The 60,948-nt window shown below is 48.6% G+C and overlaps 2 protein-coding genes and 1 non-coding gene across 4 annotated transcripts in view; all 3 read right to left on the reverse strand.

Moving 5' to 3' along the window:
- RAE1 (ribonucleic acid export 1) overlaps window positions 1-3,152 on the reverse strand; it is a 20,932-nt gene extending 17,780 nt beyond the window's left edge. Inside the window, exons 1-3 of one of the 2 annotated variants that reach the window (XM_040331669.1) lie at window positions 3,047-3,152; window positions 967-1,063; window positions 769-873 (exon numbers count right to left, since the gene is read on the reverse strand). In XM_040331669.1, coding sequence (XP_040187603.1) covers window positions 769-873; window positions 967-1,056 — 195 coding nt within the window. In that variant the 5' untranslated portion in view covers window positions 1,057-1,063; window positions 3,047-3,152. Of the gene's footprint in view, window positions 1-768; window positions 874-966; window positions 1,064-2,812; window positions 2,952-3,046 lie in introns of those variants that run through there. The other variant, XM_040331668.1, reaches the window with a different exon arrangement.
- A 1,989-nt stretch (window positions 3,153-5,141) lies between these two features.
- On the reverse strand, window positions 5,142-53,663 carry SPO11 (SPO11 initiator of meiotic double stranded breaks). The gene is made up of 15 exons (XM_040331218.1): window positions 53,547-53,663; window positions 37,723-37,820; window positions 31,521-31,659; window positions 30,521-30,634; window positions 28,209-28,297; window positions 26,994-27,060; window positions 25,237-25,345; window positions 22,651-22,737; window positions 20,881-20,917; window positions 17,743-17,852; window positions 17,552-17,651; window positions 13,689-13,726; window positions 12,219-12,295; window positions 8,383-8,494; window positions 5,142-5,344 (listed from the first exon to the last, which is right to left on the reverse strand). Exons 3-15 carry the CDS (start codon window positions 31,649-31,651, stop codon window positions 5,225-5,227), a joined length of 1,191 nt encoding a protein of 396 aa, XP_040187152.1. The 5' UTR covers window positions 31,652-31,659; window positions 37,723-37,820; window positions 53,547-53,663; the 3' UTR covers window positions 5,142-5,224.
- Window positions 53,664-59,740: 6,077 nt separating this feature from the next.
- LOC120919647 lies at window positions 59,741-59,899 on the reverse strand. Its single transcript, XR_005744609.1, has one exon. It is a non-coding gene; the product is annotated as a U1 spliceosomal RNA (small nuclear RNA).
- Between the last annotated feature and the right edge of the window lie 1,049 nt (window positions 59,900-60,948).

The following is a 60,948-nucleotide window of genomic DNA, read 5'->3' on the forward strand; positions in this document are numbered from 1 at the left end:
CGTCCGTCTGTTCTCTTCATCGGGTCCGGCGTCCTCCCCGCTCATTTCCCGCTTTCCAGTGCCGAGTTTGAATATTGCGCCGGCATATACCGAGCGCAGTACACTCGGGCAGGCTCGGCTACTGTCGCGCTCACGTCCTGTACGTCCAGGACGTGAGCGCGGGAGGAGCCGAGACTGCCCGACTATACACGAGTGTACTGCGCTCGGTATATGCCGGCGCAGTATTCAAACTCGGCGCGGGTATCGGCGTATATCGCGCACCCACGATTTTGCCCTGATTTCCAGGGCAAAAAAGTGTGCGGTATACGCCGATAAATACAGTATAAAAAAAATTTAATTTTTATTTTATATAAAAATGTATATAGAATTATTATTATTGATTTTATATATAAAAAATAAAATAAAAATATCTATATCTTTTATTTTTATTATTATTGATTTTATATATATATATAAAAAAAAAAAAAGATATAGATTGAATTTTTATTTATATTAAAAAAAAATAATAATGATTTATTATTATTGATTTTATATATACAATAAATAAAATAAAAATTATATCTATATGTTTTTTTTCTCTCCTTCAAATCTCCTTTTGTTACTATTTTTTGTTTATTTAAGTCTAACACCAAAACAGAGAAAACAAGCCCCTCCCCCATGCGATAGCATTAGGCAGGTGACAGGTCCTCTTTATGGAGACCCCTCCCCTGCAGCTAATCAAGCACAGATTGTGCTACATATAAAAACACACAGGACTTTATTACTTACGTCGTTGGCCCAGGAGCCGGCGATGAGGAAGTTCCCCGGCATAGTCGGCGGGCTGAAGGATAGGCATGATATGCTGTCGTCCGGCGGAGAGCTGACCTCTATATCCTGAGAGAGAGAACACAGACAATGATTGGTAGACGGGTCCAGGGATCCCGGGGCCCACCAAACACTGACACTATCACAGGGGGAGGAGCTTACCTTCATAGGGTTGTGGTTATCGGCGGCTGTGTTGCCAAACATGCTGGTCCCTCCACTGCCAAAACCACCTGTGGAGCCAAATAAACTCATCTTGGACCTGCCAAAAGTCAGAAACACGGGGTGACACCATGCTGAGCGAGGAAAGGGGTCCTACTGCCCGAGTGCGAAGGCAACACGCTGCGGGGACGTGAGCATTACTGCAACGCGCTGCGGAGCAAACAGGGGGGGATCTTCCAATGGGTTCACCTGTTACCATGGCAACTGTCTAAATGGGGTATTATTACCTCGTCCTGGTATAGGACAGGAAGTGAGGGGAAATCTGCCCAAGGGGACACCAATAAATACAAATCTGTCAGGGGTGGCAGTATTTCCGTACACCAAGAAAGACTTCATTGAGGGGTCAATGCCAGGGGGTGGGGGGGGGGGGAGGAGCCAGAATATACTCTTCCAGGCCCCTCCCATCACTATACTTCTCCGACCCCCCCCTCCTATCTCAGATCCCTATACCTCTCTGGCCCCTCCCTCCTATAACCGATCCCTATACCTCTCCAGCCCCTCCCTCCCATCAACAAACACTATACTAACCTGGCCCCTCCCTTCCATCAATGATCCCTATACTTCTCCATTACCCTCCCTTCCATCATCGATCCCTATACTCCTCTGACCCCTTTCTCCCATCACCGGTCCCCCTGTGGCCCCTCCCTCCCATCATCAATCCCCATACCTTTCCTGCCCCTCCCTCCTATCACCGATCCCCATATACCTCTCTGGCCCCTCCCTTGTATCACTGATCCCCATACCTCTCCGGCACCTCCCTCCCATAAATGATCCTTATACTCTTCAATTACCCTCCCTCCCATTACCGATCCCAAAACCTCTCCGGCCCCTCCCTATCACTGATCCCTATACCTCTCCAAACCCTCTCTATACTCCCTCCAACCCCTCCCTCCTATCACTGATCCCCATACCACTCTGGCCCCTCCCTCCTATCACCGATCCCTATACCTCTCCGGCCCCTCCCTCCTACCACCGATCCCTATACCTCTCCTGCCCCTCCCTCCTATCACCGATCCCTAACCTCCTCAGGCCCCTCCCTCCCATCACCGATCCCTATACTCCTCCGACCCCTCCCTCCCACCACCGATCCCTATACTCCTCCGGCCCCTCCCTCCCATCACCGATCCCTAAACTCCTCCGGCCCCTCCCTCCCATCACCGATCCCTAAACTCCTCCGGCCCCTCCCTCCCATCACCGATCCCTAAACTCCTCCCTCCTAACACTGATCCCCATACCTCTCTGGCCCCTCTCTCCTATACCTCTCCGGCCCCTCCCTCCTATCACCGATCCCCATACCTCTCCGGCCCCTCCCTCCTATCACCGATCCCCATACCTCTCCGGCCCCTCCCTCCTATCACCGATCCCCATACCTCTCCGGCCCCTCCCTCCCATCAATGATCCCTATACTCCTTTATTACCCCCTCATCACTGATCCCTATACCTCTCCGGCCCCTCCCCCTCCTATCACTGATCCCCATACCACTCTGGCCCCTCCCTCCTATAACCGATCCATATACCTCTCCCTCCTACCACCGATCCCTATACTCCTCCGGCCCATCCCTCCTAACACTGATCCCCAATTCCCTGTGGCTCATCACCACTCCCCCTTTGGCCCCTCCCTCCCATCACCACTTCCCCTTTGGCCCCTCCCTCCCATCACCACTTCCCCTTTGGCCCCTCCCTCCCATCACCACTTCCCCTGTGGCCCCTCCCATCTCCCCCCCCTGTGGCCCCTCCCTCCCATCACTGATCCCCCTTTTCCATGTGGCCCCCATATCTTAGCACTGACCCCCTATTTCTCTGGGGTCCCTTCATGACCCTCCAGCTGTCTTCTGTACAGAGAGGGGAGGTGTGTGATGATCCTCAATGTCCCATGTGGGGGGGGGAGGAGGTGAGGTCTGGTCTCCGGTGCCGTCAGCCGCTCACCCCCGAGCCATGCTTCTCCTATCAACAACCCCGCCCCCTCCTCTTCCTCTCCGCACTCATCCCGGGATATCTATCCTCCCATCCCCCCCACACTCACCGGATTTCTCCCGCCCGAATCCTCCAGGAGAACTCACACCGGCGCCAATCACCCGACGCACTACACGTGACGTCACCTCTGCGCCGCTCTGACACTCAACACACACACACAGCGACACCTGGCGCCCGGAGCGCGGAACTGACACACAGCGACACCTGCTGGTGAGAAGCGCTAACTGACAGCCAAAGGGCTCCTGCTGAAGGAAATGGACCTCAACATCCATGTTCCTGGGTGTAAAGACCCCATTACTCAGCACAGTGATGATAGGCACCCCTCATAATGGGCACAGCGGGTGTAAAGACCCCATTACTCAGCACAGGGATGGTGGGAACCCCTCATAATGGGCACAGCGGGTGTAAAGACCCCATTACTCAGCACAGGGATGGTGGGAACCCCTCATAATGAGCACAGTGGGTGTACAGACCTGGGAACTCAGCACAGGGATGGTGGGCACCCCTCATAATGGGGCACAGCGGGTGTACAGACCCGGGAACTCAGCACAGGGATGGTGGGAACCCCTCATAATGGGCACAGCGGGTGTAAAGACCCCATTACTCAGCACAGGGATGGTGGGAACCCCTCATAATGAGCACAGTGGGTGTACAGACCTGGGAACTCAGCACAGGGATGGTGGAGACTCCTCATAATGGGCACAGCGGGTGTACAGACCCAGGAACTCAGCACAGGGATGGTGGGCACCCCTCATAATGGGCACAGCAGGTGTAGAGACCCGGGAACTCGGCACAGGGATGGTGGGCACCCCTCATAATGGGCACAGCAGGTGTAGAGACCCGGGAACTCGGCACAGGGATGGTGGGAACCCCTCATAATGGGCACAGCGGGTGTAAAGACCCCATTACTCAGCACAGGGATGGTGGGAACCCCTCATAATGGGCACAGCGGGTGTACAGACCCGGGAACTCAGCACAGGGATGGTGGGAACCCCTCATAATGGGCACAGCGGGTATAAAGACCCCATTACTCAGCACAGGGATGGTGGGAACCCCTCATAATGGGCACAGCGGGTGTACAGACCTGGGAACTCAGCACAGGGATGGTGGGAACCCTTCATAATGGGCACAGCGGGTGTACAGACCCGGGAACTCAGCACAGGGATGGTGGGAACCCCTCATAATGGGCACAGCGGGTGTACAGACTCAGGAACTCAGCACAGGGATGGTGGGAACCCCTCATAATGGGCACAGACCCCGCAAATCAGCACAGGGATGGTGGGAACCCCTCATAATGGGCACAGACCCCGCAAATCAGCACAGGGATGGTGGGAACCCCTCATAATGGGCACAGCGGGTGTACAGACCCGGGAACTCAGCACAGGGATGGTGGGAACCCTCATAATGGGCACAGCGGGTGTACAGACCCGGGAACTCAGCACAGGGATGGTGGGAACCCCTCATAATGGGCACAGCGGGTGTACAGACCCGGGAACTCAGCACAGGGATGGTGGGAACCCCTCATAATGGGCACAGCGGATGTACAGACCCGGGAACTCAGCACAGGGATGGTGGGAACCCCTCATAATGGGCACAGCAGGGGTACAGACCTAGGAACTCAGCACAGGGATGGTGGGAACCCCTCATAATGGGCACAGCGGGTGTACAGACCCGGGAACTCAGCACAGGGATCTTACCATAGAGTCCCTGAGAGATCTCATCCAGCAACCAATGAAATCTTAGCTTGGGACGGACTGTCTCTATAAACACAGAATATAAATAAATGTTATTTTCATTCATTTTGTTGAATTAATTAATTTTATTCTTCAAGAAGAAGTAACCGGAATGAACACATTAGAAGAAGAGCATTTCATTCATAGGATCTGTTTTATGTTCATATTATGAGACCCGTCCCTTCCACTTATCACTACGTCTTCTACTGCTGCAAAACGGCAGTTGTCAGAGGGATGTTCACACGGGGGACACAGGAAGGGGGGGACACAGGGGACAGGACAGGGGGAGACGGACACGGGGGGGGGGGGGCAGGGGGGGGACACGGGGGACAGGACAGTGGGGACACGGGGGACAGGACAGGGGGGGACGTGGGGGGGGGGGGACACCTCCATGGTAAGTGAGTTTTTATCTCTAAAGAGACTAAAGAACTCAAAACACAAAGGACATTTCATAACGGGCCAGAAATGTTTCAGATTATCTGCAGGAGTTCTCCTTAGATCCAACCTCCGTATTGCAGCTTGTTGGGTAGGTAGATCCGGGTGAGGTAGGTGGGTGACAGAGAGGTCAGGGCCTGAATCTCAGCTTTCATTTTCCTGGAAGACATGATTTCCAACTGGGAAAAAAACAAATAAAAAAATACAGAACATGAAGAGCAGAAAACATTCAGATACAAGATGACCCAAAACTTCCCTTATTTCACTCCTAGGGCTCCCCATCAGATCAGAGACTGGGATAAGCAGGACCCTCATACCTCCTGTTCCCTATTAGATGTAATGAGCAGGACCCTCATACCTCCTGTTCCCTATTAGATGTAATGAGCAGGACCCTCATACCTCCTGTTCCCTATTAGATGTAATGAGCAGGACCCTCATACCTCCTGTTCCCTATTAGATGTAATGAGCAGGACCCTCATACCTCCTGTTCCCTATTAGATGTAATGATCGGGACCCTCATACCTCCTGTTCCCTATTAGATGTAATGATCGGGACCCCCATACCTCCTGTTCCCTATTAGATGTAATGAGCAGGACCCTCATACCTCCTGTTCCCTATTAGATGTAATGAGCAGGACCCTCATACCTCCTGTTCCCTATTAGATGTAATGAGCAGGACCCTCATACCTCCTGTTCCCTATTAGATGTAATGATCAGGACCCTCATACCTCCTGTTCCTTATTAGATGTAATGAGCAGGACCCTCATACCTCCTGTTCCCTATTAGATGCAGGCTGTGATGAGCAGGACCCTCATACCTCCTGTTCCCTATTATATGTAATGATCGGGACCCTCATACCTCCTGTTCCCTATTAGATGTAATGACCAGGACCCTCATACCTCCTGTTCCCTATTAGATGTAATGATCAGGACCCTCATACCTCCTGTTCCTTATTAGATGTAATGAGCAGGACCCTCATACCTCCTGTTCCCTATTAGATGTAATGATCAGGACCCTCATACCTCCTGTTCCTTATTAGATGTAATGAGCAGGACCCTCATACCTCCTGTTCCCTATTAGATGTAATGATCAGGGCCCTCATACCTCCTGTTCCTTATTAGATGTAATGAGCAGGACCCTCATACCTCCTGTTCCCTATTAGATGAAGGCTCTATTGACCAGGACCCTCATACCTCCTGTTCCCTATTAGATGCAGGCTGTGATGACCAGGACCCTCATACCTCCTGTTCCCTATTAGATGTAATGACCAGGACCCTCATACCTCCTGTTCCCTATTAGATGTAATGATCAGGACCCTCATACCTCCTGTTCCTTATTAGATGTAATGAGCAGGACCCTCATACCTCCTGTTCCCTATTAGATGCAGGCTGTGATGACCAGGACCCTCATACCTCCTGTTCCCTATTAGATGTAATGACCAGGACCCTCATACCTCCTGTTCCCTATTAGATGTAATGATCAGGACCCTCATACCTCCTGTTCCTTATTAGATGTAATGAGCAGGACCCTCATACCTCCTGTTCCCTATTAGATGTAATGATCAGGACCCTCATACCTCCTGTTCCTTATTAGATGTAATGAGCAGGACCCTCATACCTCCTGTTCCCTATTAGATGTAATGATCAGGGCCCTCATACCTCCTGTTCCTTATTAGATGTAATGAGCAGGACCCTCATACCTCCTGTTCCCTATTAGATGAAGGCTCTATTGACCAGGACCCTCATACCTCCTGTTCCCTATTAGATGCAGGCTGTGATGACCAGGACCCTCATACCTCCTGTTCCCTATTAGATGTAATGACCAGGACCCTCATACCTCCTGTTCCCTATTAGATGTAATGATCAGGACCCTCATACCTCCTGTTCCTTATTAGATGTAATGAGCAGGACCCTCATACCTCCTGTTCCCTATTAGATGCAGGCTGTGATGACCAGGACCCTCATACCTCCTGTTCCCTATTAGATGTAATGATCAGGACCCTCATACCTCCTGTTCCCTATTATATGTAATGATCAGGACCCTCATACCTCCTGTTCCTTATTAGATGTAATGAGCAGGACCCTCATACCTCCTGTTCCTTATTAGGGTTTGGTTACCCTGTCACCTAATTGGCTGAAGCGACAGGCACTGTGATTGGACGTCCAATCATAGCAGAGAACGGGAAGAGGACAGGAGAAGACATGAGGACTCAGAGCGTGAAGGACAGCGCCGTGACCCGAGATAGGTAAGTGGCGGGGGGGGGGGGGGGGGGGCACACTGGCAACATTTTATGGGGCACAGTAGCGGCAATTGATGGGGCATGCTGGCGGCAATTGATGGGGCATGCTGGCGGCAATTGAAGCAATTGATGGGTTACACTGGCAGCAATTGATGGGGCACACTGGCGGCAATTGATGGGGCATACCAGTGGCAATTGATGGGCACATTGGCGGCAATTGATGGGCACACTGGCGGAAATTGATGGGGCACAGTGGTGGCAATTGATAGGCACAGTGGCAGCAATTGATGGGCACACTGGCAGTAATTGATGGGCACAGTGGCGGCAATTGATGGGGCACACTGGCAGCAATTGATGGGGAACGCTGGCGGCAATTGATGGGGCACACTGGCGGCAATTGATGGGGCACACTGGCGGCAATTGATGGGGCACACTGGCGGCAATTGATGGGCATGCTGGTGGCAATTGATGGGGCACGCTGGCGGCAATTGATGGGCACAGTGGCGGCAATTGATAGGGCACACTGGCAGCAATTGATGGGCACACTGGAGGCAATTTATGGGCACACTGGCGGCAATTGATGGGCACAGTGGCAGCAATTGATGGGCACAATGGCAGTAATTGATGGGCACAGTGGCGGCAATTGATGGGCACAATGGCAGTAATTGATGGGCACAGTGGCGGCAATTGATGGGCAGAGTGGCGGCAATTGATGGGGCACACTGGCGGCAATTGATGGGTACAGTAACTGCGTTTGATGGGCACAGTGGCTGCGCTTGATGTTTTTTTTTTTTTTAGTTTATTTGCGCCCCCCCCCCCCAAAAGTTTTGAGCACCAGCCGCCACTGTAATGTATCCACAGTACACCCTACAGTACAGAGCTCCAGACTAACAATGATAAATCGTGTTGGATACAGGGGGGGGGGGGGGGAGGGGAAATCACACATTTTGCTCCCATCATCCTGCCTGTGTTGACAGACCTCTCTCTTCCACAGCGGCTGGCTGGAAACATACGGCCTCTTTTCCAAACTGCGCAGTTTTTTCTGGTCCTCCTCCGATAATGGGATCAAGGCTTGTTCGGGGATGTATAACCTGAAACAGAAGTCAATGCGGAACAAATTATTTTCGTTTCCATTGACTTCAATGGGAAAACTCGCTTTGATATGTGAGTGCTTTGGATTACGAGCGTTCTCCTGGAACGGATTATGCTCGTAATTCGAGGTTCAACTGTATTTCAAGGGGACGTGTCAAAAGGTAGATGGGCAGACATGCTAGTGTGAGATCTAAGGCATCGCTACCTCCTCTCAGGAGATTTGGTGATGTCACTACTGCTCTCCTTGCTGGAGGTTCTGACCAGAGGAAGCGAAGCCCCGCCTCTACCAAGATGGTCGCCCCTGTCACCCACCTGGTGGTTGAGCCTGATGTGCAGGGAACAGCTACTCTTGTTCCTCTCACTCCGGAGGCCCTGATAGGGAAAACAGGGAACCCGAGAGTGCTGAGTCGCACAAGCGCCTGGCGGGAACGCTGGTGCTGGGCTGACCTAGAATCCTGTTCACTCCGGAGCGGTGTCAGCGGTGCTGAGGAAGGCTGGACGCCAGGTGGCTGGGGCCGGATGCAGGAACCCGAAGTCAGGGCAGGTGGAGATCAAGGGTAGCCAGGGGCAAGCCGGGTCTCAGGAACAGGTAGATAGCGGATAACAGGTCAGGAAGGGCATTGCCAGTATACAGAATGGTGCATCAGGACAAATATCTGTGCACAGGCGCGGGCCAGCAGTGCACATCATTCGCGATCACAGAGTCGAGGAGGTGTGTGAGTACATGCCAAGGAGGCCATTTACACTGACATGCTGCACCAGTGCTGTCTGCAAAAACTGTATCTGGCTTTCTGTTATCGACCAGGAGTGCCTTGTCTACTACTGATATCTGCCTGTACTGACCCCGGCTTGACACTGGACTATGCTTCTTTCTGTTTTTTGCCTGCTCATCCATTAGCCAGTCCCTGCCGATCATCTGCCTGCTGCCCAACCTGTCTTTGCTGATCATCTTCCTGCTGCCCAGCCCGTCCTTGCTGATCATCTGATTGCTGCCCAGCCCATCCCTGCTGATCATCTGCCCACTGCCCAACCTGTCTTTGCTAGTCATCTTCCTGGTGCCCAGCCAGTCACTGCTGATCATGCGCCTGCTGCCCAGCCCGTCCCTGCTGATCATCTGATTGCTGCCCAGCCCGTCCCTGCTGATCATCTGATTGCTGCCCAGCCCATCCCTGCTGATCATCTGCCCACTGCGCAGCCAGTCCACAGCACTGCCCAGCCCGTCCCTGCTGATCATCTGCCTGCTGCACAGCCAGTCTAAGCTGATTCTTTGCCCACTGCCCAGCCAGTGCCTGCTGATCGTCTGCTTGCTGCCCAGCCAGTGCTTGCTGATCATTTTCCTGCTGCCCAGCCAGTCCTTGCTCATCATCTGCTTGCCGCCCAGCCAGTCCTTGCTGATCCTCTTCCTGCTGCCCAGCAAGTCCTTGCTGATCCTCTTCCTGCTGCCCAGCCAGTCCTTGCTGATCCTCTTCCTGCTGCCCAGCCAGTCTTTGCTGATCATCTGCCTGCTGCCCAACCAGTTACTAATGATCATCTGCCTGCTGCCCAGCCCATACCTGCTGATCATCTGCCTGCTGCCCAGCCCATACCTGCTGATCATCTGCCTGCTGCCCAGCCCATACCTGCTGATCATCTGCCTGCTGCCCAGCCCATACCTGCTGATCATCTGCCTGCTTCCCAGCCCACCCTTGTTGATCATCTGCCTGCTGCCCAGCCAGGCCTTTCTGATCATCTGCTTGTTGCCCAGCCATCTTTGCTGATCCTCTGCCCACTGCCCAGGCAGTCCCTGCTGATCATCTGCTTGCTGTCCAGCCTGTCCTTGTTGATCATGTGCCTGCTGCCCAGCTAGTCTTTAGCTGATCCTCTGCCCACTGTCCAACCTGACTCTGCCCATCTACCATACCAGCTGCTGTCTTGGGCAATGTGAAAATGAAAACGTGTGCATCGAAAAAAAGGACTTTCCCTTTTTTTATGGGATGTAGAGAACATATCATCAACCAATGCAGAAGATCTAACAACGCTTTAGAATAACACCCTCAATAAGCCTTATACGATATCATAATACAGTAAAACCTTGGTTTGAGAGTAACTTGTTTTGAGAGCGTTTTGCAAGTTAAACAAAAATTGTAATAACTTTTGACTTGATATACAAGCGATGTCTTGATATACAAGTAACATCACGTCCCAACTGAGTATAAAAGAGAAGAGAGAGGCGCCTCTAAGTGTAGCAATATGGTTACATTTAATGAAGGTACAACATTTAGCAACTTATTGCTACACTTAGCGGCGCCTCTCTTCTCTTTTATACTCTTTAGCTTCTGATGGATTTTGCTTCTAATCCCCTTGTGGAGGCTTCCATCTGTGGATGGACGTTTTATAGTTACACAACCGATCACATCGCTATAATCTTTTTATATGGACTATAAACTGAAGGACTTATGAATAAATGGTTGTGGAACGAATCCTCTGAGTTTCCATTATTTCTTATGGGGTAAATTGCTTTGATTTACAAGTGCTTTGGATTACAAGCATGTTTCTGGAACAAAGTATACCCGTAATCTGAGGTTCCACTGTACTATTTGATGACTCCAAGCTGACCAATTATTAGGAACCATAATCCCTTTTGCTCAAATTACTACTAAAATAATCTGTATATACAGGGGGCCAGATTCAGGTACCTGCACTGCGGCGTAACGTATCTCGTTTACGTTACACCGCCGCAAGTTTTCAGCGCAAGTGCTTGATTCACAAAGCACTTGCCTGTAAACTTGCGGCGGTGTAACGTAAATGCGTTCGGCGCAAGCCCGCCTAATTCAAATGGGGCGTGTACCATTTAAATTAGGCGCGTTCCCGCGCCGAACGTTCTGCGCATACTCCGCTAGGAAATTTCCCGCCGTGCTTTGCACGAAATTACGGCGCCCCGACGTGTTTTTTGTACGGCGACGTGCGTTACGTCCTTTCATATTCCCAGACGTCTTACGCAAAAAAAAAAAAAAATTGAAATTCGACGCGGGGACGACGGCCATACTTTAACATGGCTGGTCTAAATCTAAGCCATGACATAGCAGCCGTAAGTTTGCGACGGGAAAAGCCGACTAGCGTCGACGTAAGAGAATGCGACGAACGCGCGTACCTTCGTGAATCGCTAGTAAACAGCTCATTTGCATACCCGACGTGGAAAACGACGCAAACTCCACCCAGCGGGCGCCGGAGTATTACACCTACGATCCGAAGGCGTACGAAGCCGTACGCCCTGTCGGATCGAAGCCTAAAGCCGTCGTAACTTGTTTTGAGGATTCAAAACAACGCTACGACGCGGGAAAATTTGAAAATACGCCGGAGTATCAGTAGATACGCCGGCGTTTTACAACTGTGAATCTGGCCCAGGAAGCCTAGGCTGGCTTGACGTGGCAATTTTCAATTCCATTTTATTATTTTTTTATATCAAAAGAAAACCAAAGACATAAAATTGTGGTTTTGATTGACTATAAATAGACGGGATGGAAAGTTCCATGGCCAAGCACTGCGGATAAATCTGATCAGTATCTAATTTTTCTAATTTCCCTTCTTTTTTTTTTTTTTAAGTGTCTGAGTTGTCACTTTATTGTCCAGTTCCAACTTCACAATCGACGGATTCCGGAGAGTCGATCAAACTCCTAGCGGATGAAAAGTGGTTATAAGTGACTGACAATCTCTTTTGCACAATAGTTTCTGGGTTTCCCTCACCTCTCAATGTCGGAAGGCAGCAAGCCGAGCCAAGCTACAGATGGGACGGTTAAATTACGAGCCTCGAAGGACATGGACTGTAAGGTAATGAGCATTGAGCGTTAGTGGTGGCGGCGGCAACAACACCTGTTCTCTCAACTCAAGTCTAAAGAGAACGGGCCAGATTCACAAAGAGATACGCCGGTGTATTATCTACAGATACACCATCGTATCTCTGACTTACACTGGTCCTATCTATGCGCCTGATTCATAGAATTACGCATAGATAGGGCGAAGATCTGACAGTGTTACACTGTCGGATCTTTTTTTCCATTTAAAAATGGCGCCGGGGGCGTTCCCGCTGATTTCCGATAAATAATATGTAAATCAGCGAGATACGCAAATTCACGAACGTACGCGGACCCGACGCAGTCTTCTTACGACGTTTCCGTAGCGGCATACCCGTCGTATACTTACCCCTGTTTTTAGCAGGCGCAGCCAATGTTAAGTATAGCCGGCGTTCCCACGTCGAATTTGAATTTTCTAACGTCGTTTGCGTACGCCGATTCACAAACACGCGCGTCGCAAGTCACGCTCACGTCGAAACCACTGACGTCCTAGTGACGTCAGTGGGAGCAATGCACGCCGGGAAATTCCCCGGACGGCGCATGCGCATTTAAATCGGCGCGGGAACGCGCCTGATTTAAATAGTACACTCCCCTAGCCGCGGAATTTGAATTCCGCCGGGGGATTTAGGATCCGCCGTCGCAAGTTTGGAGGTAAGTTGTTTGTGAATTAGCCACTTGCCTCTCAAACTTGCGGGAGCGGATCTTAATTCACGTAGAACGAGCGGATCTATAGATCCGCTGAGCTACGTGAATCTGGCCCAAAATGTTTATACATTTGCACTTACGTCGGCGTATCTTGTTATACGTCGGCGTAAGTGCTTTGTGAATCTGGGCCAAAATATATATTTTTTTTAAAATTGTCGTTTTTTTTTCTTATGTTTTTTACATTTTTTTTAATCGGATATGTTTTATAGCAGAAAGTAAAAAATATATATATATATATATATATATATTTTTTTTTTAATTGACGATCATTTTTGTTGGTAGCGCAAAAGAAAAAATAAACACCGCAGAGGTGATCAAATACCACCAAAAGAAAGCTCTATTTGTGGGGGAAGGAACGGACATCAATTTTATTTGGGTGCAGCGTTGCACGACCGCGCAATTGTCAGTTAAAATAACACAAAAAAAAATGCTCTGGCCGTTAAGGGGGTAAAATCTTTCGGGGGTGAAGTGGTCAAAATAACGCAGTGCCATATCGCAAAAAAATGGCCTGATCATGAGGGGGGTAAAACCTTTCCGGTCCTTAAGTGGTTAAAGTAGCGCAGTGCTGAATAACAAAAAAAAAAAAAATGCACTGGTTATGAAAGGGAAGGGGGGGGGGGGGAACCTTTTCGGAGGTCAAATGGTTAAAAGTACTCACCACAGATCCATACTTGTAGATACACATGATCTCTATCCCTGGTACAAACAGAAAACACATTACAGGGAACATATTGGTAAGAAGGACACAGTAAGGTATAATGTGACTATAAAACATTTTTCTCCTGTTGCTAAAACACAAGGGGGTAGATTCAGGTACCTTTTGCGGCGGCGTATCTCCAGATACGCCGCCGTAATTTGAATTCCGCGCCCGCGTAGCGTTACGCCGATTCACAAAGGCAGTTACGCTGAAAAAATAGGCTTCGTCCACCGACGTAACTTGATTGCGGCGGGGCGTAGAATTGTGTGCAATATAACTTTGCCCGCTAGGGGCGCTTCCGTTGTTGTCGGCGTAGAATATGCTAATTTATTAGATACGCCGATTCACAAACGTACGTGCGCCCGGCGTTCGTTTTTTTACGTTGTTTGCGTTAAGGCTTTTTCGGCGTAAGGCTGCTCCTGCTATTAGGAGGCGCAGCCCATGTTAAGTATGGACGTCGTTCCCGCGTCTAATTTTGAAAATTTTACGTCGTTTGCTGGACGCCATTTACGTTCACGTCGAAACCAATGACGTCCTTGCGAAGTCATTTACCGCAATGCACGTCGGGAAATTTTAGGGACGGCGCATTCGCAGTACGTTCGGCACGGAAACGCGCCTAATTTAAATGATCCACGCCCGCTACCGGATCATTTGAATTACGCGCGCTTACGCCGGCCCCTTTTACGCTACGACGCCGCAACTTACGGAGCAAGTGCTTCGTGAATACAGCGCTTGCTCCTGTAATTTACGGCGGCGTAGCGTAAAGACGATACGCTGCGCCGCCGTATCAGTGCGCGCCCCTACCTGAATCTACCCCAATGGGGGTCAATTCACTAAGCAGCTTAGAGATTGTTTTTATTAATTTTTTCCTGCTTTAACTCTTCATTAAATAATTTCATTCACATACATAATTAAGCATGACCCCCCCCCCCCCCGGTCACTACGGGACTCAGCAGTCAAGTCTACGGCGGGCTACGTCTAGGTCAGACACTCCCACAAAGAGTCAAATCCCAAAGAGACTGACGGAGGTTGCAGTAGTGGAACAAAGGGTAGGAAGGAGACCAGGGCCACTGAACGGGTGAGCCACGCAGACCCCGCTCTCGCTGCGATTGGACACAGCGGGAGCCAATCAGTCGATCCTGGGACAGAAGCAGAGCGGCGATCAAGGTGGATTGCCACGCTCGTCAGTATGGAAGGTAGCGATTCTGAGCTAGATTCATAAAGCCCGCCGTAAGTTTGTGCGGGCGTAGCGTATCTGAAATACGCTACGCCGCCGTAAATTAGTGAGGCTGGGGCTGGATTCACAAAGAATCTGCGCCCTAAGTTACGGCGGCGTAGCGTACATCTGCCTGCGTAAGCGCGCCAAATTCAAATTCTGAAAAGGTGGGCGTGTTTTAGGTAAATAAAACATGCCCCTACGTAAATGACGTCTCTCACGAACGGCGCATGCGCCGTTCGTGAAAGAATCCCAGTGCGCATGCTCGAAATTCCGCCGCAAATCGTCAATGCTTTAGACGTGAACGTAATTTACGCACGGCCCTATTCGCGAACGATTTTCGCAAACAACGCAAAATTAGACGCTGGCCCGACGTCCATACTTAACATTGGTTGCTCCTCATATAGCAGGAGCAACTTTACGCCAAAAAAAACCTTACGCAAACAACGTAAAAAATACCGCCGGGCGCACGTACGTTTCTGAATCGGCGTATCCAGCTCATTTGCATATTCTACGCTGAAATCGACGGAAGCGCCACCTAGCGGCCAGCGTAAATATGCAACTAAGATACGACGGCGTAAGAGACTTACGCCAGTCGGATCTTAGGCAAATTTCGGTGTATCTTGCTTTCTGAATACAGAAAGAAGATTTGAATTTACGCCGGCGTATCAATAAATACGCCGGCGTAAATTCTTTATGAATCTAGCCCTCTGTATTTCTGCGTCTCTGCCTTCCAATAGTACAAGCACCTCCCCCCACAGTGAGTAAGCGCATTTTAGGCACACAGTTAACACTTTGATCCCCCCCCTAATGTTAACCCCCTTCCCAGCCAGTGTCATTAGTACAGTGACAGTCCCTTTTTTTAGCACTGATCACTGTATTAATGTCACTGGTTCCCACAAAGTGTCAGTTAGTGTCATATTGTCCGTCTCAATATCGCAGTCCTGCTATACTGTATATCACTGCTGCCATTACTAGTAAAAAAAATAAAAATGAACTGTTCTGCCCCAAAAAAGTCACAGTTAGACCCCTTTCACACTGAAGGCGCTTTTCAGGCGTTTTAGCGCTAAAAATAGCGCCTCTTAAGCCTCCCCGCTCTCTGTCATTGTCACAGCAAAAAGTGCTATAAAAATGCACTGATTACCGTGAAAATGAAAATTTGCAGTTTAGGAGTTAACCACTAGGGGGCGCTGTAGGGGTTAAGTGTGACCTCATATGTGTTTCTAATGGTAGGGGGGCGTGGCTGGACGTGTGACGTCAGTGATCGTCTTTCCCTATATCAGGGAACACACGATCACTTGACACTGCCACAATGAAGGACGGGGGAAGGTGTGTTACACTCACCTCTCCCCGTTCTTCAGCTCCGGGGGGGGGGGGGGGGGGCGATCGTGACCCCACGGCTGGGCTTAAAGAGACACGTACAGGTACGTGATTGTGCCCAGCCGTGCCATTCTACCGACGTATATCGGCGTGAAGGGGTCCTTAACTACTAGCCGACCAGCCACCGTCATTATACGGCGGCAGGTCGGCTCTCCTGGGCGAGAGCCCGTAGCTATACGTCCGCTCTTCGAGCAGCCACTAGGGGCGCGTGTGCGCGCCGCCCGCTCGCCCCCGACTCCCGTGCGTGTGCCCGGCGGGCTCGATCGCCGCCGGGCACCCGCGATTGCTCGTTACAGAGCGGGGACCGGGAGCTGTGTGTGTAAACAGCTCCCGGTCCTGTCAGCGGGGGAAATGCTGATCTTCTGTTCATACAATGTATGAACAGAGGATCAGTGTTTCCCCTAGTGAGGCCACCCCCCCTACAGTTAGAACACACCCAGGGACATACTTAACCCCTTCCCCGCCCCCTAGTGTTAACCCCTTCACTGCCAGTGGCATTTTTATTGTAATCCAATGCATTTTTATAGCACTGATCGCTATAAAAATGCCAATGGTCCCAAAAATGTGTCAAAAGTGTCCGAAGTGTCCGCCATAATGTCGCAGTACCGAAAAAAATATGCTGATCGCCGCCATTACTAGTAAAAAAAATATATTAATAAAAATGCCATAAAAATACCCCCTATTTTGTAAACGCTATAACTTTTGCGCAAACCAATCAATAAACGCTTATTGCGATTTTTTTTTACGAAAAATATGTAGAAGAATACGGCCTAAACTGAGGAAGAAAAATTTTTTTTTTTATATATTTTTGGGGGATATTTATTACAGCAAAAAGTAAAAAATATTCATTTTTTTCAAAATTGTCGCTCTATTTTTGTTTATAGCGCAAAAAATAAAAACCGCAGAGGTGATCAAATACCACCAAAAGAAAGCTCTATTTGTGGGGAAAAAAAGGACGCCAATTTTGTTTGGGAGCCACGTCGCACGACCGCGCAATTGTCAGTTAAAGCGGCGCAGTCCCGAATCGCAAAAAGTGCTCTGGTCTTTGGGCAGCAATATGGTCCGGGGGTTAAGTGGTTAAGCTACAACGAGGACTTTGAAATAGTAAAGTGCATGGCTACTTCTATCTTTGCTAATTCTGCTTCTTTCTTATCCTATAGTGTTTGCTTTGGTCTAATCAGCGTTTTTAACAACACGTCTCACCACCACCACTCAGAGATTACAGTACCATGCGGGTCACAGTCCACCAGAGTGAAAATCGGAACCCGGAAAGTGTCCCACAGCTTGCGGAGGAAGAGCCTGGTGTTCAGATCCGGAACTCCTTTACCCTGGCAACAAGACATACAGGAAGTTTTTTTTACGAAAATCAGGTCCCGAGGTTTCCGTCCAGGGGAAAAAAACGACGCAGTCACATCTTACCGTGATGAGGATGCAGGGGCCGCACTTCCCGCAAAAATCATCATCGAGGAGCCGCTGGAGGGTGGCGTCTTTTTCAATAATGAGGACAAAGCGGGCTTGGGTTCTCATGTCTCCGGGGTGAAGGAGGTACAACAACTGGACAACGCATATTAAAAAATTTACATTTTCTCTACTTCATATCGGGCAGTGAGGCCAACGCGTTTCAGGTGTTATACAGTAGGGGGGAAATAGTGATTTGATTAAAACAAACCTTTACATATCCTTTAACCACTTGAGACCCGCGCTATAGACAAAAGACGTCCACAGCACGGCTCTCAAGTGCCAAGTGGACGTCTTTGGACGTCATTTAAAGTGCATTACCCGCGCACGCCACTGGGGGGCGCGCAGCGGGTAAACACTGTCCCGGCGCATCGCTGAAGAGCCGATGCACGTGCCTGGCAGCCGCGATGTCCGCCGGGTACACGCGATCGGTGGGAACACAGCAGGAACGTGGAGCTCTGTGTGTAATGATGAGGTGTAAACACAGAGCTCCACGTGCTGTCAGAGGAGAGGAGACCGATCTGTGTCCCTTGTACATAGGGACACAGCATCGGTCACCTCCCCCAGTCACCCCCCTTCCCCCACACAGTTAGAAACACATCCAGGATACACATTTAACCCCTTCCTCGCCCCCTAGTGTTAACCCCTTCCCTGCCAGTCACATTTATATAGTAATTAGTGCATTTTTATAGCACTGATCGCTGTATAAATGTGAATGGTCCCAAATTTGTGTCAAAAGTGTCCGATACGTCCGCCGCAATATCGCAGTCCCAATAAAAAAATCGCAGATCGCCGCCATTACTAGTAAAAAAATAAATAATAAAAAAAAATCATAATTCTGTTCCCCATTTTGTAGGTGCTATAACTTTTGCGCAAACCAGTCGCTTATTGCGATTTTTTTTTTACAAAAATACGTCTAAAAATACGTATCGGCCTTAACTGAGAAAAATTATTTTTTTTTTTTTTTTAAATTGGGATATTTATTATAGAAACAAGTAGAAAATATATATATATTTTTTAAATTGTGGCACTTTTTTGTTTATAGCACAAAAAATAAAAACCGCAGAGGTGATCAAACACCACCAAAAGAAAGCTCTATTTGTGGGGAAAAAAGGATAACAATTTTGTTTGGGAGCCACGTCGCACGACCGCGCAATTGTCAGTTAAAGCGACACAGTGCCGGAAGCTGAAATTTCGCCTGGGCACGAAGGGGGTTTATGTGCCCAGTAAGCAAGTGGTTAAAGAGGAAGTAACTGCTATTTTTTTTTCTTCTCACCTGCAAAGAAAAGGCATAATGTGCTAGTATGCGTCACTTACTAGCACATTATGTGAAACTTACCTGCAAACGAAGCCCTTGTTGTCACCGCTGGAGGCCTCATCCATCTTCACCCGTCTTCCTCCCGGGTCCACGGACTCCGGCTGTGTGACTGGCCGGAGCTGCGTGACGTCACCTCGGCACATGCGCATGGGAGCCACGCGGTCATGGCACAGGGCTCTAAAGAAACATCAGGGGTCGCAAGGCGCACGTTTAGGATATATTTACAGTACCTATAGGTAAGTCTTATTATAGGCTTACAAACAATACAGGGAGGTTTACTTCCTCTTTAAAAAAGGGTGCAGGGATCTTTTTCCTGTGTTCCCCACAGGTACAGCAGCCCATTCAAACGAAGCCTAGTGCCGCGTACACACGAACGTTTTTCGGGATGTAAAAAATGTCATTAAAAACGATCGTGTGTGGGCTCCAGTGCATTTTTCATGACATAAAAAATGGCCATTAAAAATTTAGAACATGCTCAGAAGCAAGTTATGAGACGGGAGCGCTCGTTCTGGTAAAACTACAGTTCGTAATGGAGATAGCACATTCATCACGCTGTAACAGACAGAAAAGCGCGAATCGTCTTTTACGAACACAAAATCAGCAGAAGCAGCCCCAAGGGTGGCGCCGTCCGCATGGAACTTCCCCTTTATAGTGCCGTCGTACCGTGTTGTACGTCACCGTGCTTTGCTAGAGCATTTTTTTTTTTCACGATCGTGTGTAGGCAAGGCCGGCTTAAAGGGGAGTTCCAGACTTTTTTTACGTTTATTAAGGCTGCATTCACACCTCCGCGACAAGTAACGCCGCGTACGCGGCGTATTTTGCCGCGAATAGTGTAACTTTTTTTTTTTTTTTACAAATCCTTCCCATTGCTTTGTATGGCTGAACGCCAATGCCGCCTGAAAAAAAGGGTCCGGGACTTTTTTTCAGGCGGCAGGCGTACGGCGTCTATGAGATGTGAACCATCTCCATAGACAGCAATGGGAATTCTCCCCTCCAGCGGCACGAGCGTCCGGCGTTGGGCGTTTTGTCGCGGAGGTGTGAATGGGGTGTAAAAGTCAGCAGCTACAAAAAGTGTAGCTGCTGGCTTTTAATAAACAGACACTTACCTTCTCCACGGTTCCGGCGTCTTCATTCCTAGTGTGGGCACCCGGCAGTGACAACTTTCGGCTTCACGGCCGGGCACCCACTGCGCATGCGCGAGTGGCGCGGCGCCTTCCAATTGGACAGGCACTCGCCTACAGGGAGGGGCTGCAATAAGGCGATTAAGCTATTCGCCTTACCAGCCCCTCGGCGGAAGGAGGAAGTGGGACAGGAAGTCCCACTCCTCCTGACCCCCCCCCCCCTAAAAAAATGACATGCCAAATGTGGCATGTAAGGGGGGAAGGAGTGGATTAAGCGGAAGTTCCATTTTTAGGTGGAACTCCGCTTTAACAATAATCAGGTTGAAAAAAACTTCATTTTTTTCTAGACCATTGAAAATGGTCGTGTGTACGCGGCATAAAGCATTAAAATAAATCTGTATGTGACAAAACAAATCAAAGGAGAAAAAAAAACTGATTTCAGGTGAACGTTACATGTTAAAAAATGTTATAGTTGAAATAAAAAAAAAATGCCCAAAAAAACGTAATGCAGCGGTTTGACATTTTCTTGTAGCTGCAAATCGATGTGAAAAGCCGAGGTGGCTGGTATCTTTCCACACAACTTTGTTTGGTTTGGAGTCTCCTCGTCCTTCTGGGTGTTTTAATTTCACGCCTGGTTTATCCGCAGCACTTAAAGGATACCCCGGATTCCGTCCACATTAGATGGAATAAGGACTCCCTAAAAAAAAAAAACAACAAGGAAATTGGTTTTATGGTCTGGGTTAAAAGGACACCCCGCTCATAAATACTGCACTCAGGCACTGAATGAAAGATGACGTTACGCTGAGTAAATGGATACCTAACATGTAACGGTTTAAAATTGCAGGCACTCCTGGAATGGCGACAAACTACGGTACTTAAAAATCCCCATAGGCGACGCTTTAAAAAATGTCTACAGTTTAGGGTTACGGAGGAGATCTAGGGCTAGAATTATTTCTCTCGCTCTGACAATTGTGGCGATATCTCACATCGTGGTTTGACTTACTTACTTACGTATGCATTCGCTTTTGCCCACGAACATGAAGGGGGGGGGGGGGGCACTTTTATTTATTTATTTTTATTTTACACTGTCCCTTTAAAAAACAAAAAACATGTCATCAATTTTATTGCTGTCACAAGGAATGTAACCATCCCTTGTGACAGTAATAGGTGGTGACAGGTCCTCTTTATGGAGGGATTTGGGGTCTATAAGACCCCAAATCCCTCCTTTGCACCTAAAGTTGTTGTATAGTTTTTTTTTTTTACTTTTACCCTACAGGTAAGCCTATGATAAGACCTATAATAAGGCTTACCTGTAGGTAAAAAAAAAATATCTCCTAAACCTTTACGGTTTAGGAGATATTCCCCTCGCAATGAGCCGCTGAATGTAGCGTCGCATGCGCCCAGGGGATTTTCGGCTTAAGGCCCGGCAGACGCCGCACCTTGCCGGAAAGAAGTCTCCAGCGAGCAAGCACGCGAGTGACGACATCGCGGCTACAGCCACTAACAGCGCTGGAGCCGCGATACACGGAAGACATGGCGAGGCAAGATGTCATCTCCCTCGGCGTGGACCAGGCAAGTTACTGATGCCTCGTTCTAAGGTAAGTATTTCATAATGAGCTAGTGTGCAGTGCATACTAGCTCATTTTGCCTTTTGCTTTACAGGGTTAAAAAAAAAAAAGTTCAGCGGGTTTACTACTGCTTCAAAAGCATTCAAATGCCAAGTTTGGCTGTTTTGAATGCTGTCTTTTTTTTAAAATCTGGGACCTTTAAGGCTCCGGTAAACAGGAAGTGATGTCACGACATCGCTTCTGGGTTTTTAGATCCGAGACCGGATTAAAGCCGAATCCAGCATTGCTCGGGTCTCCGGCCAGCCGGTGGAGGTGCTGGCTAGTCGCTTGTGTCTCCTGGTGGGGCGGGAGAACCCGGGCGAGTCTTCTCTAAAGAATGGAACCAGGGTGATGCTTGCAGCTGCAGGCAACCCCCCCCCCCCCCCCGGGACAACCCCTTACAGGCCGAGGCCGCATATTTGCGTTACGTTGGCGTGAAGGGGGTTAATACCACTTTAAGCAAACTAAACATTATTCAGTTAGGCCCCTTTCACACTTGTGCAACCTGAAAGTCAAGCAACTTTACAGCGATTTTGGCCGCACTTGTGTAATCTTGAGGTCTGTGGACCTAAAGTCGCAATCAAAGTCGGACCAAAAGTAGTGCAGGGACTACTTTGAAGACGCTGCGACTTGAAGACGCACAGATATAAAAACGGTACTCATTTGAAATCATGAGGTACAACTTGTCCTTTGACTTTGCAGTCTCAAGTCGCAGGACAAGTTGCACAAGTGTGAAAGGGGCCTTAGGGTTTACTAGTACAGCAAGGCTGGGAGATAGTCATGGGGTTATGTACCGAGGATTTCAGATCTGTGCTGTACGTACCGAGGAAGTAGTGTTGCAAATCACCCTTGTCCCGTCTTCTTCTGTGAACACCAGATCCCCGGCCACGCAGCCTTTGGAGGTAGATAGCTGGAAATAAAAAAACGCACAGATAGGGGCGCATGTCTATAAGGCTGATAATCATCAAGCATTTTCGGCAGGAAACTTGTTGAAAGGGGTGTTTTAAGGGACAACTACTTTGTGACCTTTACTGGAATTATGTAGGCCAACATTTTTTATGGTCTCTAAAAAAAAAAAAAAAGAGGGGGGGGGGAAATATAGGCCCAGATTCACGTAGGGAGCGCGTATTTGTGGGCGGGCATAACGTATCCTATTTACGCTACGTCTCCGCAACTTTGACAGGCATGTGCAGTATTCACAAAGCAAAGTTGCGGCTGCGTAGCGTAAATAGGCCGGCGTAAGCCCGCCTAATTCAAATATGGAACATGTGGGCGTGTTTTATGCTAATCTACTGTGACCCCACGTAAATGACGCTTTTTATGAACGGCGCATGCGCCGTCCGTGAAAGTATCCCAGTGCGCATGCTCCAAATTAACCCGCAAAAAGCCAATGCTTTCGACGTGAACGTAAATGCCGCACAGCCCTATTCGCGAACGACTTACGCAAACGACGTAATCGACGGAAAATTTGACGCTGTTCCGACGTTCATACCTAACATTGGTACGCCTCATAGAGCAGGGGTAACTTTAACGCCGGGAAAAAGCCTAAGGTAAACGGCGTATCTGTACTGCGACGGCCGGGCGTACGTTCGTGAATCGGCGTATCTAGCTGATTTACATATTCTAAGCGTAAATCAGCGTACACGCCCCTAGCGGCCAGCGTAAATATGCATATGCTGGTCGTATCTTATACAAATTCTGGCGTATCTGATTCTTTGAATCAGGCGCCAAGATACGACGCCTCAGACTCAGAGATACGACGGCGTATCTGGAGATACGCCGTCGTATTTCCTACGTGATTCTGGGCCATACTTTATAAATAAAGGAGTAAAAAGATAACCACACATGATGTGAAACCGAGACAACATGAGCTAAGAAACCATGAGCAGGTCTCTTGTCAATGGTGGAGTCTGAAGTAAAAAAAAAAGAGCCCAGCGTGGTCCTGAGCTCCGTGACTGCACCCATGGGACCCGCGGACCCGATCGCCGCCGGGGTCCCGCGATCGGGTCACAGAGTTGAAGAACGGGGAGAGGTGAGTGTAAACAAATCTTCCCCCGTTCTTTCTAGTGTGACTGCCACTGATTGTCTGTTCCCTCTAATAGGGAACGACGATCAGTAATGTCACACGCCAAGCCACGCCCCCACACAGTAGTAATCACTCCCTAGGAAAACACTTAACCCCTTCAGCGAACCCCTACAGGTTAACCCCTTCACTGCCAGTGTCATTTTCACAGTAATCAATGCATTTTTATAGCACTGATCGCTGTAAAAATGACAATGGCCCCAAAATAGTGTCAAAAGTGTCCGATATGTCCGCCATAATGTCGCAGTCACGATAAAAAAAATCACTGATCGCCGCCATTACTAGTAAAAAAAAAGGAATAAAAATGCCATAAAACTATCCCCTATTTTGTAGACGATATAACTTTTGCGCAAACCAATCGATAAACGCTTATTGTGATTTTATTTTTACCAAAAATAGGTAGAAGAATACGTATCGGCCTAAACTGAGGGAAAAAAAATGTTTTTTTTTTAAATATATTTTTGGGGGATATTTATTATAGCAAAAAGTAAAAATATATAATTTTTTTCAAAAGTGTGGCTCCATTTTTGTTTATAGCGCAAAAAATAAAAACCGCAGAGGTGATCAAATACCACCAAAAGAAAGCTCTATTTGTGGAAAAAAAAGTGACGTCAATTTTATTTCGGAGCCACGTCGCACGACCGTGCAATTGTCAGTTAAAGTGACGCGGTGCCGAATCGCAAAAAAAGGGGCCTGGTCCTTCAGCTACAAAATGGTCCGGGGCTGAAGTGGTTAAACCTGAACACATATTAATTACACGGGTTCTGTGGCGGATTAAGGTGGTAATTAAACTCACTTGTTGCCTTATCCGCATTCAATTAGCCCCAGAACCTGTGTAATTCATATGTGTTCAGGTTTAAGGCTCCATTCACATCTAGGCGGACGAAATCGCGGCGTTTTGTACCGCGATTTGCGGCGACAAAACGCCGGTATTGTCCGCCCAGATGTGCCCCAGAATGACCCCCTCTATGGAGATGCTTCCCATCTCCTAGCCGAAACGCCGAAAGACGCCTGAAAAAAAGGTCCGGGACCTTTTTTCAGGCGATAGGCGTCAGGCGTCCGGCGTGCAGATGTGAACCATCTCCATAGAGGGACATGTATTTCCAGCCGTCTGGCGACAGCGGCGTAGTGCTACAGGCGTAAAAACGCCTAGATGTGAATGCGGTCTAAAGGGATGAGGTGGCACCCCTAGTACCAGGCTTTGGAAATCTGTTAAATGTGAGTGAGTGCCTGGATTCATTGGACATCGGCTCCGTTCACTGAAGTGACGTATTGAAGAAAAAAATGTTCTGTATAAAGTGACTGAGGAATGATACCACAACATACGATATGTAAGCTCCTTCTGGGAATCCTCAACATGCAGGAAATATCCGTGATTATACTGTCCACTGTCCTCTGACTTCCATAGAGCTGAACGTTATCATAGAAGATGTCCCTAAAGAATAAGGAACATGAAAATGACAGTTTATTCCGTTACACTGATCTCTGTGTTAGTGTCACTGGTGATGTCAGTGGCAGTTAGCCAGTTCCCACAAAGTGTCAGTTAGTGTCAGCTGACCTACTGAGGAAGTAGACTCAGCAGGTCGGCCCAGACTCCCCCGTGCCATGCAACAATCCAGCGTTTCCCTTGGGAATTCTGAGGTGTTCCAAGGCCAGCAAGAAGATGCAACCCCTCTGGCGCCTTCTCGGTCTGTCCCTGAGTCTCCTTCTCCCATTGGCCAAAGCTAATAAAGCTGCTTGGGCGGCAGGGCCGATCCTAGGCAGGGTGCACAGGGTGCATTGCACCCAGGCGCCTGCAGAGGTGGGGGCGCCGAAGTGGCAGAGTTCTCCCCTCCCTTCTCTCCTTGTTTGTGTCCGTCCATAACTAGTGTTCTAAGCATAAGTGTGTGTCTGCAGTCTCTGACCGTCTCCTGTATCATGTCTGTAGTATGTCTGGGGCTCTTTCTAACAGACTCTCTAACAGAAGCCCTCTCTGTGTCCATCAGAGAGGCCCCCCTCCAGGTCCCAATAAAGTTCTCTGCTTCTCTTCCTGTATTTTGTTTATTGTTAAGAGATCATGTAAGGATCCCAGGGTAATGAAGACTTTGTGGGGGAGCATTTCTGTGGTTGAGTCATTGCCATAGAAACATTTGTAAAGGGGAGGAGTTAGTATAATGACCATGTGGGGGCGCCGGAAATATTTCTGCACCCAGGCGTCTGTGACCCTAGGATCGGCCCTGTTGGGCGGCACAGTGGTGTAGTGGGTAGCACTCTCACTTAGCAGTAAAATGGTTGCTGGTTTGAATCCCAACCACGACACTACCCGCCTGGAGTTTGCATGTTCCCCCTGTGCCTGCAGGGGGTACTCTGGTTTCCTCTCATGCTCCAAAGACAAGCTAGTAGGTTAATTGGCTTCTGTGTAAATTGGCCCCTAGTATATGAATGTGAGTTAGGGACTTTAGATTGTAAGCTCCTTCAGGGCAGGGACTGATGTGTATGTAAAGCGCTGCATAATTTGGCGGCGCTATATACCGTATTTATCGCGGTATAACGCGCTCCCGCGTAAACCGCGCACCCCTAAAGTTGCCCCCAAAATTTCTGTAAAAAAAAATGTTATATGATTTTATTACTTACAGTTTTGGTTCCCAGCGTCCATCGTCCGGTCCGGCGTCCGTCTGCGGCCTCGATGGTGTCCTCCCGGCTTCTCCAGCGCGAGCCTCAAGTCGAGTCCCCGCTTCTCATGCTCAGTTCGAACGCCTCCGCCGACATATACCGAGTGCAGTACACTCGGGTACATCCGGCAAGGCTCGGCGTCGCTCGCGCTCTGTGACGTTTATGCGTGAGCACAAGCGAAGCCGAGCCTAGCCGAATGTACCCGAGTGTACTGCACTCGGTATATGTCGGCGCAGGATTTCAAACTGAGCGCGGGAAGCGGCTATCGACGTATATCGCGCACCCACGATTTTCCCCTTATTTTAAGGGGAGAATAGTGAGCGATATACCCCAATAAATACGGTAAGTACCATAAATAATAATAATAGTAGCAACTGTACTGGTAACACACTACAAGTGATACAATGACAATGTGCAATCCCAACCCTCACCTCTTGGTGGCGTAGGTGTCGGTCTGAACCAGCTTGTAGATCACGGACAAGATTTTCATGATAAGGGCTAAGGGTCCAAAAAAATAAAAAAATAAAATAACAATGTTATTCATTATTTATGGTGATTTCCATCGTCATACCATACATCGTGTACATAACAGGTAAAATCAGGGGGTCTCAAACTGGTGGCCCTCCAACTGTTGCGAAACTACATGTCCCATCATGCCTCTGCCTGTGGGAGTCATGCTTAGAACGGTCAGCCTTGCAATGCCTTATGGGACTCGTAGTTCCCGCAACAGCTGGAGGGGCCGCCAGTTTGAGACCCCCCTGGGTTAAAGAGTGTTGCCACCCTCCAGCACACTGCATGTCCTTTTGGATTTCCTTCTAGGTTACAGACTACTATCTCTACTAAGGGATGGTAATCTTCTATGCACAGAGGAACCTCGGAATACGAGGATAATCCGTTCCAGGAGAATTCTCGTAATCCGAAGCACTCGCATATCAAAGCGAGTTTCCCCATAGAAGTCAATGGAAACGAATAATTTGTTCCGCGGTTGACTTCAATGGCATGCCATACCGCATGCGGCCAGACTGAGGCCCGGATTCACGTAGACTTACGACGGCGTATCTCCAGATACGCCGTCGCAAGTCCGAATGGCCGCCGTCGTATCTATGCGCCTGATTCATAGAATCAGTTACGCATAGATTTGGCCAAGATACGAGCGGCGTAAGTCTCCTACGCCGTCGTATCTTGGGGTGCAATAATTACGCTGGCCGCTAGGTGGCGCTTCCTTGATTTCCGCGTCGAATATGTAAATGAGCAAGATACGCCGATTCACGAACGTACGTACGCCCGTCGCAATTAGTTACGCCGTTTACGTAAGACATACGCCGGCGTAAAGTTAAAGCTGGTCTCTAGGTGGCGCAGCCCATGCAAAGTATGGACGTTGGAACACGCGTATCTTTTTACGTCGTTTGCGTAAGTCGTACGCGAATAGGGCTGTGCGTAAGTTACATAAGCTTACGCCGGCCCATTTACGCTATGCCGCCGTAACTTAGGACGCAAGTGCTTTGTGAATACATCACTTTCCTCTCTAAGTTGCGGCGGCGTAGTGTAAATACGATACGCTACGCCCGCGCAACGTAAAACAGCCCTACGTGAATCCGGGCCATAGTAACTAAACTTCCCACCATTCACCTCTCCACGGCACTAACCAAAATGCGAACTGGATCTGGGGCAGTCGCTCCTGATTTTTCTGGTGGTACAATCCCTCACCAACTGCAACCCGACCGAATCACTGAACCTGAAAAAACATTCATATCAATAGACGATGGGAAGACAAACACCGGTGACCCTACAAGACAGGGGTCCCTCCCCCCTTCTGAAATACTCTGCACTGCTGGAGGACTCTGCTCCTTCCTCTATAACTCTCCTCTCCTGATATACTCTGCTGGAGGACTCTGCTCCTTCCTCTATAACTCTCCTCTCCTGATATACTCTGCTCTGCTGGAGGACTCTGCTCCTTCCTCTATAACTCTCCTCTCCTGAAATACTCTGCTGGAGGACTCTGCTCCTTCCTCTATAACTCTCCTCTCCTGATATACTCTGCACTGCTGGAGGACTCTGCTCCTTCCTCTATAACTCTCCTCTCCTGATATACTCTGCTGGAGGACTCTGCTCCTTCCTCTATAACTCCCCTCTCCTGATATACTCTGCTCTGCTGGAGGACTCTGCTCCTTCCTCTATAACTCTCCTCTCCTGAAATACTCTGCTGGAGGACTCTGCTCCTCCCTCTATAACTCCCCTCTCCTGAAATACTCTGCACTGCTGGAGGACTCTGCTCCTTCCTCTATAACTCTCCTCTCCTGATATACTCTGCTCTGCTGGAGGACTCTGCTCCTTCCTCTATAACTCTCCTCTCCTGAAATACTCTGCTGGAGGACTCTGCTCCTCCCTCTATAACTCCCCTCTCCTGAAATACTCTGCACTGCTGGAGGACTCTGCTCCTTCCTCTATAACTCTCCTCTCCTGATATACTCTGCTGGAGGACTCTGCCCCTCCCTCTATATCTCTCCTCTCCTGAAATACTCTGCTGGAGGACTCTGCTCCTTCCTCTATAACTCTCCTCTCCTGAGATACTCTGCTCTGCTGGAGGACTCTGCTCCTTCCTCTATAACTCTCCTCTCCTGATATACTCTGCACTGCTGGAGGACTCTGCTCCTTCCTCTATAACTCTCCTCTCCTGATATACTCTGCACTGCTGGAGGACTCTGCTCCCTCCTCTATAACTCTCCTCTCCTGAAATACTCTGCACTGCTGGAGGACTCTGCTCCTTCCTCTATAACTCTCCTCTCCTGAAATACTCTGCACTGCTAGAGGACTCTGCTCCTTCCTCTATAACTCTCCTCTCCTGAAATACTCTGCTGGAGGACTCTGCTCCTCCCTCTATAACTCCCTTCTCCTTATATACTCTGCTCTGCTGGAGGACTCTGCTCCTTCCTCTATAACTCTCCTCTCCTGAAATACTCTGCACTGCTGGAGGACTCTGCTCCTTCCTCTATAACTCTCCTCTCCTGAAATACTCTGCTGGAGGACTCTGCTCCTTCCTCTATAACTCTCCTCTCCTGATATACTCTGCACTGCTGGAGGACTCTGCTCCTTCCTCTATAACTCTCCTCTCCTGATATACTCTGCTGGAGGACTCTGCTCCTTCTTCTATAAATCTCCTCTCCTGATATACTCTGCTGGAGGACTCTGCTCCTTCCTCTATAACTCTCCTCTCCTGAAATTCTCTGCTGGAGGACTCTGCTCCTTCCTCTATAACTCTCCTCTCCTGATATACTCTGCTGGAGGACTCTGCTCCTTCCTCTATAACTCTCCTCTCCTGAAATACTCTGCACTGCTGGAGGACTCTGCTCCTTCCTCTATAACTCTCCTCTCCTGATATACTCTGCTCTGCTGGAGGACTCTGCTCCTTCCTCTATAACTCTCCTCTCCTGAAATACTCTGCTGGAGGACTCTGCTCCTTCCTCTATAACTCTCCTCTCCTGAAATACTCTGCTGGAGGACTCTGCTCCTTCCTCTATAGCTTTCCTCTCCTGATATACTCTGCTCTGCTGGAGGACTCTGCTCCTTCCCCTATAACTCTCCTCTCTTGAGATACTCTGCACTGCTGGAGGACTCTGCTCCTTCCTCTATAACTCTCCTCTCCTGAAATACTCTGCTGGAGGACTCTGCTCCTTCCTCTATAACTCTCCTCTCCTGATATACTCTGCTCTGCTGGGGGACTCTGCTCCTTCCTCTATAACTCTCCTCTCCTGATATACTCTGCTCTGCTGGGGGACTCTGCTCCTTCCTCTATAACTCTCCTCTCCTGAAATACTCTGCTCTGCTGGAGGACTCTGCTCCTTCCTCTATAACTCTCCTCTCCTGAGATACTCTGCTGGAGGACTCTGCTCCTTCCTCTATAACTCTCCTCTCCTGTAGTAGTGCTGGTTGGGTCCAGCAGTGCAGGAATACAGCTTACTCTATGTTGGTCCATGATGATCTGTTTTCCATAGTGAGGACAGGGGCTTCATTCCTGGACAGGCTCTCCAACACCCCCTGGACAATCCTCTCTATCGCTACAATTACCTGAGGACTGAGAGACGCAAATTGTTATTATTAAGTATTTATATATACACTGTACAGTGCAAAAGTTTTAGGCAGGTGTGAAAAAAATGCAGTAAATGAAGAATCAGAAGTGTTAATAGTTTATTTTTTACCAATTAACAAACTGGAAAGTAAACAAAGAGAAATCCAAAATCCAATCACTGCATCTATGCTCCTCAACATTATCCGACCACTGTGTCTACGGTCCTCAACATTATCCGAAAACTGACTCTAGGCTCCTCAACGTTCCCCAACCACTGTGTCTACGCTCCTCAATGTTACCCGACCACTGCAACTACGCTCCTCAATGTTCTTCGACTACTGCGTCTACGCTCCTCAGCGACTACGCTCCTCAATATTCTTAACGTTCCCCAACCACTGTGTCTACACTCCCCAACCCCTGCGTCCACGCTAATCAACGTTCCCCAACCACTGCGTCTACGCTCCTCAATGTTACCCGACCACTGCAACTATGCTCCTCAATGTTCTTCGACTACTGCGTCTACGCTCCTCAGCGACTACGCTCCTCAATATTCTTCGACTACTGCGTCTACGCTCCTCAGCGACTGCATCTACATTGCTCAAACTTACCCGACCACTGCACCTACGCTCCTCAATGTTCCCCGACCCCTGCATCTACGCTCAACGTTACTTGACCACTGCGTCTACGCTATATAGCTCTGACCTATACCGCAGTGCTGTACAAAGAACATCAGTCTCTGTACCAGAGAAGCTTACACTCTAATGTCCCTCAACTGTCACACACTATTATTATAATTATACATTTATATAGCTCTCACATATACCGCAGTGCTGTACAGAGAACACTGAGTCAGTCACATCAGCTAATATGGAGCTTACACTCTTTCTCTCACCTGGTAATGGGCTCCACAGCAATAGCTGCCATTTCGGAGACACCACTCTCGACTTTCAGCGCAGCCCGATAGAGGGCCATCCTGTGATGGTCCACACAGTCGAAGAAGTCTGGACTCAGAAGAAAAGCCATGTGCTGACCTGTCATGGAACAGGAAGACTGCAGACAATAAAAAAAGAAACTGAACAACGTATGGACTGGTTTAGTTAAATAGTTAAACCGGTTGAAAAAAAGACACAAGTCCACTCAATTTAATCAACAGAGGCCAAAAAAAAGAAAATCCACACACTAAAATAGTCCTGAAGTCTTTAGTCTTACAAATTCTACCTGCAAAGAGCACTTTTGGGCAGAGCGTTCCTTCAACGTGTCTACTTGTCAACGAACAGCAGGGGGAGCTCTCAGTCAGTATTAAAAAGCAGCCATTGCCCAGAATCGCAGCCTCTGTCCGCACTCATTACATGGGTTCCTAAATTGTATCTAATCATCTAGCTACAGCCATGGCCAAAAGTTTTGAGAAGGACACAAATAATACATTTTCACAAAGTCTGCTGCCTCAGTTTTTATGATGGTAATTTGCATTTACTCCAGAATGTTATGAAGAGTGATCAGATGAATTGCAATTAATTACCAAGTCCCTCTTTGCCATGAAAATGAACTTAAAAAAAAAAATTTCCACTGTATTTGTGAAGAAGGCTTCAGGATGCCCAAGAAAGTCCATTCGTATTACAGGGATGTCTGGGCTTTTAAAAGGGGCATTAACGGAAATTACCAGACTCTTGTCGACGTAAAAAAATGCGCCGGCCGGACGTACGTTCGTGGATCGCCGTATCTAGCTCATTTGCATACTCGATGCGGATTTCGACGGAAACGCCACCTAACGGCCGGCGCAAAAATGCACCTACGATCCGACGGCGTACTAAGACGTACGCCAGTCGGATCGAGCCCAGATGCAGTCGTATCTTGTTTTGTAGATACAAAACAAAGATACGACGCGGGAACTTTGAAATTACGCGGCGTATCAATAGATACGCCGGCGTAATTCTTCTGTGGATCTGGCCCTATATATATGTGTGTGTGATCCCACACTTCTGCCTGCAGGGGGAGCGCGCGCACTTCCGCTGTGAATATTCACAGCAAAAGCCGATCTGCGGGTTGCCGGGCACTCGATGTCCTCCGGCACCCGCCGATCGTCAGTAAACAACACAGAACGGGGATCTGCCTATGTAAAAAAGACAGATCTCCGTTCTGACGGGGGGGGTGGATTCTGTGTTCCTGCAAAGCAGAGACTAGAATCCATCCCCTACCTTAGTAAAAGCAGCACATACAGTACACAAAAACACTGGCAACGAACACATTTAGCCCTTTGATAGCCCCTAGATGTTTAACCCCCTTCCCAGCCAGTGTTATTAGTACAGTGACAGTGTATATTTTTTGCATTGATCACTGTGTTAGTGTCACTGGTTCCTGCAATGTCAAACGTGTCAGTTATCGTCCGATTGTCCACTGCAATATCGCAGTCGCGCTATAAGTCACTGTTCGCCGCCATTACTAGTAATGGGTGACTGGTCTTGTCTCCGCCCCCCTCCTGTAATAAATACCGCTCACTGCCGCTCTCTCGCCTTGTGCAGGGTGACCGGTCTTGTCTCCGCCCCCTCCTGTAATGAAGACCGCTCACTGCTGCTCTCTTTCCTTGTGCAGGGTGACTGGTCTTGTCTCCGCCCCCCTCCTAAAATAAAATAAAGATTGATCACTGCCGCTCTCTCTTCTTGTGCAGGCTGACGAGTCTTGTCTCCACCCCCTCCTGTAATAAAGACCGCTCATTGCCGCTCTCTCTCCTTGTGCAGGGTGACTGGTCTTGTCTCCACCCCCTCCTGTAATAAAGATCGCTCATTGCCGCTCTCTCTCCTTGTGCAGGGTGACTGGTCTGTTCTCCGCCCCCTCCTGTAATAAAGACCAATCACTGCTGCTCTCTTTCCTTGTGTAGGGTGACTGGTCTTATCTCTGCCCCCCTCCTGTAATAAAGACCAATCACTTCTGCTCTCTCTCCTTGTGCAGGGTGACTGGTCATGTTTCCGCCCCCTCCTGTAATAAAGACCGCTCGCTGCTGCTCTCTCCTTGTGCAGGGTGACTGATCTTGTCTCCGCCCCCTCCTGTAATAAAGACCAATCACTGCTGTTCTCTCTTCATGTGCAGAATGACTGGTCTTGTCTCGGCCCTCTCCTGTAATAAAGGCCACTCACTGCCGGTCTCTATTCTTGTGCAGGGTGACTGGTCTTGTCTCCGCCCCCTTCCTGTAATAAAGACCGCTCACTGCTGCTCTCTCTCCTTGTGCAGGGTGACTGGTCTTGTCTCCGCCCCCTCCTGTAATAAAGACCGCTCACTGCTGCTCTCTCTCCTTGTGCAGGGTGACTGGTCTTGTCTCCGCCCCCTCCTGTAATAAAGACAGCTCACTGCCGGCCTCTCTCCTTGTGCAGGGTGACTGGTCTTGTCTCCGCCCCCTCCTGTAATAAAGACAGCTCGCTGCTGCTCTCTCTCCTTGTGCAGGGTGACTGATCTTGTCTCCGCCCCCTCCTGTAATAAAGACCGCTCACTGCCGGCCTCTCTTCTTGTGCAGGGTGACTGGTCTTGTCTCCGCCCCCTCCTTTAGTTTTTCCTGTAGTGGATGGGGCCCGTTGGGTCCCTCCCACAACTCTGCTCTCTGCACAGGCTATGTACAGCACAGGGATGATGTCACTGCTACTTTTACAAGACAACATCTGGGTTCGAAAAAGGCGTTTTGTGCCACGCCAAGTGGATTTATATCCTTCTGCGGCTATTGAGGAATACATTTCAATGAGTGTTTTTTTGTGCCCCGGAGGAGTTCAGCCTTGAACCATTAACACACATACAGTAGATAAGATCATTTCCAGTGATTTGATGGCTTTCACATGTATATTAAGGCAAAAAATAAATAAAAAATTAAGCGATTAAACATGCTCTTTCTTTTTAACGAAAGGAAACTGGCCGTTCGCATCTACCCAGCAGTTTCCTCCTCACTTTAAAGAGAGGAAGCAATAAGTTATGAATCGGAAAAAAAAAATCTCTCTTTATTCACAGCGGGTAATAAATTGTGGAATTAGCTGCCTGAAATGGTATTCGCGGATGTGCCAGAAACCATTTTAAGCATCGAAAGGGCCCCGTCGCAAAAAGGTTTGGTTTGGCCAAGCGCGGCGTGAAAGCTTTTTTCGGCCCGCCTGAACCACCTTCTAATCCTACCTGCGGCTGAGCGGAGAGAGAGAGAGAGAGAGAGGAATGAACATACGCTGCTGCGCTCTCTACTGATTAACCTCCATTGAATGTCTATCTGACAAGTCGGATTCCATTCGTATTACAGGGATGTCTGGGCTTTTAAAAAGGGCATTAACGGAAATTACCAGACTCTTGTGGATAACGCCAAGTGTAAATTGGAGCTACCGAGGGCCCCTCCTGTGATATAAATACCGGAAAAAGGCAGTCATCCACTTTACAGCGATGTGAGATGAGAAAACCAAGGCCAACAAAAAATCTCTTTGTTTGTTTATTTTTAACCATTTATATCTAGAGGCTCAATGGCAATAATAATAATAAAGAAATGTTTCCTTACCCCTTCCTGCCGGACTATGCGATCGATAACGAGCACCAAGAATGTTTTAACCACTTAAAGCGGTGGTTCACCCTAAAAAACAAGTTTCTACCATTAAATCCAGCATACTAGCGTGAGCTACAGTATGCCTTTATTTTTATTTTTTGCGCCGTACTCACAGTTTAATCCCGTAGTTACGTTTCAGACTCCCCACGGGGAATGGGCGTTCCTATGCAGAGGGGGAACATGATTGACGGCCGGCTATGGCGCGTCACGCTTCCCGAAAATAGCCGGAGTAGGACTCGGCTCTTCACGGCGCTATACGGCGCCTGCGCACAGACTAGGAGCTGACTGTGCAGGCGCCGTGAAGAGCCAAGTCCTATTTCGGCTATTTTCAGGAAGCGTGACGCGCCATAGCCGGCTGTCAATCATGTTCCCCTCTGCATAGGAACGCCTACTCCTCGCGGGGAGTCTGAAACTTAACTACAGGATTAAACTGTGAGTACGGCGCAAAAAAATTAAATAAAGGCATACTGTAGCTCACGCTAGTATGCTGGATGGCATGCTAGAAAAAAAGAAAAAGATTTTAGGGTGAGCCAGAGGCTCTAATAGGCTTCAAAAAAGGGAGGCCCAGTTGTGTTGCAATGTTGAATGTTGCAAAACTGATCCTCATCCCAGCCAATCGGGAAGCGGGTCTGATACCCTATTGGACGCCTAGGAGGAGGGGAGGAGACGCACAGCGGTAGCGAGGAGGTGAAGACACAGGAGCCGCTGTCCGATGATGCCCCAATACCCGCTGATGCCTGATCTGAGCCGCTGCCTGATATTCCCACTTCCAGGGCCGTCTTAATGGCATCACGGACCCCTGGGCAAAGTAATGCTCTGGGGCCCCCTACAATGATGACAGTGCTGGTAAACAGACATCAAGTAGGTAGGAGGCAGACTGCCTCCCCTGTGTATCTATCACTCTCAGCGCCATCATAGGGCCCCCAATTTCGGGGCAGCGTGGGCTCAAGGACCAGCTGCTTTGGGGAAAGTGCAGGGCCCCCCCATGCAGCTGGGGTCCCTGGACAGTGCCCAGGTGTGCCCTCTCATTAAGACAGCCTTGCCCACTTCCTAGATGGGTTAAGGGCCAGTGGACCGGCAGACAGCGAGGGAGGGTGGGGGATCTGAGGTGCTGCGGGGGAGGGTGTTTGTTTGCCACGCCCCCCAAACAAAAAACTACCAGCTGCCATTGTTACCAGTTAAAGCAGCGCAGTGCTAGATAGCACAAAATGGCCTGGTAATGAAGGGTGGGTAGTAAAACCTTTCCGGAGCTCGGGTGGTTAAGCGCGTTTCCCCCCCGTCTTTGTACATATCGTATGTGCCGTGAAATCTGAGTAAGCAATATCTGTACAGAAGAGGAACCTGTACAACTGTGCAAGACCGAAAAGAAGGCTAGGAGGTCGGATTGAAGACGAGTTCTATTGAAAACATAATAATGGGCAACATTAAAATATAATAGCCAGATTCAGAGAGAGTTACGCCGTCGTAAATCTGAATCTGCGCCGTCGTAAATTTAAGCGTATTCTGTAAACCAGATACGCTTAAATTAGGCTAAGATACGAGCGGCGTAAGTCTCCTACGCCGTCGTATGTTAGGGTGCAATTTTTCCGCTGGCCGCTAGGTGGCGCTTCCGTTGAGTTCGGCGTAGAATATGTAAATGACTAGATACGCCGATTCACGAACGTACGTGCGCCCGTCGCAGTAAAGATACGTCGTTTCCGTAAGAGGTACGCCGGCGTAAAGATAAAGCTGACCCCTAGGTGGCCTAGTCAATGTTAACTATGGCCGTCGTTCCCGCGTCGAAATTTGAACATTTTACGTCGTTTGCGTAAGTCGTCCGTGAATGGGGCCGGACGTAATTTACGTTCACGTCGAAACCAATACGTCCTTGCGGCGTACTTTGGAGCAATGCACACTGGGATATGTACACGGACGTTGCATGCGCCGTTCGTAAAAAAAAACGTCAATCACGTCGGGTCACCACCCATTTACATAAAACACGTCCCCCTCATCCTCATTTGAATTAGGCGCGCTTACGCCGGCCCCATTTACGCTACGCCGCCGTAAGTTAGGAGGCAAGTGCTTTGTGAATACAGCACTTGCCTCTCTGACTTACGGCGGCGCAGCGTAAATACGATGCGCTACGCCGCCGGAAAGATGCGCCGCCGTACCTGAATCTAGCTTTAAAACTATAATGAGAAGTTCAAGTCAACCACAAAAACAAAGGGAAGATCCCCTTTACGTAAGCCAGCGACGGTAAAAAAAAGTCAAGGAACAGGAGCCAGCTGTGTCGCCCTTTCCTCTCCCTCTGATCCGGCCCAACCACAGAAACCCGAGTTTTCAGAAACCAGCGGCCCTTTTTTTTTTTTAATCTCCAACAACTTGCGGTAAATAAATTCACCATTTGGACTTCCCCGCAGCGCTCGCGGGGGCCTTGACCTTTATTTTCTAACTGGCTTTTTTTCTTCTTTTTTTTTTTTGGTTCGGAAGCAGAGCGGCGACTCTCCACAAACTCTGGTAACGTAATCCGCCATAAACGCACACACGGGGTCATTACCGATTCGACACGCACGTTATGGATGATGAAGACTTCCTTTATGGCGAGATACGTGTTTCACTTTCCGCTTGCTTCTGTAACGCAAGTCTGTGGGCGACCTAGAAAAAAAAAAAGACGATGAAATGACAGAAGACTGTAGTCTGACTCAAAACTAACAAGAAGGTTATTATAAAAAACTTAATGAAATAAAAAAAAAAAAAAAATACGTCATCCCACGAATCCGGCCGATCAGATCTCGTTTTGTATTACGTCGCGAAAACCCAACTGAACTGCCAGTTTAACCACTTAAGACCCGGACCTTTAGGCAGGTAAAGGACCTGGCCAGTTTTTGCGATTCGGCACTGCGTCGCTTTAACTGACAATTGCGCGGTCGTGCGACGTGGCTCCCAAACAAAATTGGCGTCCTTTTCTTCCCACAAATAGAGCTTTCTTTTGGTGGTATTTGATCACCTCTGCGGTTTTTATTTTTTGCGCTATAAACAAAAAAAAGAGCGACAATTTTGAAAAAAATTCAATATTTTTTACTTGTTGCTATAATAAATATCCCCCAAAAACATATAAAAAACATTTTTTTTTCCTCAGTTTAGGCCGATACGTATTCTTCTACCTATTTTTGGTAAAAAAAAATCGCAATAAGCGTTTATAGATTGGTTTGCGCAAAATTTATAGCGTTTACAAAATAGGGGATAGTTTTATTGCCTTTTTATTAATTTTTTTTTTTTTTACTACTAATGGCGGCGATCAGCGATTTTTTTCGTGACTGCGACATTATGGCGGACACTTTGGACAATTTTTACACATTTTTGGGACCATTGTCATTTTCACGGTTGAAAATGACAATGGTCAATGACAGTTGCAGTTTGGGAGTTAACCACAGGGGGCGCTGAAGGGGTTATGTAAAACGCTTATTGCGATTTTTTTTTACCAAAAATAGGTAGAAAAATACGTATCGGCCTAAACTGAGGAAAAAAATACGTTTTTTTGGGGGATATTTATTATGGCAAAAAGTAAAAAATATTGCATTTTTTTTTTTTAATTGTCGCTCTATTTTTGTTTATAGTGCAAAAAATAAAAACCGCAGAGGTGATCAAATACCACCAAAAGAAAGCTCTATTTGTAGGAAAAAAAGGACGCCAATTTTGTTTGGGACTTAGTCAATATTCCAATCGCACACCTTCCTGGAGAAATGGCCAATGTGTACAAAAATGGGTGCTGAACTGGAACAAAAATCATACGTACATATTCGCCAGCACACCATGGAATCGTAGAGAACGTCCAAAAGTTTATTGCAGTGAAAACATCACAAGGATTGCAACATTTCGAAGTCGCGCAGGACCTCTTCGTCAGGCAAGTGATACGTATCACTTGCCTGACGAAGAGGTCCTGCGCGACTTCGAAATGTTGCAATCCTTGTGATGTTTTCACTGCAATACATTTTTGGACGTTCTCTACCATCCATGGTGTGCTGGCGAATATGTACGTAATTTTGTTTGGGAGCCACGTCGCACGACCGTGCAACTGTCAGTTAAAGCGACGCAGTGCCGAATCGCAAAAAGGGTCCTTAACCTGCATATTGGTCCGGGTCTTAAGAGGTTAAAAGTCAGACCAATGTAGTGTTGGAACCTTCTTCAAAGTCGGGCCAAGTTAAAGGGGAGTTCCACCCACAATTTCACTTTTTAAATATAAATACACAAGCTTAATGTACCGTATTTATCGGCGTATATCGCGCACTTTTTTTTCGCGGGGAGGACGCGAGGACGCCGGACCCGACGAAGAGGACATCCGAAGCCGCAGACGGACGCTGGATTCGCCGATGGACACCGCGCAAGACACCAAAACTGTAAGTACAAAAAACTATTTTTTTCCACAGGAATGGGGGCAACTTTAGGAGCGCGCTATACCCCGATAAATACGGTAGTCTACTAAAGTTAGTCTGTAAACTAAGGTCTGTTTTGTTAGGTTGTTAGAGCATTTAGTTTGTTTACAATCAAGAAAAAGACCGTGGCCATCTTAAGTGTGGGCATCATGAAGCCAGACTGTATGACTTCCTGGATTTCAGTCTTGCAGATCTCGCACATGCTCAGTGCTGCACAAGTGATGTAATAGGTTTCAGTCAGGTTTCCATAGCAACGGGAGTGTCAGAGGAAGTTGCCGCCCCTTCTCTATGCAAATAGGCTATTTGCAAGGACTACTGGGATACATGATGCCTATCCCAGAAACCTTTGCGAATAGCCTTGTGACTTAATAGCCTAGGCTAATAAGGAGGAGGAAGTAATGAAGGACTACAAAATAAAGGTATTTACAAGCAACAAAATAAAAAAAAATTGTCCATTCAGAACACTATGAGATTAGGGCATGCAGCACAGACAAACATAAAAAAATGGGTGGAACTCCACTTTAAGACGGATCTCATAGAGAAACTATTGATTTTGACATGTCATGCGACTTGCGCTTTTTCGAAGACGGAGCGTATGTCAGACCAGTGTGAACCTGGCCCGAAAGAGGGTTTCTCCGGCGCTCTCCTTTAATCAGGAAAAAAAAAAAAAAGTCATGCTGATAACAGGGGTCGGGAATTGCAGGAGGCAGCAACATAAAAGCGGCCACTACAATCAGCAGGGCCCATATTGAAGCGGTTCTGGTAGGGGGGGGGGTTGTCCCTGCGATCGCAGCGCCCCGTGGTATCTCCCATCTGAGGCTACATTGGGTAAACGAGGGGAGGACACAGCTGGTTTGTATTTGAGGCTGGATGGTAACATGTAATAAACTGGTAATAGGAGCTGAAATGAAAATGCTGTCATCTGTTGTTTCGAGTTTTTTTTTTTTTCTTTCTTCTCTCTAACTGGAAAGTCAAGTGCTTGGCTGCCAGACAAGAATGATCAAAAGCTTTGCTCTCTGCTAACCAAAAATGACGAAAATCTTTCTTCTTCTTGTTCTGGGCACAGATTACGAAGCTGAGCATGTAACCAGAGATGTATTATGGCCTAGGCCGACAAGGCCCAGGCCTAGGGCGGCACTTTGCGGGGGGCGGCAAAAAAGCCCCCTATGCTCATCCCACCCTGTCCTCATCCCACCCTGCCCCCCTGTGCTCATCCCACCCTGTCCCCCTGTCCTCATCCCACCCTGTCCCCCTGTGCTCATCCCACCCTGCCCCCCTGTGCTCATCCCACCCTGTCCCTCTGTGCTCATCCCACCCTGTCCCTCTGTGCTCATCCCACCCTGTCCCCCTGTGCTCATCCCACCCTGTCCCCCTGTGCTCATCCCACCCTGCCCCCCTGTGCTCATCCCACCCTGCCCCCCTGTGCTCATCCCACCCTGCCCCCCTGTGCTCATCCCACCCTGTCCCTCTGTGCTCATCCCACACTGCCCCCCTGTGCTCATCCCACCCTGCCCCCCTGTGCTCATCCCACCCTGTCCCTCTGTGCTCACCCCACCCTGTCCCTCTGTGCTCATCCCACCCTGTCCACCTGTGCTCACCCCACCCTGCCCCCCTGTCCTAATCCCACCCTGTCCCCCTGTGCTCATCCCACCCTGTCCCTCTGTGCTCATCCCACCCTGTCCCTCTGTGCTCATCCCACCCTGTCCACCTGTGCTCACCCCACCCTGCCCCCCTGTCCTCATCCCACCCTGCCCCCCTGTCCTCATCCCACTCTGTCCCCCTGTCCTCATCCCACTCTGTCCCCCTGTCCTCATCCCACCCTGTCCCCCTGTCCTCATCCCACCCTATCCCTCTGTCCTCATCCCACCCTATCTCTCTGTCCTCCTGTCCTCATCCCACCCTGCCCCCCTGTCCTCATCCCACTCTGTCCCCCTGTCCTCATCCCACCCTGTCCCCCTGTCCTCATCCCACCCTGTCCCCCTGTCCTCATCCCACCCTATCCCTCTGTCCTCATCCCACCCTATCTCTCTGTCCTCCTGTCCTCATCCCACCCTGCCCCCCTGTCCTCATCCCACCCTGCCCCCCTGTCCTCATCCCACTCTGTCCCCCTGTCCTCATCCCACCCTGTCCCCCTGTCCTCATCCCACCCTGTCCCCCTGTCCTCATCCCACCCTATCCCTCTGTCCTCATCCCATTAAAATGACAGGACGAGTCTTAAAAAGGAAGGGGTGCGTCATATATAAAGTAGGGGGTGCGCAAGTTTCACCAGGCCTAGGGCAGCACAAAACCTAAATACACCCCTGCATGTAACCCCCTTTTGTCAGAGGAATGGAACAAACCTCTCCCCCCCCCCCCCCAAAAAAAAATGTGGACATCTTCGTGTAAGGTGACAACTCCTGTGTTATGTGTGGGTAATGGGGGATGGGGGACGGGGAGGGCATGCAGAAGAGGAAGAAGAAGCAGAAGAAGAAGAGCGCTCTCCACTGGAATCCAATCCATGACAGAGCGGGATCAACAATCATCTCCAGAATCCCTCTTCATTTCTAATCAACTTCTCATGGCTGCCAACCAGGCCAAAGAATGTTAAGTATGATGACCTCCAGTCTTGCACAGTTGTAGCGGCTCCTCTCCTGGACTGAAGCGGCCTCCTCTGATTTCACTGCACACTGTGAGCTTCTCGTAATGTGCATTAGAAGCTGCAGCAAGTCAGATAGAGCCCCGCCCTCATTTCCAGGCTGGAGGACGTCCAGCGTCAACTAGCCCAGTGGTTTCCAAACTGCAGCCAATGGCCTGGATGTGATCCTTTACATGCTCCGTCCCTTGAGACACTATTCCTCCCTCAGCTATCAACAATGGGGTATTATTCCTTCCACTGACACCAATGATGGGGCACTATTCCTCCCACTGACACCAATGATGGGGCACTATTCCTTCCACTGACACCAATGATGGGACACTATTCCTCCCACTGACACCAATGATGGGGCACTATTCCTCCCACTGATACCAATGATGGGACACTATTCCTCCCACTGATACCAATGATGGGACACTATTCCTCCCACTGATACCAATGATGGAACACTATTCCTCCCACTGACACCAATGATGAAACACTATTCCTCCCACTGACACCAATGATGGGACACTATTCCTCCCACTGACACCAATGATGGGGCACTATTCCTCCCACTGATACCAATGATGGGACACTATTCCTCCCACTGATACCAATGATGGGACACTATTCCTCCCACTGATACCAATGATGGGACACTATTCCTCCCACTGATGGGACACTATTCCTCCCACTGACACCAATGATGGGGCACTATTCTTCCCACTGACACCAATGATGGGACACTATTCCTCCCACTGACACCAATGATGGGACACTATTCCTTCCACTAACACCAATGATGGGACACTATTCCTCCCACTGACACCAATGATGGGACACTATTCCTCCCACTGATACCAATGATGGGGCACTATTCGTCCCACTGATACCAATGATGAGGCAATTATCCTCAAACTGATACCAATGATGGGGCACTATTCCTCCCACTGATACCAATGATGGGGCACTATTCCTCCCACTGATGGGACACTATTCCTCCCACTGATACCAATGGTGGGGTACTATTTCTCCAAATGATACCAATGATGGGGCATTATTCTTCCCAATGATGGGGCATTTATCCTCCCACTGATACCAATGATGGGCGACCATTCCTCCCACTGATACCAATGATGGGACACTATTCCTCCCACTGACACCAATGATGGGGGGACTATTCCTCCCACTGACACCAATGATGGGACACTATTCCCCGCACTGACACCAATGATGGGGGGACTATTCCTCCCACTGACACCAATGATGGGGCACTATTCCTCCCACTGACACCAATAATGAAACTGCCCCTTTGCCAGAAAGCCAGTGAGCTCCTAACATCTTGTCTCAGCTGACAACACAATGGGGGTATTTACTGGAGAGTACAAAATCTGGCGCAGCTGTGCATGGTAGCCAATCAGCTTCCAGGTTTTTTGTATTTATTATTTTCCATACAAGCTGAAGTTGATTGGCTACCCTGCACAGCTTTTATTAAATAACCCCATTGCGTTGTCAGCTGAAACAAGATACTAGCTCATTATGAAATACTTACCTTAGAATGAAGCGCCGGTGTCTTGCCGAAAAAGGTCCCCCATGTACTGCGCAGGCGCGGCGCTTGCATCCGAAAATAGCCGAACATGTAGAGCTGAGAGTCACCAAATTGGGCTACACTTCTGACATCCAGGCTCATTCCTTACCATCCCCGTGGACATGGAGGATGTTAAAAAAAGAGCCAGGAGGCTGAGCGAGCGAAGCGAGGATGTGAGGCCGATTGGCCACTTCCAGCAAGGTCCACGCAGGCGCCGTCTAGAGCCGACTCTCAGCTCTACATGTTCGGCTATTTTCGGAGGCTCAGTTCAGGTTCGTACTGCAAGCGCCGCGCCTGCGCAGTACATAATCCGCCGGGGGGGACACTCATCGGCAGAACACCGGCGTTGCCTTCCGGTCACCGCTGAGGGAGCTGACATGTCTGCATTTATTCCGGATTCGCGGCTCTGGCGCTGCAAGTGGCCGGAGCCACACAGATCCACGTCCTTGTTTGTGTAACCGCCGATCGCGGGTGCCCGGAGGACATCGCGGCCGCCAGGCACGCGCATCGGCATCTCAGTGACGCGGCGGGCTGGCGCGCTCGCGCGCCCCCCAGTGGCCAGGAGGAGTGGAGGCCGTAAAAAGACAGCGGCTCAGAGATTTACAACTACCCTGCGGCCATATAAAGTTGTACGGCCGTCGGGAAGTGGTTAATATGTTTTAGGGACTATTTAATGTGATTAATTTTAGCTTGCAAAAAATGTTTTAAATCATGCCCAGAACCCCGCTTTAAACAGCACGTGTATTACAGAGATGTACTAAACATTTTGGGCCAGATTCACAAAGAGATACGACGGTGTATCTACAGATCCCCCATCGTATCTCTGACTTACACTGGTCCTATCTATGCGCCTGATTCATACACTGTGTTACACTGTGTTACACTGTTGGTTCTTTTTTTAAATTTAAAAATGGCGCCGGGGCGCGTTCCCGATGATTTACGATAAATAATATGTAAATCAGCGAGATACGCAAATTCACGAACGTACGCGGACCCGTCGCAGTGTTCTTACGTCGTTTCCGTATCGGCTTTCCCGTCGTATACTTACCCCTTCTTTTATCAGGCGCAGCCAATGTTAAGTATAGCTGGCGTTCCCGCGTCAAATTTTAATTTTCCAACGTCGTTTGCGTACGCCGATTCACGAACACGCGCGTCGCAAGTCCCGCTCACGTCGAAACCACTGACGTCCTAGTGACGTCAGTGGGAGCAATGCACGCCGGGGAAATTCCCCGGACGGCGCCTGCGCATTTAAATCGGCGCGGGAACGCGCCTGATTTAAATAGTACACTCCCCTAGCCGGGGAATTTGAATTCCGCCGGGGGATTTATAATCAGCCGTCGCAAGTTTGGAGGTAAGTGGTTTGTGAATTAGCCACTTGCCTCCTAAACTTGCGGGAGCGGATCTTAATTCACGTAGATCGAGCGGATCTATAGATCCGCTGAGCTACGTGAATCTGGCCCTTTGTTTTTATATTTTCCCCAGACATCTACAGCGGTAGACCAGAAGACATTGGCTGACTAAAAAAAAAAGAACAGAAAAGTGATCTCAAATGTTTTCAGGGTCTTTCTAATTGACCCCGCTCAAATCCTATTTGTGAGTCCGATGCGAGGAACGCTTAATGCTGACAAATGCTAACTGCTGCGGGCAATGAGTCTCATGGGGGAAAAGCTCTGAAGTGTTTATAAAGCACAACTATGTTCCATTAATGTCTTAGCGCTACGGCTATCGCCAGTTAACCGTGCCCTTGGCTCCCTCTTAAAGAGGTATAAGTGTCTCCATTATATCCACGCAAAGATAATAAGTCATTAATAGCCATATTTAAAGTCGATTAGCAAGACCAGGCGAAAGTAAAAAAAAAAAAAAGAAAAGAAAAGACAATCTTGCGAGCCTGGGCTCCGTCCAAAGCACTGGTTGCATGTTGTTGTCATCGTTGTTTTTGGGGAATATAAAAATGTGAAGTTCAAAATATGAAGCAGATGAGTATAAAGTAAATTTAGAAAGAGAATGATGGAAAAAGAAGAGAATTTTTTTATTTATTTTTCCATAAAGAAAAAAAGAAGAGAAATGATTGGCTCGAGTGTTCACAAACCATGGCTACTGCCAGAGGTCCAAGTAAAAAAAAAAGGGACGTTGTCAGGAAGGCCTTAGAAGATGACATGCGCAAGTCATGTGAGCATGCTTATTGACACGCACACCTAATCCGAATCGTGGCACCCTATGTAAGCCAGGAAGTTGCTGGATGGTCTTCAGCTGTTACACTATGACTTGAACCCTGAACCTGATCCGGAGATCTGCTTTCCCGTTGCTGACCTGGCCTGTCCATAGACTTGTTTCTGCTCAGCCTTCCTGCTCCTGACCTTTAGTTCCTCACCACTTCTTGTCTCTGCTGCTCCTATGGATTGACCTCGGCTTACCTCCTGACCACGACTCTGCTTGTTACCCTGCCTGCTTAAAAGAGGGGCTTCATGGTTGTCCTCCCCTCCCCTAGTATCGAAATTCAGCAGACTACTGCTGTAATGTACTAATATTTAATATTTTGAATATATTAACCACTTCCATACAGCGCACTTACGCACCTTCCCGCCCAAGCCAATTTTCAGCTTTCAGCACTGTCGCACTTTGAATGACAATTGCGCGGTCATGCTACACTGTACCCAAACAAAATTGGCGTCCTTTTTTCCCCACAAATAGAGCTTTCTTTTGGTGGTATTTGATCACCTCTGCGATATTTTTTTTTGCGCAACAACTAAAAAAAGACTGGAAATTTTGAAAAAAAATAAGTTTTTATTTTTTTCTGTAATTTTTTTTGTAAATAAGTAAGTTTTCTCTTTCAATTACGGGCACTGATATGGCGGCACTGATGGGCCCAGATGAGATGGCACTGATGGACATCGATGAGGTAGTACTGACGGGCACAGGTGAGGTGGCACTGATTGGCGGCGCTGGTATGTGGCACTGATGGGCACTCATAGGCGGCACTGATGGGCACACATAGGCGGCACTGATGGGCACACATAGGCCGCACTGATGGGCGGCACTGATGGGCACTCATGGGCGGCACTGGGCACTCATAGGCGGCACAGATGGGCACTCATGGGCAGCACTTATGGGTGGCACAGATGGGCACTGTGGGGTGGCACTGAGGGGTGGCACTCATGGACACTGTGGGGTGGCACTGATGGACACTGTGGGGCGGCACTGATGGACACTGTGGGGTGGCACTGATTTACTTATGTTGCCAGTCAGTGCCTATTTGTGGGCACTGATGGCATCTTTTTTTTTTCCAGACTTTTTATTTATTTATTTTCAGACTTTCCCCCCCCCCCTTTTTTTTTCTGCCCTTGCCTGGTGCTCCAGGGTGGGCTTCCCTGGTGGTCCATGTGGCGATCCGAGGGGGGGCTGCGCTGATAAACAATCAGTGCGAACCCCCCCTGTCAGGAGAGCCGCCGATCGGCTCTCCTCTACTCGCGTCTATCAGACGCGAGTGAGGAAGAGCCATCAACGGCTCTTCCTGTTTACATCGTGATCAGCCGTGGTTGGACACGGCTGATCACGTGGTAAAGAGTCTCCGTGAGAGACTCTTTACCGAGATCAGTGTTGCGGGGTGTCAGACTGACACCCTGCAACAATGATCGCCGCGATGCGCGCCCCCGGGGGCGCGCAGCGGCTCAGAATCCTGAGGACGTCATATGACGTCCAGTCAGGATTTTACAACCACTTTGCCGCCGTCAATCTGTCATTGGCGGGCGGCAAGTGGTTAAGACCCCTTTCACACTGAGGGCATTTTGTAGGCACTATAGTGTTAAAAATAGCGCCTGCAAACCGCTCTAAAACAGCTGCTCCATTCACTCCAGTGTCAAAGGCCTTTCACACTGGAGCGGTGCGCTGGCACGGCGTCAGAAAAAGTCCCGCCAGCAGCTTCTTTGGAGCACATTAGGAGTGGTGAACTCGCCGCTCCTAATGCGCTCCTGCCCATTGAAATCAATGCGCCGGTGCAGATCTCTGTGGATCTGCCCCATTGTGTTTTTTTTTCAAAATTGTCTGTCTTTTTTGTTTCTAGCGCAAAAAAAAAAAAAACGCAGAGGTGATCAAATACCACCAAAATAAATCTCTATTTGTGGGGAAAAAATAAAAAAAATATAAATTTGGGTACAGTGTTGTATGACCGCGCAATTGTCATTCAAAATGCATCAGCGCTGAAAGCTGAAAATTGGTCTGGGCAGGAAGGGGGTTTAGGTGCCCGGTAACGAAGTGGTTGATATTTATTATTTTGAAAATGTTACATTTTATATTTACCAAAGTATATGTTTTTTACACATTTTTTGTTTTGTTCTGACCATAAATTTTTTTTTTTTTTTTTTTTTACAATAAACAAAAATAAATTCCCAAGTTCACTTTTAAATATGTAATTCCCAGATACAAAAGCTAAAAAAATAAAGGAGGACAATGACCTTGGGGGTCAGACGGGATGAAAGCCGCGAATCAGAGAAAAATGCGATTGCCTAACCTACCTAGAAGTGCAAAAAGAAGCTTTAAAAAAAAAAAAAAAAGACGACAGCCTGCATGGATGAGCGCCTCCTCAGCTTTACTGCCGCCAGTCTATTAAAACGCAGGGAATAGCGGGACTGAGGCGGCTCAGCAGCATCACGGGTCATTGCTCCGAGGTTGCGGGTCGTTGGGATCTGCCACTAAAAAAAAAAAAAAAAGACTATTTTAACAAGGAGAAGATTCTCAGGATTCATAAACTCCCTCTGAGAACTCCAGGTCTACGTTTTTTTTTTATCACTTGCTGAAAGGATCTGAGGCCTGTGCTGACTTAGGCCTGATTCACACCTATGGCATTTTTAGTGCTTTTTTTGCAGATTTGCACTACAGTCCATTTAACCACTTGCCCACCGGGTACACAAGAAATGAGGGGACAAGGGGACACCAGGACAAGAAATTAAGGGACAGGGGGACAGCAGGACAAGAAATGAAGGGACTAGGGGACAGCAGGACAAGAAATGAAGGGACTATGAGCCATCAGGACAAGAAATGAGAGGACTAAGTGACCCCAGGACAAGAAACAAGGGGACTAGGGGACACAAGACAATAAATGAAGGGACTAGGGTACACCAGGGCAAGAAATTAGGGGACTAGGGGACACCAAGACAAAAAAAGAGGGGACAAAGGGACACTATGACAAGAAAAGAGAGGACAAGGGGACACCAGGTCAAGAAATTAAGGGACAGGGGGACAGCAGGACAAGAAATGAGGGGACAGCAGGACAAGAAATGAGGGGACTAGGGGACACCGAAGAAGAAATGAGAGGACTATGGGACACCAGAAGAAGAAATGAGAGGACTAGGGGACACCAGGACAAGAAATGATGGGACAAGGGGACACCAGGACAAGAAATGAGGGGACAATGGGACACCAGGTCAAGAAATGAGGGGACAAGGGGACACCAGGTCAAGAAATTAAGGGACAGGGGGACAGCAGGACAAGAAATGAAGGGACTAGGGGACAGCAGGACAAGAAACAAGGGGACTAGGGGACACAAGACAATAAATGAAGGGACCAGGGGACAGCAGGACAAGAAATTAGGGAACTAGGGGACACCAGGACAAGAAATGAGGGGACTAAGGCACACCAGGACAAGAAATGAGGGGACTAGGGGACACCAGGACAAGAAATGAGGGGATAAGGGGTCACCAGGACAAGAAATGAGGGGACAAGGGGTCACCAGGACAAGAAATGAGGGGACAAGGGGTCACCGGGACAAGAAATGAGGGGACTAGGGGACACCAAGACAAAAAAAGAGGGGACAAAGGGACACCATGACAAGAAAAGAGAGGACTAGGGGACACCAGGACAAGAAATTAGGGGATTAGGGGACACCAGGACAGGAAATGAGGGTAATATAGGACACCAGGACAATAAATAAGGGGACTAGGGTACAGCAGGACAAGAAATGAGGGGACAAGGGGCCACCAGGACAAGAAATGAGGGGACACCATGACAATAAATGAGAGGACTAGGGGACACCAGAACAAGAAATTAAGGTACTATGGGACACCAGGACAATAAATGAGGAGACTGTGGGACACCAGGACAAGAAATGAGGGGACACCAGGACAAGAAATGAGGGGACTAGGGGTCACCAGGAGAAGAAACTGGGGTACTAAGGGTCACCAGGAAAATAAATGAGGGGACTAAAAGACACCAGGACAAGAGATGAAGGGACTAGGGGACACCAGGACAAGGAATGAGTGGACTATAGCACATCAGCACAATTAATGAGGGGACTAGGGGACACCAGGACAAGAAACGAGGGCCAATGGTACTTTACCATTGGTCCAAGGCTCCAAGTTGTCCATTGAGCTCAGTGCCTCTGAATCACCTGAGGCCAGTCACTTCACTGGATATAGGTAAGGGTTTACAGCCATAAACCACCCAGTGCAAGGTGAAAGAAATCCCGAAAACAGGACCTGTTTTGGGTACTAGAGGTTGGGACGCACTGGTCATGGGACCAGTCCAGGTAGTTGTGACTTCTGTTGACTTTCCGTGAGGGAATGCGTAGAGTAACTGGGCATCGTATATGATGACAGATCAGCGGCTGACGCTACTTCCAGCAGACAGGTGCAGACGACTCTCCATCTGCCCGTCTCTCCATCACTGTCTCCGCCACCTTTCCCTGGTCCTACTGTTCTCCCTTTTCAGCGAGGACTTCAATGGGAGACTTGTTTGGGCCCTGAGCTGCTTGGTGTGACTGTTTACAAAGAAGATCATTAGGAACAGTTTAGTCGGAACAAAAGCCTCCTTGTTTGTGGTAGTTTGACAGATCAGCGGGAAAGCTACTAGCGGACAATGCATTCCTATGGAATCTCCAGCATTGTCACTGCACCTTCCACATCCTTCCCGCACCCTTTCATCTCCAATACAAAAACAAAACAAAAAAACATTTGTCCTAATTAACCTCTTCCTCCACCAGATGTCTCCTTTAAAGGGCCACAGACGTAAACGACACGCCGGTTTTATGTAAAAGGAACCCTTTATGGCGCTCGTTGGATAAATGCGTAATAGTATCAGGAGCTTATTATGGGATTAGTGAGATAAAGCTTGTATTGTGGGAAAGACATTTTTTTCTGCACAGCTGACTTCCTGCCAAGTAATCCCACAGGATGATGACAACTGCCGCTTTTAAAGTCCAACTCCGAACACAAAAGATTTTTTTTTTGTTGATAAGAGTGGGGACGGGTTAGAACCTGTGTCAGGTTTGTATTGCTCTCCGGGATTTCTGGACATTTGCGTTTCCTGTGAAACCAGGACAAGAAACAAAGGGATTAGGGGTCACCAGGACAAGAAACTAGGGGATTAGGGGTCACCAGGACAAGAAACTAGGGGACTAGGGGACACCAGGACAAGAAACGAGGGGACTAGGGGACACCAGGACAAGAAACTAGGGGATTAGGGGTCACCAGGACAAGAAACGAGGGGACTAGGGGACACCAGGACAAGAAACGAGGGGATTAGGGGACACCAGGACAAGAAATGAGAGGACTAAGTGACCCCAGAACAAAAAACAAGGGGACACAAGACAAGAAATGAAGGGACTAGGGGTCACAGGACAAGAAACAAGGGGACTAGGGGACACCAGGACAAGAAACGAGGGGATTAGGGGTCACCAGGACAAGAAACGAGGGGACTAGGGGTCACCAGGACAAGAAACGAGGGCACTAGGGGACACCAGGACAAGAAACGAGGGGACTAGGGGACACCAGGACAAGAAACGAGGGGACTAGGGGTCTCCAGGAAAAGAAACGAGGGGACTAGGGGACACCCAGACAAGAAACAAGGGGACTAGGGGACACCAGGACAAGAAACGAGGGGACTAGGGGTCTCCAGGAAAAGAAACGAGGGGACTAGGGGACACCCAGACAAGAAACAAGGGGACTAGGGGACACCAGGAAAATAAATGAGGGGACTAGGGGACACCAGGACAAGAAACGAGGGGATTAGGGGTCACCAGGACAAGAAACGAGGGGACACCAGGACAAGAAACGAGTGGACTAGGGGACACCAGGACAAGAAATTAGGGGACACCAGGAGAAGAAATGAGGGGACTAGGATGACATGTTCTGAGGAGACAGGATATGAGGTGACATGTTCTGAGGAGATGGGATATGAGATGACATGTTCTGAGGAGATGGGCTATGGGGTGACATGTTCTGAGGAGATAGGATATGGGGTGACATGTTCTGAGGAGATGGGATGTGAGGTGACAGGTTCTGAGGAGATGGGATGTGAGGTGACAGGTTCTGAGGAGATGGGATATGAGGTGACATGTTCTGAGGTAATGGGATATGAGGTGACATGTTCTGAGGAGATAGGATATGAGGTGACATGTTCTGAGGAGATGGGATATGAGATGACATGTTCTGAGGAGATGGGCTATGGGGTGACATGTTCTGAGGAGATAGGATATGGGGTGACATGTTCTGAGGAGATGGGATGTGAGGTGACAGGTTCTGAGGAGATGGGATGTGAGGTGACAGGTTCTGAGGAGATGGGATATGAGGTGACATGTTCTGAGGTAATGGGATATGAGGTGACATGTTCTGAGGAGATAGGATATGAGGTGACATGTTCTGAGGTAATGGGATATGAGGTGACATGTTCTGAGAAGATAGGATATGAGGTGACATGTTCTGAGGTGATGGGATATGAGGTGACATGTTCTGAGGAGATAGGATATGAGGTGACATGTTCTGAGGAGATGGGATATGAGGTGACATGTTCTGAGGAGATGGGTTATGGGGTGACATGTTCTGAGGAGATAGGATATGAGGTGACATGTTCTGAGGTAATGGGATATTAGGTGACATGTTCTGAGGAGATAGGATATGAGGTGACATGTTCTGAGGTAATGGGATATGAGGTGACATGTTCTGAGGAGATAGGATATGAGGTGACATGTTCTGAGGAGATGGGATATGAGGTGACAGGTTCTGAGGAGATGGGATATGAGGTGACATGTTCTGAGGTAATGGGATATGAGGTGACATGTTCTGAGAAGATAGGATATGAGGTGACATGTTCTGAGGTGATGGGATATGAGGTGACATGTTCTGAGGAGATAGGATATGAGGTGACATGTTCTGAGGAGATGGGATATGAGATGACATGTTCTGAGGAGATGGGTTATGGGGTGACATGTTCTGAGGAGATAGGATATGAGGTGACATGTTCTGAGGAGATGGGTTATGGGGTGACATGTTCTGAGGAGATAGGATATGAGGTGACATGTTCTGAGGTAATGGGATATTAGGTGACATGTTCTGAGGAGATAGGATATGAGGTGACATGTTCTGAGGTAATGGGATATGAGGTGACATGTTCTGAGGAGATAGGATATGAGGTGACATGTTCTGAGGTAATGGGATATGAGGTGACATGTTCTGAGGAGATAGGATATGAGGTGACATGTTCTGAGAAGATGGGATATGAGGTGACATGTTCTGAGGTAATGGGATATGAGGTGACATGTTCTGAGGAGATAGGATATGAGGTGACATGTTCTGAGGAGATAGGATATGAGGTGACATGTTCTGAGGAGATAGGATATGAGATGACATGTACTTTCTAATAAAAAGCACAATATTCAATTTAATTTCTCTGCTCACAACCCACTAACAAGCAATGTACACCTCTGTACACCCTCCTCTATCCATTGGCAGCCATATTGCCTGGCTCACCCTCACCTCAAACTCTCTTCCAGAAGCAGCCTTTCCTCCTAATGACATCATCAACCAGAGACGTCTTGGACTGGCCTCCGCCCACCTGGAGCACTGGAGGGGGCGGGGCTTGCCGTGTTCCTCTATGGCACTGAAGCCGGGTGTACAGGGTGTCCTCTCCTGTGTGCCCGGGTATCATGGCTTCCTGCTTGCCTTGTGTGAGTTGGGTTTATTTCCAGTCAGTCTGTTTTCCTGGCACTTATTCTGGGTTGAATGTTTCTAAATAACAGCAAATGATTTGACCTGAGTTGTGGCCCTCAGCCAATAAGAGAATATTCTTCCTTCTGCCATATTTACAGCAGCCTGGAAGGGTGTGTGTGAGGTGTGTTAGGATGTGTACCCCTGTATTACCTCATATTTATTCCAGGTACCACCTTATATTTATACCAGGTACCCCCTCATATTCATACCAGGTACCCCCTCATATTCATACCAGGTACCCCCTCACATTTATACCAGGTACCCCCTCATATTCATACCAGGTACCACCTCATATTTATACCAGGTACCACCTCATTTTTTTACCAGGTACCCCCTCACATTTATACCAGGTACCCCCTCATATTTATACCAGGTACCCCCTCACATTCATACCAGGTACCACCTCATATTCATACCAGGTACCACCTCACATTTATACCAGGTACCACCTCACATTTATACCAGGTACCCCCTCACATTTATACCAGGTACCCCCTCACATTCATACCAGGTACCCCCTCATATTTATACCAGGTACCACCTCATATTCATACCAGGTACCCCCTCATATTTATACCAGGTACCACCTCATATTTATACCAGGTACCCCCTCATATTTATACCAGGTACCACCTCATATTTATACCAGGTACCCCCTCACATTTATACCAGGTACCACGTCATATTTATACCAGGTACCACCTCACATTCATACCAGGTACCACCTCATATTCATACCAGGTACCACCTCACATTTATACCAGGTACCCCCTCACATTTATACCAGGTACCCCCTCACATTCATACCAGGTACCCCCTCACATTCATACCAGGTACCACCTCATATTCATACCAGGTACCCCCTCACATTTATACCAGGTACCCCCTCACATTTATACCAGGTACCCCCTCACATTCATACCAGGTACCCCCTCACATTCATACCAGGTACCACCTCATATTCATACCAGGTACCCCCTCACATTCATACCAGGTACCCCCTCACATTTATACCAGGTACCACCTCATATTCATACCAGGTACCCCCTCACATTCATACCAGGTACCCCCTCACATTCATACCAGGTACCCCCTCACATTTATACCAGGTACCACCTCATATTCATACCAGGTACCACCTCATATTTATACCAGATACCCCCTCATATTTATACCAGGTACCACCTCATATTTATACCAGGTACCCCCTCACATTCATACCAGGTACCACCTCATATTCATACCAGGTACCCCCTCACATTTATACCAGGTACCCCCTCACATTTATACCAGGTACCCCCTCATATTTATACCAGGTACCCCCTCATATTTATACCAGGTACCCCCTCATATTTATACCAGGTACCCCCTCACATTTATACCAGGTACCACCTCATATTTATACCAGGTACCACCTCATATTTATACCAGGTACCACCTCATATTCATACCAGGTACCCCCTCACATTTATACCAGGTACCCCCTCACATTCATACCAGGTACCACCTCACATTCATACCAGGTACCACCTCACATTTATACCAGGTACCACCTCATATTCATACCAGGTACCACCTCACATTTATAACAGGTACCCCCTCACATTCATACCAGGTACCCCCTCATATTCATACCAGGTACCCCCTCATATTTATACCAGGTACTCCCTCATATTTATACCAGGTACCACCTCATATTTATACCAGGTACCCCCTCATATTTATACCAGGTACCACCTCATATTTATACCAGGTACCCCCTCACATTCATACCAGGTACCACCTCATATTTATACCAGGTACCCCCTCACATTTATACCAGGTACCACCTCATATTTATACCAGGTACCACCTCATATTTATACCAGGTACCCCCTCATATTTATACCAGGTACCACCTTATATTTATACCAGGTACCCCCTCATATTTATACCAGGTACCCCCTCATATTTATACCAGGTACCCGCTTAGTGTAAAGTACCCAAGAAGTGTATGCAGATTTACGCCATAAATATGATAATCCCCTATACCCCAAGAGATCTTCATTCATTGGCGCTCAGTTTTTGGTTTCATGTCCCTCATATTTATGGCCATTTCATCAAACTGACTCCATTTATTAGAAATCCTCCTGATGTGTGTTCATTTGTTGTCATTATCTGGGTTACACATAAAAAACATGGGGGGGGGGGATTTACTAAAACTGGAGCGCTCAGAATCTGGTGCTGCCGTGCATGGGAGCCAATCAGCTTCTAACTTCAGTTTGTTCAATGAAGCTTTGACAATAAAACCTGGAAGCCGATTGGTTATCATGCAGAGCTGCACCAGGTTTTGCACGCTCCAGTTTTAGTAAATCTCAACCCCCCCCCCCCCATAATTTTTGGCGTCTCAAAATAATTTTGGATTTATAATTTTAACATGTTTGCGTTGCTCAGGGGACCTGGTTGCCGCCGCGTTTCACCGATCATCATGGAAACAGATCCCAGGAATACAGTATGAAGAGACGAGGGGTCTGAGGTCCATCTGAAGACGACTTGACAGATCACCCGATTCCTCGTCCTGATAAAAGTTAGGAAAAAAATCGCAAGAATTCCTTGCCCCCCCCCAAAAATTGCAAGAATTCCTTGCCCCTCCCCAAAAAAATCGCAAGAATTCCTTGCCCCCCCCCCAAAAAAATTGCAAGAATTCCTTGCCCCTCCCCAAAACAATCACAAGAATTCCTTGCCCCTCCCCAAAAAAATTGCAAGAATTCCCTGCCCCTCCCAAAACAATCACAAGAATTCCTTCCACCCCCCCCCCCCCCAAAAAAAAAGTCACAAGAATTCCTTGCCTCCCCCCCAAAAAAAGTCGCAAGAATTCATTGCCCCCCCCCCCAAAAAAAAATCGCAAGAATTTCTTGCCCTCCCAAAGTTGTTATTCCTCTGTGATGTACGGGGGGGACACGAGTGTGAATGACGCTTTGTGGGACTCCTGGAATGTTGGCTCAGCGATATCAATCTGTGTCCTAATCTCTACAACTGGTTGCAAGCGCTTGACGTAACGCCGCACGTCAGCATCCCACAACGTCTACGCAGCGCACGCCGCGGGGACATGAGAAAATGCATCACAAATGTCAACAAGTTGGATGAATAGATGTTTATTTCCCCCCCCAACCGGCGCGTTTCACATAACTTAGGTTTTTAGTTGTCACACTGAATCTGTGTTAGAGAACATTCTAATCCTCCCAACACTAAACCTCTTGGCTGCTACCTTCCATAGTAAAGGAGTATCCACCCCCCCCCCCCCCCAAAAAAAAATGTATCTTTTAGTTTTGCCTGATTGCTGGAAGTTGAAGAAACGCTGCATCATACACCAGATTACCAAAAGTATTGGGACGCCTGCCTTTACACACACATGACCTTTAATAACATCCCAGTCTTAGTCTGTAGGGTTGAATATTGAGTTGGCCCCGCCCTTTGCAGCTATAACAGCTTCACCTCTTCTGGGAAGGCCGTCCACAAGGTTTAGGAGGGTGTCTATGGCAGGGCTCAAAATTTCAAGTCCTGAGCTACTAGCCAGGCCTCAAAGCATACTCGCCACCAGTTGCCCCGTCCAACCCCTACCATGTCCCGCCCCCAATCCCGCACCTAGACACGCCCTCATAAATCTCATGAAATGGCACTTAAATGTTTTATGCAGAAGTTATAAAAATAAATATTAACAACAACTTTATCCGTGCCCAAAAATGCAGCCTGCCCATGTCTACCAATGCAGCATGTGTCCCCAGTGCAGCAAAATGTCCCTATTTTGCAGCCAGGAGTTCCCTCCACAATAGCAGCCAGGAGTTCCCCCCACAATGCAGCCTACCTGTGCTGAGTAGGGTAGGGTAGGGTAGGGTAGGAGAGGAGCCGGAGCCGCCGCCGCCGCGTTGTTCAAACCGCGGGGAACATTACAGCTTTCAAATCAATAGCTGCCGCCGCCGTGAGCTTCATATACAACCCCTCCCCCTTGTCCGGGAATCTTTGATAGACAGATCACCCATCCAATCCTGGGATGGGTGATCTGTCTATGAAAAAAGTGCCCGGAAAAGGGGGAGGCGCTGTATATGACACGGGGAACACAGCTATTGAATTGAAAGCTGTAATGTTCCCCGCGCTATTAACAAACAGGCGGCGGCGACAGCAGCAGCTGCAGCAGCGACTCTCCTCTCCTTGCTCGCCCCCTCTGCTCCCAGGCAGCCCACACTCGCCAGCCCTCAAAATTTACTCGCAAAATGTGAGCAAGCGAGTGAAATTTTGAGGGCTGGTATGGGAATGTTTCACCATTCTTCCAGAAAAACATTTGTGAGGTCGGGCACTGATGTTGGATGAGAAGGCCTGGCTCAGAGTCTCCGCTGTAATTCGACCATGGCGAGGCCTGTTCTGAGTGGAACCTGTCCTTTTATACCGCTGTATGGTCATGGCCACCGTGCTGCAGCTCAGTTTTAGGGTCTTGGTCTTCTTATAGCCTAGGCGAGTGATGGCGAACCTCGGCACCCCAGATGTTTTGGAACTACATTTCCCATGATAAAATAGGATGAATGCGCTAAATCAACCCTTGCTATTGTACAGTACACATCAAGTGTATATATATATATATGTGTGTAAACACTCAGACGTTCAAATGAAACAAAATACAAAAACAAAAAAGTCCACAAACATATATTAAGTGCACTTGTGCTTCAGTGCAAACACTGTAAAGTGAAAAACACCAGGTAAAAGCAGCAAGAAACGAACCGTTCACAGTTCCAGCATGTAGACTGACTCAATGATTTTTTTTTTTTTTAAAAGCCTATGGCGTGTGAACACACCCAAAAAACTCCACCCGGTGCAGAAAAAATGTGCACACACATAAAGAGTGTTCACAAAAACGTGCAGACGGGTGCAACGTCAAGTGGTCCTCCTGTGAAGAGGGACCCAAACCCTGATCCCCCGGGGCGTTAGGCTCCAGACGGGGACTGAGGTACTGTGGTCCGAGCAACCGAAGCCGACACGGACCCAACTTCCTCGGAGGGACTGCCGAAACAGGACCCTCCCAGTACTAGGTGGGGCTCCCCCGAAGGGAGACCCCATGAGAGCAGGCGAACTAAGCCAGAAGGCCATGTCCACCCACTCCCAAGACGTTCAGGGCTGGCCCGAGGACCCGCACCCTACTAATCACACAGTGACAAAACGTGCACAACAAAAAAAAGACAAAAAAGTGACAAACATAGGCTTAAATAAAATAAAGTGGGGGAAGGGATAGTGGAGAGGAGAGTGAAAGAAGTGGCCATTGTGGTGAAACAATGACCAGGCCCTTCCGGCCAGGAATAAAAAATTCCTCCGGTCCTAGCCAAAAGGCCCGGCCCAGGAGGCAGGTGCTAAAAAAAGCGTGTATCTGGTGCAGTGACCGTGGTATCCTTCAATCAATGTGTCCCTCACACACAGTGATCTTCAGATACCCCTGGACTGCCACTCCAGGGGCACATGCACCATAGGCTTTTCGTTCCATATCCGACCCCCCGACCGGCCAGTGCAGCCCTCCACCCCTGTCAGCTAGAGAGCCCTTCAAGGTTTTCTTGGGGAGAACTGCCGCTCAGGTAACAGCCTCCACCAATACTAGCCCCTCCAGACCCTCCGTCAACCCAGCGGATTTGCATGGCTCTACCCCGTCATACCACAGGGCATTACCAGCTCCTCCTACCGGATCGCCGACAGAGATAGCACTTACACCAGCCAGCCAGAAGGCCAGACTAGAACTCGGCAAAAAGACCAAGACCAAGCGCAGTACCCATCCTCACCAGGAGCACCCTTCCAGATGGCTCAGACTCAACCATGGGCCGGCCCCCAGTATTCTGTCGGGCAGCACAGCGTAGTCCCTGCTGAAACCATCCTTCCAGGTGCAATGACGTCATTGGATTGCATCCACCCTCCCCATGTAGGAGGTGCTTCAGCGCTCCGCTGACAACTGATAAGGACAGATACCACACCCAGTCCCAGCCAAAAGGCCGAGAAGCGGCAGGGAAGACAACCACGATCAGCACGGCCTAGAGTGTGCAATAGCCGTGCCTCGCCCTGGGAGAACCGCCTTCATGATCATGGTGTCTCCCCTGCCAGGTAAGACTGACTCAATGATAGGGAGCACCTGCGATATGCTCAGCACTTCACCATACCTCCCATCCACAGTCCAATACTGCCACTTGCTGATTCAGAAAGCCAGCTCATAGAGAGGGGAGAGAAGAAAAAACAGGGGAATGCTCATAGTGTAGTATGGCCGAGAAAAAAACAGAGATTGTGGACTGATTAGAGAAACCACACTCACAAATCCTCTGCACATAGACAACCTGTAGATACAGCTCAGTGCGGCGATCTCTCGTGTGGATGTAGTTCCGTCGATCGCGTCACTTAAGCTTCTCCCCCTTTCCCATGATGCTTATGGAGGCTGCAGTGCAGTTGAGCATTGTGGGAAATATAGTTCCAAAACATCTGGTTGTGCCAAGGTTCGCCATCACTGGTCTAGGCCATCTTTATGTAGAGCAGTGGTTCTCGACCTGGGGGTCAGATGATGATTTGCCAGGGGTCACCGAATCGCTGCATCACGTATCAAGGCCGACCAAGGAAGCGGAGATCCAGGAAGGAACAGCGGGGAGGTGGTGAGCGATCAGTGGACACCTTGGGTCCACCGCGACCAATATACTCGGTTTTCGGTTCAACTCTGAACGAGTGTTTGCTGTGCAGTGTATTGCTTTTTTGAGATTCGTGTGAGTGCTATATTTGAAGATTTGAGTGTGTTATTAAACTGATTTTACGGTATCACGCTATTTTGAGCACTTCTTTTATTTACAGGCGGAGCTTCCTGGCAGTGAATTGGTTGGAACTGCGATTATCTGCTATTATACCTACCAGTGAGGTCTTTTTCTACACGTTTACATGCCGAACACGAGAGTGTAAGGCGAATTGAGTTGGTGAGTTTTGCATCTGACTGTAACGGGCTCTGGTGAACGGGAGGGAACCACAACTGCGGTTAGCAAAGATTTCAATGCGTGTACCTATGTTATGTGAGATTTCAGTACTAGGCCCCAGGCGTCACTCCAATCAGAACACAGGAGTTTGGGGGGGGGGGGGGTCACTACATCATCTCTCTCGCATATAAGGGAATGTATTGAGTTACTAA

Source organism: Rana temporaria, chromosome 12 (assembly GCF_905171775.1).
Source record: "Rana temporaria chromosome 12, aRanTem1.1, whole genome shotgun sequence".
NCBI lineage: Eukaryota > Metazoa > Chordata > Amphibia > Anura > Ranidae > Rana > Rana temporaria.

Excerpts from the sequence above, each read along its gene's own strand:
- SPO11 (XM_040331218.1), bottom strand. The coding sequence starts at position 31,651 with ATGGCTTTTCTTCTGAGTCCAGACTTCTTCGACTGTGTGGACCATCAC. Across the intron at positions 30,635-31,520 it reads GCTGTGGAGCCCATTACCAG|TCCTCAGGTAATTGTAGCGA; the intron begins GTGAGAGAAAGA and ends TGCGTCTCTCAG. Across the intron at positions 13,727-17,551 it reads GGTGGACTGTGACCCGCATG|GGATAGAGATCATGTGTATC; the intron begins GTACTGTAATCT and ends TGTTTGTACCAG.